Source organism: Salvia splendens, chromosome 3 (genome assembly GCF_004379255.2).
Source record: "Salvia splendens isolate huo1 chromosome 3, SspV2, whole genome shotgun sequence".
NCBI lineage: Eukaryota > Viridiplantae > Streptophyta > Magnoliopsida > Lamiales > Lamiaceae > Salvia > Salvia splendens.
Genome location: NC_056034.1, coordinates 28,444,383 through 28,516,471, shown reverse-complemented (window position 1 = coordinate 28,516,471; position 72,089 = coordinate 28,444,383). Strand labels below are relative to the sequence as shown.

Below are 72,089 nucleotides of genomic sequence, written 5' to 3'. Positions count from 1 at the left end.
TTCATCGTACATTAATTATATGAATAATTATATAGTTTAATTTTTTGTGTTATTATATTATTGCATATTATTAATTACATTATTATTATTTATTATATTGAAATATAATTAAAGTATGTATGTGTATAAAATATAGTGTGTGTATATATATGGCTATATATAAAATAGATGGGTAAAACTGTATTTTCCTAAAACTAACTAGCTGGACTAGATATGTAACTTAGGCAAATGAATAGTTACATTATTGCTTGAAACATAGGCTTTTAAGTGGGCTTTGTCCAGGCCGGATACAAAACACGGACATGCAGATTTGTAACATAGCTACCAAACACACAACTAAACTCGGATAGCTCCTATTATCTAGCTGTAACATAGCTACCAAACAGGGTCTAAATGTGATTATTTGGACATTGAGTACTAAAAAGTGCGAACGTCATTTTTTGGATATCATTTTTGCAGCTCACTATGCATAAGAGCATCCACAATGGTCGCCCTAGTGGGCGGACTAGTGGTTACCATATCAGTATTTCTTAGTCTGACCCTTTCTTCTGCAGTGGTTCCGCCCTAGTGTCCGCCCTATTAATTACCCATTTTTCATTTAATTTTTAATATTATTACTACCTCCGTCCCCAAAAATTTGTCCCACTTTGACCCGGCACGGGTTTTAAGAAATGTAATGGAAAGTGAGTTGAAAAAGTTAGTGGATTGTGGGACCTACTTTTATATATTAGTTTTATAATAAAATGTGAGTATGAATGAGTTAGTGGAATATGAGGTCCACTACAAAAAATGGTAAAAGTGAAATGAGACAAATTTTGGGGGACGAACGAAAATGGAAAACTGAGACAAATTTTCAGGGACGGAGGTAGTATTTTTTTTATGTTTTCACATAGTATAAATAGAAAAATTTAATATTAATTTAAAGAATAAGCAAAACATACATTACTTAATTTGAAAAAGAAGTTACAACAGAAATAATTAAAAGAGGTACAAATTCAACGACCACTACGTGCCCAAACTTCTTCAACCATGTCGGTCATGAGTTGAAGATGGGCTTGTTGGTTGCGTATGCTCTCCGTTGCATGTAATATATCATTGACTCCATACGGTAAACCTCGAATGACGGGAGGGGTTGCATGACCTGCGCTCGGTCCGGCTTCATCGTCGGACCAATCGTCAACTATTGGACCTTCATCATCAATAATCATGTTGTGCAAGATGATGCACGCGTACATGACATTGGCGATATGGTGTTTGTATCAGGAACGAGCCGGGCCTTTCACTATTGCCCAAGGTGCTTGAAGCACACCGAATCCTTACTCCACGTCCTTCCGTGCATACTCTTGCCGCTATGCAAAAAAGCTCTCTTCGAACTCGTTGGGCATGAGATCATCCCCAGGAAATCTAGCTGTCTCGGGTTGTAACGACCCGCTAAATCTATATTATTAGAAACAATATTATTAGCTTGATTACCTATATAAGTAACTTTTATGCGATTAAATTCGAGCTACGATAGATTTTCGGCGTTGTTTGTTTTGATGTTAGGCAAGTAAATAGAACACGTAAATATATTACACCTATATGAAGATAATAAATTTAAATAAATAAATAAAGTCCCGTAATCAAAATTTTAATGTCCGATACATCCAACAAAAGTCCAACAAAATTTAATTTACACAGCGTATGTTTTAAGAAAATGAGTACTTTAACGCGGACAACCTCGAGCTGGAATCGAATTCCTTCCTGCACCAAATTAAATAATAAATATACAAATAATATAACAAAAGAGATTAAACATAAAGAAAGGATTAGATAAACTCGATCAGATTTTTTTCGACAGCAGCAATTAATGCTGCATTAAGTGAGATGTCAGAGTAATCTTCATTTTCTCTCACAGAAGAATTTTTGGGTGATTTTGTCAGACCACTTGTTATACTCCTATACACACACAATACCTTCTGGCTATCTCCCAACTTTCTCAAAATTTATCCAAGCTTCCAATCAAGTATCATTCAAGTTTTCGCACAAGTACGAAGGAAAAAGGAAATTTGCAGTCCAACCAAATTTCCTTCCTTTTCTTTTCAGTAAGCCTTTCATCCAAATTTCATATTCTTTCATTTAAGCATGTCATATAGTAGGAGAGAGCATATAGAACATAGATCAAAGTCAAGCATGCTCTCTTTATTAACAAATACTCTATATTTTTTTTTCATACTCAAGAAAGTAGAAAAAAGCTCCTAACATGTTTTAATTTGGGAATAAGCTTTTTTTTTTTTTTTTTGAAATGGCAGTCACTTAGGAAATTAATAACCGTAAATCTAACCTTTTAAAATGTAATCTCCTTCGGTCAAAACGAAGTAGAATGGATTTTTTTTACCTTCCGGGGATTCGGCGAGGAGGCGGAGGCCGGGGCTGGAGTGGCGCCGGGAAACTGCTCCGGCGGCTCGAGGCGTGGAGGAGGCCGAAGCCGCCGCCTGTGCATGCACAGTGGCGGCGGCGGCGGTGGCAGATCCGAGAGAGAAAGAGGGAGCCGAGGGAGAGAAAGAAGGAAGAGGAGAGGAAGGAGGCAACGGAGGCAGATCCGCGGCGGCGGCGGATCGGGAGAGAGAGGGCGGCAGATCGGTAGAGAGAGGGCTAGAGAGAGGGAGAGAAGGGAGAGAGAGAAGGAGGAGGAGGAGGAAGGACCACCTCCGGAGGAGACGGCGGCGCGACGGCGGTACCAGATGAGGCTGGCAGCGGCGACAATGTGTGAGGGGGGGAGAGTGTTCATTTTGGTGAATGGGGGAGGAAGAAGAAGACTTGGGTATTATAACATAGGTTTTTTTTTTTTAAATGGGCTTAATGGTTGGGCTAATGTTTTTATTTACTTATGCTAATTTTCATACTTGGGCTAGGGAGTGAGGAAATAAGATAAGCCCAAATTTGTTAATTCATGAAGGTTGTTTTAATAGAGGGAAGCCCAATTCCGAAATTATTTATGTTTGGGCTGAAAATGAAAGAGGGCCTTCATCTAGTAGAAAATAATATCATTTGGGAGCAAATCTAGTTTTACTTTTTTTTAGCCATAGTTTTAAAATAAGATTTCATTAATGTTTACTTTAATTATTTTTTTATGATTTCTTCAAATGGTGTAATTAAACTAAAAATAATGGATCTTGGAACTAATTTTCAAAGTAAAAGATAAATAGATCCAATTTAGTCGAAGCCCGAAAATAGTGGATGAACACGCATTAATTAATATGTGAGTTTATGAAATTTCTTAAAGATAAGTGAAGTAAGAAAAATGAGATTTATTATGAGGCATGCATTCTAATTTAAGTAGTTTTGTCCTTGAGTCTAATTAGTGTATTATTATTATTGTGATATTTTCAAAAGGTTACCTCCGTAAGTAAAGTCGGAACGAAAGATTCAAGTTAAAGAAACTAAACGATCAAGGTGAGCTTTCTTATACTAAAATACAAATCGTATTTTATGAAAACACGAACACATGTTCATGATTTTTTTTAAGATGTTGTCCTGTCATAAATGTTTTGTGTATGATGCCTATCTGTTTGGCTAAGGCCAAGTGAATTATGAATGATGATATAAGTCGAATTCGGGTCCCAGTGAGGGTGGTGTCCCCGCTCGGACTAGTGTACACAAGCTCCCTCTGCATGTTGGGCAGAGCAGGTGACCGAGGAAGGTGGCCACCTTCCCGGCACAAGAATACCTCTGACATATTGGGCGGAGAAGGTGACCGTGGAAGGTGGCCACCTTCCCGGCACATGTATGTAAGGTGACCGTGTGAGAACACCATCTCAACGGCACAATGTGATCAGATATGGCTAAGTACAGGAAAAAGGGACTGCAGTCCAATGTGATATTTTTAGTAAGCTCGGGTCTTTTCAACAACACCCCGAGTGTTACTATGATGATGGCTTGACAATATTTTCAAATGTATATGTGTAATTTTTCGGCAATGTGTTCACTGAGTACTTTTTGTACTCAGCCCTGCATATATTTCTAAATGTGCAGGTTGAGCAGCGAAGTGGTGGAGGAAGTGCTATTGAGACAAGACATTTAATTCAGTCAGATTTTGACTCTCGGAGGTTCATGTCTCCATACATGGACCGCGTTCTTTTGTTTCCGCTGTGCATCTTAAAAGACTCAAGTCTATTTTGTTCAAAACTCTGATTTTATTTTGAGCTTTTCCCATTTGTTTGGAGCTATGGTCGAGTTGTGTTGCTTTTCCCCTTTCTTCCCCGCTTCTTTAAATCCTCCCCTAGTCGCGATCAACCGTGTTTTCTATCCTTAGAAAATGCGGTCGTGACAGAGTGGTATCAGAGCATTCTTTCTCGCTCTGAACCCGAGAGTCTTCTTTGAAAATCTTTGGTCTAGTCTTGTTCCACTAGACTGTCTAATCGATGAAAATGCTCGTAGCACCCCCACCAATCGCGCTCGACGAGGAAAAAGGTAACTTGTTCTTTTTCAAAAGAAAGTCGAGATGTTTAAAAGTTTGAAATGGAGAAATAACTCATGCAGTTTATTTGAGTGAACAGATGAAAGTACTCAGCTTGAAGAAATAGTTGATGTTTCTTGATTTGGTAGCGTGCTTAAAGAAAGATTTAGTATTTCTTTTCTTGGCTAAAGACTGTGAATGCATGAATAAAAGAAGTAACTTTCCTAAATGGAAAAAAGGTACTGAAATATGAAAGTATAAAGTATACGAGTCTGGTACCAATTGTTGAAATGATGTCTCTTTTTGAGTTTGTGAAATGATACCTCTTTTTGAGTAGTCATTGAATCATGTTGCTAGAATGGGGAAATCGAAATTTCCAAGAACTTAGAATACTTAGTTATGCGTTCCTTCTAGAACACAATATGAACTCGAACTAAGAAGTACAGTATGAACATTTCTTGCTTTCCCGAGCGACAAAAAGAAAAGGACGTGATAAGAAAGAAACTTCGAGAAAAGCAATCCAACATAGAACAAAACGATGTTTCTAGAAAGATGGTAGGGGCTAAAGGCCATTTTCTACGTCCCAATGACATGAATAATCTAGGTTAGCTTTTGTCTTTTGTGACAATCCAATCATTCTCAAGGGTCGTACCTTTGATCCAACTAAGCGATGTACACATACATAGCAAGAAAATATGATTACAATGTAAAGAAAGAACCTAGCTCTACAATATAAGTAAACAGTAACGACGTGTTACGAGGATGAGCGTTATGACTAACCGAGAGTACCAGAGAGTCGTAGTCGCCACATATGGTCATCTGACGTGATCGTAAGGTGAAAGTAGCTTGTGACCAAAGTTTCACATAACTCATTTACCATCCTCTATAAAGAGTTAAACAACGGAGTATCACCATTGTCGTTAACCAAGAAGATTCATCAGCAATGCTTACTTGGATTCCCATGAATTTCATTTTCTCGCATTCCCCTTGATCAAAATACTCTTGTTGAATTAAGATCTTAAATGACTTCATTTGCAAGGTAATGTGCCATTATTTTTCCCTCTTCTATGTCAAGGTTGTGCATCACTTCCAGTTCTGAGCTTGCTCCCTCATGTTTTCTGATAACCTCCAGTGACTACGGTCCTTCTTTATTCGTTTTGTATAAAAGCAATACTTTGACTCTCTGAATTCTTGCCGCCAAACTCCTATACTAGGAGATGCTTTATTTATAGCCTTTAGAACGAATATGTTTCCCTAAACTATTGTCTCTTCAATGATGATATATTCTTCAGAGATCATTAGTAGACCTTTAGTGTTTTCAAATGTGCTTGTTGACAAGCTCTTTAATTTATAAAGAACAGTCTCCTATTTTTAATTCCACTATAATTATTCCATCATGTTGTGAGCTCCTCAGTAACTCCAAGTCTAAATCAATTTGCTCTCTCCCTGAACTAGTTTGCTCTGATTGTCTTCTCTACTGGTTAATTTCCGTGATTTGGTTATAAACTTTGTGAATTTATTAACGTGATATAGTATCACGATGTTGTTGACCCAAAATAGTAGTTTCTTGTTATTCTTCTTTTTCAAATCCACTTGAGCACAGTCATCTTCAGTCTTACTATATTCGAGCAGCCATCTGGTGAGACCTTAAACCTTTTAATTTGACCCTTTGTGTTCTCAGACATACTTATTGATAAGCTCTTTGTTTTACATGAGTACTCTCATCTTCGGAATTCAAATATGACTGTTGTTTCTTGATTTGAGCATTTCTGCAAGCTCCATGTTAAAGCTGACACATTGCTTCCCCCTTGGCTAGTTTCCTCTTGTTGCCCTCTTTATTAGTTAGTTCCCTGAACTGCTTATAAACTCTAAAAATTTCATTGATATGATCATAGGTGTTGTCGAGCAAATTGCAATTGTTTGTTTTTCCTATTCTTTTCAAATCCATTTGTAACCAATCATCTCAGGTCTTCCTGTTATCATCTGGGGATACTTGAAACTTTTCTACTTCACTGTTCATTTTGATTATATTATTGGCAACATATTATTGACATCTACATTCTATTCATCATACCCTCACTCTTGCAATTTATTCCATCTGGCAAGCTCTTCCCATAATAAAATTTCCAAGGTCTATGGGTATAGCTCAAGCCCTTTGAAGTTGTATCTTTTCTTTTTGGAAGTGAGCATAATGAGCCCAATTGAGCCTAGTCTTTGCACTTCATGAAAACCTTTGTTGCAAGCTACTGGTAAGAGTTGTGGTAAACCAAACACTCACGTATTTGAAATAATTATAATTATTTTGTTTTCATGGCTACCTTGGAGCCTACACAAAGCAAGAACAATTCGAATATTTCTCTTGGAATCCCAAATTCAGTTCCTATCAAAGTTAAAACTGTTAGACCACATCTAAATTTCCTCGTGTGAGACCCTATGAAATTCTAGAGGAAGTGGGCCCAGTAGCATATCGCTTGGCATTACCACCCAACTTTAGGAACGTACACAACGTATTCCATGTCTCCCAACTTCAAAGGTACGTGTTTGACCCGGAAAAAAAAAAAAAAAGTGATGCGTCACGAAGAAATCGCTCTAGAGCCTAACCTGAGTTACGAAGAAAAGCCGGTAGAAATACTAGGTCGAAAGGTGCAGCAGCTTCGGAACAAGTCGATTACTACAGTGAAGGTTTTGTGAAAAAACCACAGACATGAAGAAGCAACATGGGAGCTAGAAGAGAAAATGAAGGAGAAATATCCCGAGCTTTTTGTCTAAATACATCCTAAATTCCGGGACGAAATTTCTTTTAAGAGGGGTAGAATGTAACGACCCGCTAAATCTATATTATTAGAAACAATATTATTAGCTTGATTACCTATATAAGTAACTTTTATGCGATTAAATTCGAGCTACGATAGATTTTCGGCGTTGTTTGTTTTGATGTTAGGCAAGTAAATAGAACACGTAAATATATTACACCTATATGAAGATAATAAATTTAAATAAATAAATAAAGTCCCGTAATCAAAATTTTAATGTCCGATACATCCAACAAAAGTCCAACAAAATTTAATTTACACAGCGTATGTTTTAAGAAAATGAGTACTTTAACGCGGACAACCTCGAGCTGGAATCGAATTCCTTCCTGCACCAAATTAAATAATAAATATACAAATAATATAACAAAAGAGATTAAACATAAAGAAAGGATTAGATAAACTCGATCAGATTTTTTTCGACAGCAGCAATTAATGCTGCATTAAGTGAGATGTCAGAGTAATCTTCATTTTCTCTCACAGAAGAATTTTTTGGTGATTTTGTCAGACCACTTGTTATACTCCTATACACACACAATACCTTCTGGCTATCTCCCAACTTTCTCAAAATTTATCCAAGCTTCCAATCAAGTATCATTCAAGTTTTCGCACAAGTACGAAGGAAAAAGGAAATTTGCAGTCCAACCAAATTTCCTTCCTTTTCTTTTCAGTAAGCCTTTCATCCAAATTTCATATTCTTTCATTTAAGCATGTCATATAGTAGGAGAGAGCATATAGAACATAGATCAAAGTCAAGCATGCTCTCTTTATTAACAAATACTCTATATTTTTTTTTCATACTCAAGAAAGTAGAAAAAAGCTCCTAACATGTTTTAATTTGGGAATAAGCTTTTTTTTTTTTTTTTTTTGAAATGGCAGTCACTTAGGAAATTAATAACCGTAAATCTAACCTTTTAAAATGTAATCTCCTTCGGTCAAAACGAAGTAGAATGGATTTTTTTTACCTTCCGGGGATTCGGCGAGGAGGCGGAGGCCGGGGCTGGAGTGGCGCCGGGAAACTGCTCCGGCGGCTCGAGGCGTGGAGGAGGCCGAAGCCGCCGCCTGTGCATGCACAGTGGCGGCGGCGGCGGTGGCAGATCCGAGAGAGAAAGAGGGAGCCGAGGGAGAGAAAGAAGGAAGAGGAGAGGAAGGAGGCAACGGAGGCAGATCCGCGGCGGCGGCGGATCGGGAGAGAGAGGGCGGCAGATCGGTAGAGAGAGGGCTAGAGAGAGGGAGAGGAGGGAGAGAGAGAAGGAGGAGGAGGAGGAGGAAGGACCACCTCCGGAGGCGACGGCGGCGCGACGGCGGTACCGGATGAGGCTGGCAGCGGCGACAATGTGTGAGGGGGGGAGAGTGTTCATTTTGGTGAATGGGGGAGGAAGAAGAAGACTTGGGTATTATAACATAGGTTTTTTTTTTAAATGGGCTTAATGGTTGGGCTAATGTTTTTATTTACTTATGCTAATTTTCATACTTGGGCTAGGGAGTGAGGAAATAAGATAAGCCCAAATTTGTTAATTCATGAAGGTTGTTTTAATAGAGGGAAGCCCAATTCCGAAATTATTTATGTTTGGGCTGAAAATGAAAGAGGGCCTTCATCTAGTAGAAAATAATATCTTTTGGGAGCAAATCTAGTTTTACTTTTTTTTAGCCATAGTTTTAAAATAAGATTTCATTAATGTTTACTTTAATTATTGTTTTATGATTTCTTCAAATGGTGTAATTAAACTAAAAATAATGGATCTTGGAACTAATTTTCAAAGTAAAAGATAAATAGATCCAATTTAGTCGAAGCCCGAAAATAGTGGATGAACACGCATTAATTAATATGTGAGTTTATGAAATTTCTTAAAGATAAGTGAAGTAAGAAAAATGAGATTTATTATGAGGCATGCATTCTAATTTAAGTAGTTTTGTCCTTGAGTCTAATTAGTGTATTATTATTATTGTGATATTTTCAAAAGGTTACCTCCGTAAGTAAAGTCGGAACGAAAGATTCAAGTTAAAGAAACTAAACGATCAAGGTGAGCTTTCTTATACTAAAATACAAATCGTATTTTATGAAAACACGAACACATGTTCATGATTTTTTTTAAGATGTTGTCCTGCCATAAATGTTTTGTGTATGATGCCTATCTGTTTGGCTAAGGCCAAGTGAATTATGAATGATGATATAAGTCGAATTCGGGTCCCAGTGAGGGTGGTGTCCCCGCTCGGACTAGTGTACACAAGCTCCCTCTGCATGTTGGGCAGAGCAGGTGACCGAGGAAGGTGGCCACCTTCCCGGCACAAGAATACCTCTGACATATTGGGCGGAGAAGGTGACCGTGGAAGGTGGCCACCTTCCCGGCACATGTATGTAAGGTGACCGTGTGAGAACACCATCTCAACGGCACAATGTGATCAGATATGGCTAAGTACAGGAAAAAGGGACTGCAGTCCAATGTGATATTTTTAGTAAGCTCGGGTCTTTTCAACAACACCCCGAGTGTTACTATGATGATGGCTTGACAATATTTTCAAATGTATATGTGTAATTTTTCGGCAATGTGTTCACTGAGTACTTTTTGTACTCAGCCCTGCATATATTTCTAAATGTGCAGGTTGAGCAGCGAAGTGGTGGAGGAAGTGCTATTGAGACAAGACATTTAATTCAGTCAGATTTTGACTCTCGGAGGTTCATGTCTCCATACATGGACCGCGTTCTTTTGTTTCCGCTGTGCATCTTAAAAGACTCAAGTCTATTTTGTTCAAAACTCTGATTTTATTTCGAGCTTTTCCCATTTGTTTGGAGCTATGGTCGAGTTGTGTTGCTTTTCCCCTTTCTTCCCCGCTTCTTTAAATCCTCCCCTAGTCGCGATCAACCGTGTTTTCTATCCTTAGAAAATGCGGTCGTGACACGGGTATATGCCATCGGCTAAGTAGTACCCCATATAATGCTGACGTCCGTTGGCAGTGAACTCAATAACCGGACCGTTGCCGTTGCATTGCTCGGTGAAGAGACTTGGCGTGTTCAACACGTTGATGTCGTTGTTTGACCCGGCCACGCCGAAGTGAGCATGTCAGATGCAAAGACGATGGTCAACGATTGCTTCAAAGATCATCGTCGGGTAGGTACCCTTATACCCACTGGTGAATTGGGCTCTCCACGCTGTCGGATAATTCTTCCACTCCCAGCGCATACAATCTATGTTCCCTAGCATTACAGGAAAGCCGTGCACCCTCTCGTGCATTTCCATCAGGACCTGGCAATCAACGACAGTCGGCTTGGGCAAATATGTGGAGATACTCGTCGAACATGTCCGTCGTGGTGCCGTAGGCCAACTGACGAAGCACAACCGTGCACTTCGCCCGCACAAAATTTCGCCAGACACTCCCACCCAGTTGTATCCTCGACGTGAAGATACTCGTCGAACATGTCCGTCGTGGTGCCGTAGGCCAACTGACGAAGCACAACCGTGCACTTCGTAAGCAGGGATAACCTGACTCTGCGTGCCGCATCATGATGCTGGTGGAAGTACTCGTCGCACGCCTCCAGTGTCTGAACAATGCGGAGAAACAGTTCTCTCCGCATCCTAAACCACCAACGAAAATCGTTTGTCTCATCGTGGTTCATAGGTGAAGTAGTCTTCGAACAGACGTTGATGAGCTATGCCATGCTCTCGGCTAGAGGTGTCAAAATGGATATTGGGTATTGGATACCCAATATCCAAACCCGAAATATTGGGTAATTGGATATCCGATACCCGATTTTTTGGGTTTCAGGATCGGGTTCGGGTATAGGATTTTTGGATTATTGGGTATCGGGTTACCCGATACCCGATCGGGTATACCCAAATTACCCGAATTACCCGATTTTTAAATTTTATTTTAAAATTTAATAAATTATTTATTTATTCTATTATTTTAAAATTTAAATAATTAAATATACTCCTAAAATCCTTCACTCTAAGTCACATTTAGGGTAAATGTATGAATTGTGATGTTTATTATGGATGAATGATGAATGTTATAACTTATGAATTTTTTATTTCAAAAAAAGTTTAGTAGTTGTTTTTCTCTTAAATTCGAACTACTTCAAGTTTGTATCAAAATTCGAACTACAAGTTGTATTTATAAAAGTTTGTAGTTAGTTTTCTTAGAAAAAATAAAAATAAAATAAAAATTCAAAATCGGGGCTGGATACCCGATTTTTCGGGGCTGGATACCCGAGTCGGGTATCTAGGTACCCGAAATAATTTTCGGATCGGGTATTAGATTTTTGAAAATTCGGGATCGGGTATCCGCGGGTACCCGATTTGACAGGCCTACTCTCGGCGTACGGATGGGCCTCGGGACCTGCTCTTCGGCATGCTCTTGCTCTTGTATTGCATGAATATCAGCGAGAATCTGGTCCCTTAAAGCAAACATTATGCGCTCCATAGCCCGATTTGGATCCTCGCCTGAAAACATTTTGGATGAGTGAGTGAGAGAGATTTGAGAGATGTTGTGTGAGAAGGAGGTGAATTTATAGATTGAAAAATAAATTTTAAAGAAATGGAAAACACGTCGCCCGTCTTCGTCTGGGTGTGCCTGCAATAGAATACTACTATATGCTCTTATAAGCTAATGATATGTCATTTAGTGGGGTCTCGTAAGAATGTAAAATTAATGATCAAGTATTCTTTTTATCATAATTATGGAGTACTTATTTTAGTTTGACCTTGTATGTTACCCAATTTTACTAGTATCACATGGAGTCTTATACTCAAAAAAACAGTTTACAACTTAATTATACTTATAATTTGCTTTTCCGTAAAAAAAATTTCCAACCTTCCGTGAAGGTTAATTCGTGATCGAGAGAAAAAAAAAATTGGAAGACATGTAGTATTCATTAATTTGATAAGTAATTTATAGTAATTCATTTGATCGATTCTAAAAATCGACCATTAAGCATGCATAATAAACATCGATATTACATATTTAACCTTATACTATGGGTAAATATATCCATTAATTAATCACCATTCTTGCAAGGAGAGAGAAACAAAGCTACCTGTTTCTAGAGAGAGAAACGACGCACAGTGACCCACCCCCAAATTCACCAAGCGCCATGGATTCTCAGATCTATGGCGTCCTCCTCCTCCTCCTCTTCCTCACTGTCGCCTCCGCCAAGCCCTCCAACTCTACCGCTCAGATCAATTCCAACTCCGTCCTCGTCGCTCTCCTCGATTCTCGCTACACTGAGCTCTCAGAGCTCGTAGAGAAGGCTCTCCTCCTCCACACTCTCGAAGAAGCCGTCGCTAAACACAACATCACAATTTTCGCGCCCAGAAATGAGGCCCTAGAGCGCGATTTGAACCCTGAGTTGAAGCGATTCCTTCTCGAGCCTGGAAACCTAAAATCCCTCCAAAATCTCCTGCTTTTCCACATGATTCCCACCCGCATTGACTCCAATCACTGGCCCGCCAGCAACCCCGTCCACCACACCAGCCTTTCCAACGACAGGATTCCACTCAGGGCGAATAACGGCGACAAAACCGTGAGCACCGCCAAGGTCATCAAATCCGACGACATCATCCGCCCCGATGGAATCATCCACGGCATCGAGCGGTTAATGGTCCCGAAATCCGTCCAGCAGGACTTCAACGCGCGGCGGAACCTCCGCGCCACCTCCGCCGTGCTCCCGGAGGGCGCGCCGGAGGTCGACCCGAGAACGCATCGCCTCCTGAAGAAGGCGCCAACCGGAGCGCCGCCGGCGCTGTCCATCTTCGACGCCATGGGGCCGGGGCCGTCGCTGGCCCCAGCGCCGGCGCCAGGACCCGGCGGGCCCCAGCACCACTTCGACGGGGAGAGCCAGGTGAAGGACTTCATCCAAACCCTGCTGCATTACGGGGGTTACAACGAATTGGCGGATATTCTGGTGAATCTGACGTCACTGGCGACGGAGATGGGGAGGCTGGTATCGGAGGGCTATGTTTTGACAGTTTTAGCCCCAAACGATGAGGCGATGGCGAAGCTGACAACGGAGCGGCTGAGCGAGCCGGAGCAGATCATGTATTATCATTTGATTCCGGAGTACCAGACGGAAGAGAGTATGTACAATTCGGTGCGGAGATTTGGGGAGGTGAATTACGATACGCTGAGATTGCCGCATAAAGTAGTGGCGGAGGAGGCTGACGGGTCGGTTAAATTCGGGCAGGGTGAAGGATCCGCTTATCTATTCGACCCGGACATTTACACGGACGGTAGGATTTCTGTCCAGGGAATTGACGGAGTTCTGTTTCCGGCGGAGGAAACGGCGCCACCTGTCGCTAAGGTTGTCTCTAAGCCGAGAAGAGGTGCGTCTTTTCTCTACCCAATTTAATTACTGTATTATTCTTTAGTTTTAGGTTGGATTAATTGATCGGTTAAAATGGGGAATGCGACAGAGGAATTAGATTTTGTTATTAATTTAATTTGTACGCAAAACTTTAGTTAGCTATTAAAACAGTGCAAGACCTATTCTATTCTATTCTATTCAATAGATTGACTTTAAAGGTTAAGTTATTTTATAGATTGGCCTAAAAAAATAAGATTAGGTTGATTACTTTTGTTTAAAGTTTGACTTGAGGTAACATATATAAGAAGTTGCTGTGTTGGTTATACTTTCACTTTCATTAATTTCTTCTTCCTCAAACATGTACTACATTTTATATAACTTTATTTTATACTCCTTCCGTTCTATAGAAATAGGCCATATATTTTCTTTTCATTCCATAGAAATAGTTCGATTTATGGCTATCTTTTTTACTTTATCAATTATAGGTCTCACTATCCAGTACACAATTTCAACCACTTTCTTTTCTCCTCTATTAATTTATCAATTATTTCTATTGGAATGAGGGAGTATGTTAATTGAAGAGAATAAAATAAAATAGAAAAAATAAAGTAAAAGCAAGCAAATGTGTTTTTGTTATGAGTAATGAGGGGATAAATAAAAAAGAAAAAAGAATAATGTTTTATATGAGAATAAGGAGTAATTAAGTAAATGAAGCATAAGAAAATGAGAAATTGAGAGCGAGGAGGTGTGGGTGGGGGGTTATAGTAATTTGGTGTAACAAGAAATGAGCTCGTAGTTTGAGCCAATCATAAGATTAGGTAATCATGAAAGAGGGTGTATGATATTTGTTGTGAGTGTCGGCCACCAGATTTTAGCCCCAAACAATCTTCCAGCCTAGCCTAGCCTAGCCTAGCCTAGCCCAGCCCAGCTCACCTGTGCTTTGACTTGTAGTAGAAATTATTAAATTTAATCTTGAAATAGGAAATCTTTTTAACATTAATAATTCTGTGCAGGCAAGTTATTGGAAGTGACATGTAGAATGGTCGGAGCTGTTGGGCAGGATGCTCATTTCTCTAGTTGTCATTAAATTTCATACATGAAAAAATGAAAAAAATATTTATGAAAAAAGAATAAAGGGAAATGGAGGAGGATGGTGCAGAATTGGTAAGTTTGACTCTCACTTTTTTATTCCATACTACTATTTGCTTGTTTTGTTTAAAAATGACAGATTCTTAGGTTGGCAAAACCATAAAGGGGGGAGAGAGAGGACTTGGTTGGTTGCGTTAATTGTTTGTTCTTCGGAACCCCACATGACATTTTTTTTGGGTATAAATACTGTAATTAGAGTATCCAACTTCTTTAATTTGTACCTAAGTTTGTTCCGCCGACAGTGTATTTCAACAAATATACGGTCCTTTCGAAGAATATCTATCTATAATGCTGCTGTTGTCACCGGTCATTTTTGTCTTTTTCGCGCCAATTCAAGGCTTCTGACTTTTTATTTATTCATTTTAACTTTTAGTATAACATAGTCATTTTGTCATTTTTGTATGTTCCATAGTAATAGAGTCATTTTCTTTTTTAGTAAAAACGCATTTTTCCATACCTACTTTACTCTCTCTTACTTTTTTTTTCTCTCTTCATCTCTTTACATTTTTCATTTTCCACTTTATTCCCTATTTGCGTAACTCACCTAATATAATTTTTCTTAATCCTCATGCCGAAAAGAAACACCTCCATTACTATGGAACAGAGGGAGTATTAGTCTTCAAATGAAGCTTGGATTACTTCATTGCCCTTATTTTATTTCTATAAAGCCCTTATTTTATTTATGGAATTTAAACTATATGTGGCACGCCGCGGGACCATCAGATGGGGACTGAAAATGAGATTTTGCCATATTAAGTTTCATTTGAAGAGATGTAAATTCTTTATGCATTATTATTGGAATGATGGTCGTTTCTGCATCTAACTAAAAAACTTTGATTTTGTCTAATCTATAAATTTCAAAGTACGCCAAGTTTGTGAGATATTAAAATAGAAAAAAATGATCACAATTGTATTATCTTCATTTGTATCATGGATGCAACTAACAAAAATGATCACAATAGTATTATCAAATTACTTATTCTACTATAAATGGAAAATTGCTCCAATTGGGTCGTGGAATGTACATATTAATACCTAATCTCTTAACGATGATGAATTATATGCTACATACATTATGTGAGCTCTTCATGCGAGCATCATTCTCTTTTGCACACGTTTAACGTTGTTTGTTTTGATTTATATATTTAATTTGATTCTAATACAATAAAAAAAGTTATTGAAATTTTTAATTTTAAAAAAATTATAAAAATCAAAGCTTCATTTATTATTTTTATTAATTTATTTAAAATTATAGAAAAAAACAAGCAAATTGAACTTTAATTTTTATGAATTTTATGAAATTAAAAATTTCAATAATATTTCTTAATGTATTAGAATCAAACTAAATATATAAACTATATAAAGAAAAATGAACAATGTTAAACGTTCGTCAAATGAGAGTGGTACACATAAGAAGCTCACATAACATATCATTACTCATCTCTTAATTACGCCAAAGTTAATATCTCTCGAAGTCTATAGATAGTAGAAATAAAATTTCAGTAGTCTAGATACATTGTCATTTTCTATGTTCAACCAAAAAATAGAGTTGGTTTTACACTCTTTTGAATAAGTTCATGAAAAGTTTATAAATAATGCTAGTATTTTTTTTTCTAATTTTATCTATCCCATAAAATTAGTCTAATATTTTTATATGCAGTGAATATCTTTATATACTTTACTATCTTCATCTACCATTTAAAAATACATTTTAACTTTCGTATCAGTTTTAAAAAGTTATTTGACTTTATAAAAAAATGAGTGAAAAAAGTTAGTAAAATATGAATCATAAATTTTATAGTAAATGTGAGTGTAGTGAGCTAGTGGAGTAAGAAGTCCACTAGGTAAAACTGAAAAAAAGGTAAATATGTCTTTAAATGTTGAATGATAAAACATGTTAGATTTTGGTGGACGGAGGGAGTACTATTTAGGGTAAACAAAACTACGAAATTTGGACAAATCTTTATTAGTTCCGCAACTTAAAAAAAATACTAAAAAATGTATAAAATTTGAATTTGTTCTTTACAACCCTAGTCAAAAAGGACATTTGCCTACATGTAATCTGTTGATGATATTTTTCAACCAAACACATCGTTCTATTGATTAGTTCTCAGCTTTTTTCTAATATATATATATATATATATATAGTTTCACCTATATTTTTGCAATGATATACTCTGACTAGGAATGAATTTAAGTTTTATAATTTTTCTAATTTAAAATTGTCGGAACAAACCAAAATTTATAACTTTTGTCAATTTATCATACTTCTTTCGTTACTTGTTAATTAAGACGTTTCCTTTTTGCACGGAGTTTGAGAATAGTTTGTTAACTGAATGGTGAATAAAATAAGAGAGATGAAAAGAGAATAAAATAAGAAAGGTGATTACTTTTTGACAAAAATAGTATTCCCTCCGTCCCAGCTAAGATGACACATTCCTTGGCCGGTACAGGATTTTAGGAGTTACTCCCCCCGTTCCACGGTAGTTGAGTCATTTCATTTTTTACACTCGTTTTGAAAAAATATTAATAAATAGTTAAAATGGAGAAAAAATAAAGTAAGAGAGAGAATAATGTAGAGAACAATTTTATCTACATTATTATCTCTCTTACTTTACTATTTTTTTTATTTTAACTATTTATTAACATTTTTCTAAAATGAGTGCAGAAAAATAAATGACTCAACTACCACAGAACGGAGTGAGTTAGTTAAAGTGTTTAATTAGAGAGAGAAAATGTGGGTGTAAGTATTAAAATAGAGAGAAAGAAAGATGAATATTTTAATAGGAGTGAGAAAAATTGTTTGAGTGTATTAATTGGAGAGAGAAAGGTTCCAAAAAAAGTAATGTGTCATCTTAGTTTGAACAAACTAAAAAGGAAAACATGTGATCTTAAGCGGAACGGATGGAGTAATAATGATTTAATTAGCATGGAAAGGAGGGACTGTATTTGGTGTCACAAAGATAGCATATTAAAAGTAAATGATTGGTCGAATCATTACACGCGTTACATAAATTATTTATTATCTATCTATCTATACATATTAAAGGCGAGTTTTGGCCTTAATTTGAATATTTATGAATTTCGGGTATGAATTTAAATATTTACAAGTTTAGGGTTAAATACAATAGTTATAACACATTACAAACCTTCCCACTATTTTGCTTTCGTAACTGCTTATTAATTTGTAGATTTGTAGAAATATCCGCCCTCCAAATCCAAGCAATAAATTAGAAGTAAAATGATTAGTAGATAATGAAAATTGAAATTGAGACATAAGCTTTGGTAAACTGAATTATAAACATTATGGATATACATAACACTAAATTGACAGTTACCAACAATAAATTGCTATGCATAATCGGTTTTTAGTGAAAAGGTTTTTGCATAATTGGTTAAACCGGGCGGTTATATGAGTATCATAATTTGAGAGGTTAAAAAAATAATGAATCATTAATTTAATTTAGAATAAATGATATTGAGCCAAGAAAAATGAAGAATGCCAAAAGCTACAACATTTAGTATAAATACCAATACCATTGTGACATTCTATTTGTGGTTGGTATATGGGTAGGGGGAATGAGATAATAAGATATGGCGGCGATTGGCAACTATGAATAAGTTTCCAGCGGTTTAGAAAATGCATTTTCCGGTGAGCTTAAGTCTTCATCTGTAAATATATTTTTAAATTGCAATATTGGTGTACAGTTGATTTTTATTTCAAATTCGTGCATGCAGATAGAGGCAAACTGACGAAAAGCCGTGATAAGTGATTATTTCCAATGGCTAATAAGAGCATCTCAAAGGGCAACCCAAAACACGTTTTCCAGTGAGATTAAGCCTTCTATTTAATTTGCAGTATAGGTCCGTAGTTGATTTTTATTTCAAATTCGGAAGCAAACCAGTCGATGGCGTCAGCAGTAGACAATGACGAGAGAAGATGAAGTGTACCTGAGAATGATGGAGGCAGACGTAAGAGGTTGAAGGAGAAGATGAATGCACGCGTTTTAACCTAAATAAATGAATTCTAAATTTCACCTTTATTTGTGATGAATTATTTATCTAATTTAATAAATTAGATTTGAGAACATGATGAAATATGAAATCAGATTATATTTTTATTTATTTATTGTGTAGTTCATTATGTATGATCACGACTTCAATGTTTATATTACCCTAAATTGGAATAATAATTATTAGTTGTGTATTTTTTATATTTTAATTTTATTTTCATACTACAAATATTGTTATATCCAAATATTTATTCTATTAAATTAAATTATTATCAATAGTATCAAAGTATACAAATTACAAACAAAAATACAAATGCATATAGAATCCCCACTAAGGATGTCAACTATTGGATGCAACTTTCTCTGGATTATCTTGGATTTGTACCAGATACAGTTGAGTTGAAAGAAATGGTTTGGAAACAGACAAGCTTATCAAATCAACTAAGGATTGAGTTGAGTGATGAACAAGACCACTATATATATGTTCAACGTGCTCGTGTTTATTGTCTGCTTTTACTTGGTGGTCTGATGATCCCGAACACCTCCGGAAATAAAATTCCATTCTTCTACTTGTAATTTTTCATGGATGTAGAACGATGTTCTAGCTATAGCTGGGGTGGTGCGACTCTTGCTTGCTTGTACCACAATTTATGTGAAGCTGCCCTTGCTAGGAGGAGCGATGTCGGGGGAGCTTGTACTTTGTTACAATTGAGGGCTTGGGAGAGAATCCCAAATATTAGACCGAAGATGCTAAATCCCGTGCGTATAGACTACGCACCATGTGCAGTCGCGTAAGTTGTTCACTAATTAATTTTTTAAGCATAATTTTCATTAATTTTCGTGTTATTCGCTCATAATTTAATTTTTTTAGATGGAGTGGCCGGCGTCATATGTAAAAGCACCCGGGCATTGCATTGAAAATTTCAGAGATCAGTTCTCCAGAATGCACGCCAACCAAGTAATTTATGTAACTTAAATTGTGTTTTGTTTGTTGTTTTGATTGAATTTGTTTTGACTAAATTTGTTTCATATGTAGTTTATTTGGAGGCCTTATGTCATGCGAAACTTGCCGGATATTTATGTTGACGGTCTACTATATGGACGTCTATCACAACCCTTATTTGCTGGAATTTGGTTGAGCCATACTTGCCATAACGAGTGTTGCGACAATTTGGGATTGTCCAATCGTATATCCCGCTCCTCAACCGGTTCCACGGTACTGATTTTGTGAAACATGATCGTCGTGGTATATCTGGCTGAAATTGGGTTGAGTACCACGCCAATCATATACAGGAGTGGGACAATAGACACAACTTGGTGTGGACTGATCTGGAGTACTCAAATGAGCCTATTGCAACTGATGAATATATGGATTGGTTTCGTCGAATAACCGTGGTGTACTTAACTAAACCTGGCGTGCATGCTCAAGAGGGCTTCCATGAAACGACATCTTCTCATAGCTTCGCGGTAAATTGAAACAACTATTAATTATTTAAATTCATATAATGAAATGAAATTAACTTTGAAAATTGTAGGTGAAGACGCTTCAAAAAATACGTCACTTTATAAGTGGACAAGATATGATAGGACGACCAGATTTGGTAACAATTTCGAGGATGGTTGAAGATGGTCTGCAGATATCTGGGGAGGCTGAGATGATGGACTACCGTCCCTCCCAGCGCTCTGAGCTGGACATTGACATGCTCGTGAGACAAAAAGGGAAACGACGTGGAAAGAAGAAAACTGCTTGTGGAGAGTCGTCATCTTCAAGAATGGATGCTCATTTGGTAGATGATTCCGATGAAGATTTTGTGCCTCCACCTCCACCTAGATCTGTAGTTCGAGGTCGTCATTCTGTCAGCCACACTGGTGGTATAGGTGAAGATATTGGTCTCAGTGATGTCCACCATTCTCCACCTCGGTCTTCAGTGAGAGATGACTTTTTTGGGGTGGATTTAGAGAATGCTGTTGTTCAAGATACTCCTCCCTCTAGACTCCCTACTTCTAGAATCGGGGAGGGGATCCGTGGCCTGTTTATGCGGAGAAGGCGAGACGATTGAACTAAACTACATCTATTTTTATTTGTTTGTTGAGTTGAACTTCGTGTTTGTGAACATTGTAATCTTTATATTTGATAATTTTACAACTCCGCTTTCTATTCTTATTTATATTTTTGATGTGAGAATGATTGCAATATATTGAATAAGCAGGATTGGGTAGAAACGGTTGGCTGAAACTTAATGCCAAACATTCTGACAAAAACGCCAACGTGAAAGACGTGTTTACGAGAGAACGCCTACTTGGTTGAGGTTTTTACCAAAACACGCCAAGTAGGTTGGCTTCTTTAAGAAAAACGCCAGTCCCGTTGGCGTTTTACAATTTGATGTTTAGGCGTGTTTCTACACAATGCAATATAACCATTCTGTATTGACTCGCCAACTTGGTTGGTGTTTTTAAGAAACACGCCGATCAGGTTTGCGTTATTATTAAACACGCCGATCAGGTTGGCGTTTTCACGAAAAATGCCAGCTCGTTGGCATTTTACACTTTGATGTATCGCCCGAGTTTCTAGTAGACGCAATACAACCATTCTGTATTGACTCGCCAACGTGGTTGGCGTTTTTATGAAACACGCCAACGTGGTTGGCGTTTTTATGAAACACGCCAACTTGGTTGGCGTTTTTAGGTAAAAACGCCAATGGCAATGACGTGTGTTAGTAAAAATGCCACCGAGACTGGCGTTTCAATGTAGAAACATTTTGTGTTTAACATACCCTGCAGAGCCACCATCACAATACAATACATGCAATACATTATGTAACATATTGAATACTACATAAGTCCAGACAAAATACCACAAGTCCAAATAGTAATCAATACATAAGTCCAAATAGTAATCAAATAGTAATCAATACATAAGTCTAAACAATCAAGAAGTCGGACAGTTGCGCCTGTCGTGACCAGGTTGACGGCATTTTTTACAACGGCGTCGGGCTCGTGGATGGTCAGCTTCACGGACATCCATCTGATTAGGAATCCTAGTTGTACGGTATCGATCGCAACTTCGAGGCATTAACTGAGTTCGTGAACACTGCAAAGTCCATTCAGGTACGTCCCAATAATCTGGGTGTCTGAGTGGATTGAACACCCCAGAATATTGGTGTACCCAAATACTTGTGTGGTATACGGGATTAACAAGTGATATCATGTTGTCATTTTTAAACCGCGCAACTGCCGCTGCATGTGAACACGGAAGTCTCCACATCTGCCACTTTTTACATTTGCAGTTCGACTCCAAGTATAACACCTTCCACTTGTTACCACCCTTTCCACTAATTCGACGTCTTGTTCGAACCACATAAATCCTTGAATTGTGTTTGTTGCTCTCACATTATGTAATTGACCTTTTGCATCATTTTTGCACACCTTTTCATGCGCCCACGGGGTAAGTGGTGTCGCACACTGTCTTGATGCAATTGACCGCTCATTAAACCATTCTATTGTCCTCCAAAATGTCATATCAATGCAAGCTTTGATTGGGAGTTCTCTTGCGCCTCTCAACACGTTGTTGTAAGATTCCACCATATTAGTGGTCACCTCACCCCATCTTTTGTTTTGTCATACGCCAAATTCCATTTTTCTAAATCCACAGTATCAAGGTACTGCAAAGCCTCGTTGTTGACGTCTCGAAGTAAACGACGTCTTTTCTTAAACTTGCACTTTTTGGTAGCAATACCCATTTTCCAAACCAATCTTTTAACCATGATACCTTTGTGATTCTGCAGAACATTCTTTCTAACATGTACCAAGCAAAACCTGTGATGACCTTTAGGTTCTTCTTCCATATGGGAGAATTCATTGTATCTATGATTCCTACATGCCTATTAGATATTACACATATTTCATGCTTTGCTACATGAAGTCTTATGCGTTCAATAAACCAATTCTAACTTTCATTGGTTTCCTCATCAACAATGGCATATGCAATAGGCAAACATTTCTTATTAGCATCAAATCCAACGGCAATAAGAATTTTACCTCGACATCGTCCACGTAGATGAGTTCCATCAACTGTTAAAACTGGTTTGCATAGTTGAAAATCCTCCACAGCTGGTCCAAAAGCCCAAAATACGTACTTGAATACCTTGTTCATACCGTGGCTTAATCTGTCATCATGCAACCATTCGACAATTGTACCAGGATTTTGTCTTTGCATTTCATTCAAATAAGATGGTAAAACTTTGAATGACCACTCTCATCCACCATATACAAGCTCAATAGATGTCCTCCGAGCATACCATGCTTTCTTGTAACTAATTTTCACATGAAATCTATTTTCAATATCCGCCACAATAGCTTTTACCTTGTAGGCAGGATCGTTTTCTATCTGATGTCGAACACTCAATGATATCATGGACGACGAAAGATTAGCGTGCCCATTATAATTGCGATCCCCCATACAAGTATGAGCAGTGCTAAACACTCTAATTTGCCAGTGTTCATCATGCTTTCTCAATGTTGCTCGACACTCCCACAAACATTTCGGTAATGACTTATCTTCCGGATTTCCTTGTGGCCACTTACAAACTGCATGCCATCTCTTTCCTTTACTTTCTGCAACTGTATATTGTCGGATTTTTTCTAAATGCCAAAAAGTCACAGTTGTCTTCAATTCCAACTTCGTTCTAAATTTAGTATGCAAACCGACATTGCTAGGATCTTTTTCACTCCAATAATGCACACTGGGATCAGCAGCCTCAAAGTTCTTTGGATCAAAACTATCATATGTACCTGGTAAGTTGTGAAAATAGTTCATTCCACGCTGTGGGTGTTAGGGTTTGTATACTAGAAATCACCTTTCGAGTGATTGAATACTATAAAACTATAATTATTATTTTCCAATAAATGCAACATATTATTTTTGTCGTAATGTTGTTATGTTTTACATTTAATGGATGTTTATTGCATATTTAAATGTATAAGTGAACATAACAAAGTCTAAGTCTTTGTTTTAGTAGACCGGTTGTGGGCTGCGCTCAATTTAAGGTACGCGGTCAGTCCTGAACAAAGAAAAATAAGAATTTCACAACCTAGATAGGCCTAGACTACCTATCGTGAAAGGTTGCAATGTCAGTCCGATTATTTCTAAGCCTTATTGAAATATGATGACGTTGGAGTGGTATAGCACTGAATGGATCTAACAGCAAGACAAGTTTTTATGCTATCTACTGAAAGACGAGGTCTTGATAATTAATTTCTTAATCAATGTACGTTAGCATTGAGCATACGATATTGAGTATCTACTACTTTGACTTACCAAAGGTGCTGGTTTTTTGTCACCCAACGATCCAGGTATATTGGGTAGTGGTGATCATTATCTGGCGGTGCTAGGATTTCTATTATATTGAATCGTGCGCGATGAGAGTCTCGTTTGATAACATCCACAAGAGGAGCTCGAAACAAGGTTTTATTATTCGGAACCTAGCTAGTTGGAGTTTGATTACTCTATGAATAATAAATAAGAGTTTCTTGCTAAGTCCACTCTTGGAAATTAAAATATGTTAATTAATTAAGTCCATAGCAGACATTAATTAATTAATGGATGTTTCTATCTTAAGCGCGAGAAATGAATTAAACAAATAAAAGGAAACCTGGAATACTTGTAATTTCGGATTTGGAAAGGCAGTGCAATATTACTTCTGTAGTGGCTGCTTGTAATATTCCAATATGAGCTTGTATTAAATTGTGGGTTCAATTTAATTAGTAAAAAACTAATTGGGTGAGGCCATGTCCAAATTCTTCCTTAGATCCCTGACTGGGCCCAATATGTGACTTAATATAAATAGGAGAATAAAGGAGACAGAAAACACACTTTTTCCATAACAAAATTTCGTCCACCTCAGATTTGAGAGAGGATCGATATTCTTCTCCTTCCGTGAGCAGATTTCTGTCTTCGTTATTTAAGTCCTAGTACACTGGTGAGATTTGCCCACACAAATATCAGTCTACAGTTTGGGACACCGGTCAGAAGATCCGAGGTCGAGTTCTGAAGATCTTCACGTGGAGAAGACGCAAGCCATCTTTGATTCTTAACAGTGAATCAACGAGGTAAATTGGCTAACTCCGTAGTATGCATGTTTTAGGGGTTGTTTGATCTAAAGCATGATTATAATTCAAGTTATGAGCATGATATGTGAGAAAATTACGCAAATAGAATTTATCTAAATAATCAGCTAAATAGATCAAATTCATGTGATCGGTTTTTATGCACGATTTAGTGGGAACTGTTGAACTACTCTTCCTTTACAAACTGCATGCCATCTCTTTCCTTTACTTTCAGCAACTGTATATTGTCGGATTTTTTCTAAATGCCAAAAAGTCACAGATGTCTTCAATTCCAACTTCGTTCTAAATTTAGTATGCAAACCGACATTGCTAGGATTTTTTTCACTCCAATAATGCACACTGGGATCAGCAGCCTCAAAGTTCTTTGGATCAAAACTATCATATGTACCTGGTAAGGTGCGAAAATAGTTCATTCCACGCTGTGGTAACTGTGGAACTACTCTTCCTTTACAAATTGCATGCCATCTCTTTCCTTTACTTTCAGCAACTGTATATTGTCGGATTTTTTCTAAATGCCAAAAAGTCACAGTTGTCTTCAATTCCAACTTCATTCTAAATTTAGTATGCAAACCGACATTGTTAGGATCTTTTTCACTCCAATAATGCACACTGGGATCAGCAGCCTCAAAGTTCTTTGGATCAAAACTATCATATGTACCTGGTAAGGTGCGAAAATAGTTCATTCCATGCTATGAGAACTGTGGAACTACTCTTCCTCCAACTGCTCTTTCTCCAACCACTGTTTCTCCAACTGGAATGGATGGTCTTGAATCAACAAATTGTTCATCATCAGACGGATCACCATCTGAGTCTGTACTAACAATGTTTACATCTTCAAAATCATAAGGTGATTGTAGATCAAGAAAATCGGCTTTATCAGGACCTATAATGTCATCAACCACATGACAATTGTCACTGTCCCCTAAACGCACACCTCCAACATCAAAATCTTGTGTTGTAGCAAAACTTGGTTCTTGGGCTCTCGTAGACGTACCAGTATCATAACTTATGACATGATGACTATTTTGTTGAGTAATTTCCGAATACTCAACAAATAATTCAATTTGACCTCCTGTAGCCATACTCTCACTCAACATTAGTGGCATGCATACTTCTTCTAGTAGAGTACCTATAAACGTGACTCCGGATCCAACGCATATAGTACGTTTCCATATTATTTGAACTTTGTTTCCAAATATGCTTATCCCCATCCTTTCACAAATTGTTTCCACAAGCTTATCATAGGAAACACTTTCATCCAACATAATGAGTCCTTTTGAAAAATGAGGATCATATGAAATAACTGCTCCGGGAATTATCTTTCCACCCCAATATAAATTGACACACCACGTCATACTATCTGCAATAATGTAAAACACAAATAAATATGTATTATTTTTTCATTCATCATTATGTAGAGTGAGCTAAAAATTGGTGAAAAATTAGATATTAATTACATCAAATATAGACTATCATAACAATCCATCAAATATTGGTCAAAAATTAGATATAATACAATATATAATATCATAACAATCCATCAAATATTTTTATTAATTACACTACAATATATACTATCATAAAAATCCATCAAATATTGGTCAAAATTTAGATATACTAACCTAATAGGAAGACTAATGTTTGGAAGAATGAGCCAAAATTGAAATCTTCACGCTCAAATCGCCGATTGCGTCGACCCGAGCAAGGGTTTCCTTAAGGTTTTTCGCATTTGGGGAGGGAAATTGATTAGGGTTCGCGATTTTGGGAGAGATCTGACTGATATCTGGTTCAACGGTAACACGCCGACCAGGTTGGCGTTTTATCTCGTAGATGGCGTTTTTTAATTAAACACGCTAACTAAGTGGGCGTGATATATGTGTTAAACACACCGATGTAGACGGTGTTTTTTTAATTAAACACGCCAACCAAGTGAGCGTGTTACGATAAATACTGTATTTGCATAAAATAAAACGAAATTGTAAAACGCCAACACGGTTGGCGTTTTTACTTAATAACACGCCAATGTGGGTGACGTTTTTCCCATAGATGGGAGAAATAACAAAATGGGTATATTTTCGTTATTATAGTAGTAGAGTGCCCCACGGATCCAATTTTCTCTATAATTGCTACTATAAAATAGTACTATGTCTTAGTGAGGAAAGTCAAAAATATTTTTCCCAATTGTTATGATATAAATTTAGAGTTTAGTGTTTAAGTTTAGGGTTTAGTGTTTAGGATTATGGTTTGGGTTCTTTATTCTAAATGAATATAAAATTATCAAATTGATGATTAAATTAAATTATAATTTATATTTTCTATCTTTATTAAGGACAATTATTATATTGATAAACTTATTTATATATGTTTATGTGAACGTTGTTTTATACTAATAATTTATTTTATTATAATTCTAATCTTTCTAAAATTGATATACATACTTTATTTTAATTTCAGGTTTATTATCACAAACGTTACAACGTTTGTGTATGGTATTATTTCTGAATTTACTCAATTTATTATTATTTTGTCCAAGACTAAATTGTTGTTGTGTCTATTATATATATTATGCTTATGACATATAGATATTACTTAAAAAAAATTTAAAAAAATTTAAACTAATAATTTAATATAATAAATATTTTAGAATCAAATACAATGTGTCGTGCATTGCACGGGTGTGATACTAGTTACATGTAAAAGACAAGAAGTGGTAGATGGAACATAGCTTTTCCACTCTGGGTGCTGGCCGGTTTACCCATAAATCAAAAAAGGGGCAACCATATAATTATTGCATATGGAGTATAATATCGGGTTGTGATCAATACTAAACTAGTCTTAAATCTTAATCACGGATCTGAAGTTCATTATAATGAACTAATAACAAACGTATAATGAACTTCAGATTTTTAAATTATTAAGATGATGTCAATATTTTTAAATCTCTGAATTCTGCGTTGTTTTAAAATGATGTGGTTGGCATTCAACATTCAAAACTAGTTTGGTATATAATATAACCCATATCTAGGGATGTGATCAAATGCAAATTCTAAATATTGTACAAACTCCAAACTATGATCTGGACTGTTAGAAAATATCAACAGATGACAAAATAATAGCAACAAAAAATGTCAACACAATGTCAACGGAGACATTGTGTTGACATTTTTTGTTGCTGTTATTTACTTATTTTGTCATCTGTTGACATTTTTCAACAATCAAGATCATAGTTTGGAGTTTATACAATATTTACCGTTTGCATTTTATCACTACCTGTATCTAGGGGCGGGAAATTATACCGAAATACTGTAATACCGGACTTACCATACCGGAAAAATACCGAAAATACCGATTTTTCGGTATACCGAAGTTTCCGGTACGGTATGATACCGTACCGTAGTGTTTCGGTACGGTAACAATATCAATTTTTCTATACCGCGGTATACCGAATCCACGGTATACCGTGGTATACAGGTATACCGATAGATTATTATATATATATATATATATATATATATATTAATATTAAATATGTTGTAATATATATTACATTTATAGATATATTATATTAAAAAAATTTTAATACATCAATTAATACAATAAAATTAAACATTCAAATGATAAATTATTCAAACAAATTCAAAATTAACCTGAATTATTTTTTTATCAACTCATCCTATTAAATATAATAAACACAATAGCACATAACACCGAAAGAAGATTGGAAATACGATATCGGGAATATGTTTCAACAGAGCACATTTGAAAGAATTTGTATTAACTCACACCATTTAGTATATGATTCTTTGTGTAATGTCATATTCCAAATATACAAAGTAATTAAAAATTTTGTTTTATTCTTCGTCCCACTTCATAAAATGTCAATTAAAAATATGTGCAGCTGAAAATGAATCAAATCGTTTAATTAGTGTTTAATTCATTGTATGTTATCTTATTTTATATACTACTTAAATTGAAGGATGAATAAATAGGATACTGATCAATCATTCTTAATTCTTAAAGAGAAATAAATGTCCAATTTAAATTACTAACTAGTGTCGCGCCCGTGCGATGCACGGGTCATTTTAATTTCTTCATATTTATTTCATTTTGCGAAATAAAAGTTGTGAAATGATAAACGAAAGAATATTCGACATCCTCTTACTTTGGATTATACTTTTTCAATCACATTAACCCCACATAGACACAAGAGTGTATTTAAATGCTACCTTTTCTTTAAAATGTCAATACGATCACATTAAAATTTCAACACATATTTGTGTTGACATTTTAATAAACTGTCTTGACATTTAAATATCAGACTTACAATTAAAAAGCATTTTAAATCTGTGAAAATATGAATTAACCGTTGAGTTATAACTGTAGGAGCAAGTTTACGTTGCAATAATTTAATATTGTACTGGTGAGACACTTTCTAGTCGAGATTCATTTCATTGCAATATAGCGACCCTATACACTAAAAACCTAAACCTTGAAACCTAAATCCTAAACCCTTAACTTTAAAATATACTCATCATAACCAACAAATGAGCCAAATTTTTTATATATGTTGAATTTTAGTATTTTCACATTAAAAAAATATTATTTGCTAGTATTTTAAAAAGTTATTCAAATCAAAGGAAGACCGTGCCTTGTTAATATTTTTGAGAATTTGTATGCATGTTTATAATGATAGATTGAAATTAAAGTTTAGGGGGAAAAATTGAATCTTTATTTCATTACACTTGTAAATCTATTTGGAGATTTTATTTATAAGACCAATTATTACTACTATTGGTCTAAATAGCCAAAAATAATCAATAAGTACCTTCATTTTATCATTAACCACGATTATGGGATAAAATTCTGAATATATGTAATCAAAATAATCCATAAATATATATTAAAAGATACTTAAAGATCAACATCATCGGCAACAACAAATATAATATGATACTTGATAACATGCTAACCAAAATATAAAATTGAATAGAGTGACGGACGAATTACCGATAGCAAAAAATAATGAACAAACGAGAAACCAATTAGTAAATGAACAAATCAAGAAACCAATTATTTTTCGGTATACCGTTACCGTTACCATACCGTTATTACGGTATGGTAACGGTATCAAAAAATATCATACCGAATTTTCGGTATACCAAAAATTCGGTACGATATCGGTATTAAATTTTGTCATACCGTACTTTCCGGTACGGTATGCGGTATATATCACATTTGTAACTTATTCTAACGATTTAGAAGATTCTCACAACATGCATGTCAAAAATATTTTATGAGTAATTCTAAATATTTCTCCGTAGAGAGACTCTTGATCGGTCGGATCAAAATTAATTGAGGGAGGTTATGTAAAAAATTTAATGCGTAGTGATTTAATGATTAATCAAAATCAGCAAGAGAGTGAGCTGTGTCACATGGAAATGGAGTTACCACTTGGTAGGGGCTAATAAAACTCATTGACTTTTATTCAACAATTGGCATCTATACATATATAAAAAAGTTGAGTTTTGGCATTCTTTTGAAATATTTATAAGTTTTGTCCTTATTCTAAAATATTTTTAAATTATGGGCTCAATTTGATAATATTGCATTTTGAGCTTACATTTTTCAAAATAAACTTGGATCAAATAATGCGGTGGAAGTTTTTCTTATAATCAGCCATGAAATTGTAACAGCCAGTACGTTCTAATTCATTATCATGTATATTTATTACCATTTCAATATTAACTAGTATCTCTCCCGTGCTATGCACGGCACATTATATTTTTTTCCAGAATATATATAGTACAAATAAATGGAAAATAATTTATCATAATTAATCCATAATAGAGATAGAAATTATAAATTATCGAGCTTCATTTCAGTGCAATATAGTGATCCTATACACTAAAAACCCAAACCTCGAAACCTAAATCCTAAACCCTTAACTTTAATAGAAATTATAAATTATCGAACTTTCATTTCATTGCAATATAGTGATCCTATACACTAAAAACCCAAACCTCGAAACCTAAATCCTAAACCCTTAACTTTAGTAGAAATTATAAATTATCGAGATTCATTTCATTGCAATATAGCGATCCTATATACTAAAACCCCAAACCTCGAAACCTAAATCCTAAACCATTAACCTTAAAATATACTTATCATGACCAACAAATGAGACAAATATTAATAAAATCCTCCATCCTTCCCAGTGTAATTTTACTTTGTTGGAGATAGAAATTATAAATTATCGAGCTTCATTTCAGTGCAATATAGTGATCCTATACACTAAAAACCCAAACCTCGAAACCTAAATCCTAAACCCTTAACTTTAATAGAAATTATAAATTATCGAACTTTCATTTCATTGCAATATAGTGATCCTATACACTAAAAACCCAAACCTCGAAACCTAAATCCTAAACCCTTAACTTTAGTAGAAATTATAAATTATCGAGATTCATTTCATTGCAATATAGCGATCCTATATACTAAAACCCCAAACCTCGAAACCTAAATCCTAAACCATTAACCTTAAAATATACTTATCATGACCAACAAATGAGCCAAATATTAATAAAATCCTCCATCCTTCCCAGTGTAATTTTACTTTGTTGATCACTTAACACAATTACATCAGTTTCTAATGAAGCCTAATTACATCATTTTAATTAGTGGGGAAATCGTTTCAAATTTAACGCTTATTGGCGATGAATCTCCACTAATTGGCCATGAATCTCCAAACTGAATGATATCAAAACATATTCACGTTTATCCTCATTATTTTTTGGTCATGGGATCTTGACCGTTGCATTTCTCAATGGCTATTATTATACTAACTTTAAATTTAATCTGATAGGGGTATGAATCATATATATTAATAGGACGCCTTTTAAAATATAGAATTGATTTGACAGTAAAGAGTAAGTGAATCAGTTTTATTGTGAACAACTACCGCATGAAGCATCAACAATTATTAATTATAGAATCTAAACAAATTAACGACTATTACTATGAATAAATATTTAAATTCATAACAATATCTATATAATAGTTTTTATTCTTAAATGTCTAGATTGTAGTATTGAAATTATATATTTTAAGCTTAAAGATAATTTAATAAATACTCCAAAACTCCCCCTTTATATATGTATAGTATCGCGCCCGTGTTATGCATCACCATTTATTTTCAAAATTACGATATATATTTTCTTCAAATTACGATATACAACGCATACAATTTTCATAAAGGAATAATAAGAACAAAGAATCAAAACACCAAATATGACCGCATATATGCAACAACAATTTTGCCTCATACAAAATTAAAAAAAAAAAGTAAATTCACAAGTATTACGACTCACTAAGGTTGTTTCTGATAAAAAAACATGAAATTAAATTAAAGAATATATATATATATATATATATATATATATATATATATATATATATATATATATATATATATATATATATATATATATATATATATATATATATATATAAATTTTGAAAAGGTTGAATTATAATAAAAATAAATATTAGTATAAAGCAACATTTACATAAATCAGTATAATTTATTAGGATGTCAACATGTGAATAATTTGCCTTTTTTGTTTTTCTTTCTGACGAAACAATTAGTCAAACATTAGAAGGCTAGTTTCGGTAGGGAGGAAGGAAAAGAACGAAATAGGAGCTGAAGCTGCTTCAGTTTTACTTTGCCTGAGGGTGACAAGCTATAAAATCAACAGCAAGATTGATGGAGTTGATTTTGTCTGCTTCATTGTCTGGGATCTCAAAACAGAAATCTTTTTCGAGTGCCATCACAATTTCCACAGTGTCAAAGCTATCCAGCCCAAGGTCGTTCTGGAAATGAGCATTTGGAGTAACCTGTACAGCATGTTCAAAAATTAAGCAAGTTCATATATTATCTTTCAGAAAAGGTTAAGAAAATGAAAGAAACACCACACTATCTGCCTCAAAAACTCTCTTACCATATAGAAGCGGCTCAAATCCGCCAGGCATCAACGAAATTGATTGAGCTCCAAAAATCTAGTAATACAAAGCTCCTGAAATACACACTAAAATGTAGAGAGATTGAGAGATAAGAGAGAATAATTTTGTTAGTGTGTAATCCATCCACAACTCCATGCTTTTTATAGCCACAAAATAAGGACATGGAAGGTCATGAAATTAACACACTATAAAACCACAAAATTAAGACAATAAAGGTACTTGAAGTGAAAAACCAAAGGACTCCCATGATCACCTTCCATTATCACACATTTAACCCAATAATATTAAAAAATTATAAAGGAAAACATAGCACGGAGGACATAATATTAAATATTATATTAATTAAAGCCATAGTTTTTTGCATTCTGAAAGAAATACATTCTCTTCATTCTTAGAGACATAAATTACCATCACAATAACCGTCACAATAACTGTCCAAATATATAGGAGTATATGATTAAGATCATGATTGTAAGTAATTAACCAATTTAATTCCTATCACTATAACCGTCCAAATGAATTCCTATCATATTTGTTTATTGCATTCATATCCCTTGCATAAAATAGTTATTCAAAACCTACCAAAACTCAACTTTTATATATGTATAGATTACCTTTACCATATTTATTACCATTACCAATTCATTGTTGAGATTAAATCATTAGTGCAATTTACCACCACTACCACCCAATTAATTTGTTTGAATCATGTGTATGAATTAAAGTTATGCAATTAATTTATAATGTGGCAGTTATAAACGACCACTTTGATCAAAAATTTATCGATTCAAATGATTTTATTAAAGGAATGTAATTTAAAAGGTCAAAAAACTTATAATTCATTTGTTATTAATTTCATTTACTACATAATATTGTCTTAAAGTCACAAAGAATATGAAAAGCTACCCGTTTTCTATAAATTGAGTTCCACCAAACGAAGAAGCTTGAAGAATTGATGAAAATTCATTCTTGCTAGGGGCAACTTTAACAATACTGCAGCTCATTGTTAGGATTGAATTAGCTTCAACCATTCCGCAAAAGGTGTCCTATTTTCTTTTCTTTTTTTGTGCTATAATATCTACGATTTATTGTGTTGAACTATAGCAATCTCAAATATGGGTTTTTCAAATTTTGAAAATTTCATTTATACTAATGATTCTTTGTTTGTTGAATAGAAAAATGGAGAGATGTCGTTGGTTGAACTGGCCAACGAACAAAGCTTGGGTAGGAAGATGTTTGTTGTCTGGAAAGAAGAAGATGCATAAATATTTGGTGAAGAAGATGAAAATGACAACTATTTTTGCTAGGTTAACGAGCAGTAGTATTTGATTGGGTGTATATCGGCTAATAAACTTATCAAATGATCAAATATGAACATATATATAAACGTGTATAATTATGTAATTATTGGCTGATTATAGAAATTGATTCCTTCTTGGAAATTTAGGTAATGTTAGAGGCATCGTTTAAGGATAGATTATATGGATATTTTCTTCCTCAGGCCTCAGCCTCAGCCTCCCCCCATTTTCCCCCTTTCTATCCTTAAATTAGTATTCTTCAAGAATCTAATACTACAATTTAATAAATAAAAAACTGTTGATACTATTCATGATATTTAACTATTCTATACAGAGAAATAAAAAATTGAATTTAAATAAATATATAAAGACATAATCTGATAATCATGATAGTTATGGTGATGATCATTTATAATTATGACGAACTTTTACACTGGATTGTGCAACGCACGGTGTGATACCAGTATATATTAATGATCGACAAATAAATAATACAATATGTTATTAATTCTAAGTATACAGGATTTCTCGAGTGCATGACTTTCATTAATATACACGTATACTCATATATGTGCTTGTACCTTAACCAAATGGTACAACCACTTCCACTTATTCAACTTTAAAAAAAATCACTTCTCTTTGCCTTTGAGAATATAGATTTACTAAGCGATTTTCACGTGCAATTCGTGCTGAATATAAAATGACAACGAAAGTGGAAACATATTTTATGCAATAAATTCGTACTTCCAAATACTAATACTCCACAGAGAGAGAAAACTATGATTCCCATTTTCGTTCATATCGATATATCAATTATGTTAAACTAGGAGTATTATAATATTCCAACAAAATTATCTATTGTAAAAGATTTATTTTGTGCACCTGCAACTATAACTCAGACAAACGTTATTCTTCCTCTATTTTTTGAATTTAAACTAGACCTTATACAAATGTCGATTTTGCGTTAATAGAGAATTTTAGTATCGATTCAACTTCGGTTACTATATGTCATCTTTAGTTCTTCCCTAGCAAATATTAGTATAATTAGAAAATACACGGTACAAAATAAATGTAAAATGATTATTTATATAGACGGAATTAGGGATGTCAATCGGGCCAGCCCACCGGGTTTCGGGCCAACCCTATTCGTGTTGCGGGTCAATCGGGTGCGGGCTAATCGGGTTGTTATTTTTTCGGGTTATAAAAGTTCAGCCCTAACCCTAAAAGCTCGGGTTTTGGGCTAGCCCATCGGGTTAATCGGGTTGCTACCGCATGCGATCAATCCAATAAATAATGGTGGAAATTAGTTATATTTATAAAATGTAAAATATTTAATTATGATAAATTTGAGATATATGCGTAAACTCAAATATTAACATGATCAAATACTAATATTTGAGATTTATGCAACATAAAACATAAACATCAAGAAATTTTAAAGCATGTTTAGAAATTTAAATATATTTTTTTAGTGAATTTGAAGTTTCTAATTCATTTATCTATTATTATATTAATAAAAACTTAATATATAATTTATATATTTAATATATAAAATGGAAAGTTATTTTTTCAGTAATCTGTATTATAAAATAATCAATGAAGTGTCGAATTAGAGTCAAACAAATAGAATAATATAAATTTTATCGGGTTTCCGGGCTAGCCCATCGGGTTTTCGGGTCTGGCCCTAACGGGTTGCGGGTTAATCGGGTGCGGGCTAATCGGGCTGTAATTTTATCGGGCTGGAAATTTCAGCCCTAACCCTATAAATTTGGCGGGCTATTCGGGTCAGCCCACGGGTTGCGGGCTAAATTGACATCCCTAGACGGAATGTAACTCATGAGAAATCAATTACTAATAATTAGTATAAATGAGAATTAAATGCTTTAACAGTATCTATATTTATATCTATATCTATACAAATATAAAAGATGAGTTTTGGGCATAGTTTTAAATATTCATAAGGTTTTGGCATACTTTTAAATATTTATTAGTTATGTAGGAGTATTAGATAATTTCTTCTTAAACGTTACTAATATGGCTGAATAATTGTGTAACCGCCGCCTTCCACGTTTGATAATAAAGTTTCAATGTTTAATGCAGTAAAGTAATTGAAAGTTATGTAAAATAAATTGTGAGATGGTGCTCAAAGTTGCTCTCCTTTTATTTTACGCATGCCAGATCCGCAAACGGTAGTCAGCAACGACTTCCAGAATTATCGATGGATGTTTGCTTTTGAATCCAGTTGTGAACTGGCCTTTCCAGGCCACCGGGCAGTTCCTCCACTCCGAATGCATGCAATCGATGCTTCCTAATATTCCTGGGAACCCGTGGATCAAACCGTGCATATCCAGCAGTCTCTGATACTCATCAGGGGTGGGCTTTCGTAGGAACTCCCCACCGAATATTTCCCGGATCCCCTTACAAAACTGCCTAAGCACCGTTAGGCTAGTCGTCTCACCCGTCTGTAGGTATTCATCGAACATATCGGCTGGTCCGGCGTAGGCAAGCTGCCGGATTGCAGCGGTGCACTTCTGATGCGTAGACAGCCCGATCCGGCCAACGCAATCACGCCGGAGGGTGAAGCACCGGTAACGCTCCGCCAAATTCGTCGCTATATGGTTGAAGAGCCGTTGCGACATTCTGAATCGCCGGCGGAAAATCTCGGGTGGATAACGTGGGTTATCCACAAAGTAGTCCGCCATTAGACGCTGGTGCGCTCCGCTATGGTCTCGTTGGATGGTCCGCCGATGAGTAATCGCCCAAGGGCTCCGCCACGCGCGCCGCATCCTCCTTGGAGGCCTGGTGTTGCACCTCTTGAAGCAGAGAATTCCACGCGTCACATTACAAATTGTCTATTTCAGTCCACAAATTCTAGTTAGAGAAAGTTCGAGTGATGAAGAGTTGGAATGGTGTGAAAATAATGAATGGAATGGGGTGTATTTATAGGTAAATTAAATTGAATTAAAAAAATCGCCCCGGATCGGCGCGCCGGGCACCGCCCCACTATAGGCCGGGCACGTCCTCGCCCGGAAGACGTCGGATGACCGTCCGCCCCGGAAATTTCGTCTGCCTCGCGGCGGACGTTCTCCCCACTATAGATAGCCCCGATCGGGGCTATAGCCGCGCCTGGCTTATAGTGGACACCCTAAAAACCACTAGGCCCTCGTGGCCTGGTAGGGTGGTCAATGGATGCCTAGTATATGGTATACAATTTATAAGTTTTCCCGCCACAAATATTGCTTGTGTAACTAGTTTTTAACAAACTAGTGTCAATTCCAGTTTAATGCTCAATTGATTTCTTTATACTAATTTGATAGTATTATTCATACATGTGAATACCAAAATAAAAGTTTTCATAAGGAATATATTCACTTTTTAAAAAAATTTAAATTCAACATATGAAAATATAAATACACATTTCATTTTGAACTTCAAAAAAAATACAAGTCAAAGTCTTGAACAACATTATTATTTAGTAGAAGAAATCAAAACAAACTCAATTTAATTATGTATACTATATTTAGTAATTTAAATATAAATATATTAGTAATTACTTCATCCGTCCCATAAGAATATGATCTACTACCTTCGTCTCACATTAAGTGTCACGTTTAATGTGGACACGAGTTTTAAGAAATGTAAAGAAAAGTGTGTTGAAAAAGTTAGTGAATTATGGGTCCCACTTATATATATTAGTTTTATAATAAAATGTGAGTAGAATTGGTTGTTGAATGTGAGGTCTACTTACCATTTATGGTAAAAGTGAAATGTGACTCTTATTATGAGACGGACTGAAATGGCAAAATGTGACACTTATTGTGGGACGGAGGTAGTATTTCCTTTTTAGTCTGTCCCACAAGAATATGCACTTTTAAATTTTGGAACTCTTTTCTTTCTAATGAGGTGAGACTCATTCTCCACTAACAATACTTTATTTACTTTTTCTGTCTACCTTTCTCATACTTTACCAATTTTGCATTAAAACTCGTGTCGAACCCAAGATAAGTGAGCACAAACTTTTCTGCACGAGATTTAAGGAAATGGGGTTTTGTTAGTAAAATGGAAAGTGAATAAAGTAATAGAGTTAATAAAATAGAGAGAAAAAGTATGAGAGAATACCAAAAAAGAAAATGACCCACTTATCTTGGGACGTCCCAAAAAGGAATGTGAGTCGCTTATCTTGGGACGGGGGGAGTATAACTTCAATATAACATATAAAAAATAAAATTTATTTAAAAATATATGCTATTATTATACAAAGTCCAATAAATTAGAAGACTAAAATTAAAACATAACTAAAGTGCATATTATAGCACCAACGGGTCGTAATGCAATTAGTAGCGCAGAGCTATGGTGACCTTGGGGTCACGAGTTCAAACCCCACCACCTGCTCAGAGACTCTCGGCCTTAATCCGCAAACCCTGTCGAACAGTATCAGTCAGATTTCGCCAAAGTCAAGTTCGGTACATATGTGATCAAACAAAAAAAATTGCATATTATAGCCCAACACAAAAAAGCCCAAACTAAACTTTCAAACTAATTTTTGTCCAATTAATAAACATACAACACTAGACCTAACCCTAATGAAAAGTGGCGCATGTTCTCTCTCTCCCTCACCCACCGCCTTGCCGCCTTCCTCACCTGCCGGGCTGCCCCGTGTGCACCAGCAACACGACGCCGCCTTTCTCTGAATTATTTGCATTGTTTTGGTCCTTTGTCTCCATACTCTTCACTTTTGTGGTTGTGCGAGAGTTATGAGTTTTAGGCTTAGAAATGGAGCTTCTCGTTGGCCTTTTTGGGCACCTTCATCACTGTTGATCTTGAGAGACCTCGATGAATTGCCACCATTTTTAAGGGAATTGGCAGACGTGTGGATGACAACGCTTTTGTTCCTTCTAAGCTTCGGAGATATTGGATATGTAGTTGGAACTATATTGTTGTTTGCGTAAAGTGAATTGCTCATTGCTTTGTCCATTGCCAAAATAGCTTTTGAGGATTAAGCCTATTTTCTTTTAATGAGTGATTTATCATCAATCATGTTATATGTTTCTACAACTTGCCCGTGGTCTCATTGAGTCTACATAGTGGCTTTAGAAATAGGAAAGGACGTTAGGACATCCTTCTTAGCCATATCTTAATCCATGCTCTAAACGTATTTATTATCCTTTAGTAGCCAACTTTGACCCTAAAAGCTTTTTCTTTGTTAAGCTAAACATATATGTTGGGTTTTCTAAGTTCTATATATGGTATATCAAGTGAAGAAGGGAAGAAAGGAGAATGGTGCTAGCTAAAGAAATGGGTACAAGGGATGCTTGAAAAGAAAAACAAAAAGAAGAGAAAAGAGGAAGAAGAGAAGAGAAAGAAAAAATATGCAAAACATAGTGGGAAAAAAATAATAAAAGAGACAGAGAAATGTTGTATGGAGAAGAGGGTGATCAAAGAAAGATGAAAAAGAAGTATAGAAGCAAAATTTTGAGGAGTTTGGAAGATGAAAAGAGTCCAGACAAAGCTTAAGACTAGCTGAAATTTGTAAGGAAAAATGGTGAAGTAGATGAAGGCTTATTTTAGGGATTAATTTATAGTCACTTTAGGCAAACTTAGCTCACCTATCTAAAGAGCCAACATTATAACATTAAGAGAAGACCTTTCGGATCCTAACTCTTTAATCACAACATAGTAGAGCAGAGTTTAGACTTTGAGCAAGCATATTGTAAATGATGCATTTTTTGTTGATATGAGATCTTCATCATATGTACATACACTAGAGAGTGAGGGAAAAAGAAAAGATGAAATTACACTATATACATCTTATGAGGGCATTGTGACAAGGTGGAACACGTGCTAGTAGCTTGAAGTAATGTTTGATTTGTTTTACTTGTTTGTGAAGCCAATGATCTTGTTTTTCCTCAAATTTCTCTGAATGATTTGCACTATTTTGGTCGTCCGTCTCCTTACGCTTTACTTTCCTCAAAGGGAGCTTATCATTGTCTTCTTTGCGGTAGCACTTCCTTTAGCATTGTTGATCTTGGGAGATCTCGATGAATTGCCACCATTTTCAAGGGAATTAGCAGACGTGTGCATAACAAAGCCTTTGTTCCTTCCAAGCTTATGAGATATTGGACCTTTAGTTGATATCTTTATTTATAAATACAAGTATTTACGTATCTGTCAGAGAAAAAAATAAGGTCAACTACAAATGCAAAAACATTCTTCTGAATGCATTTTGTTTGAAATATGAGATGTAGGCCGCAGTTTTATTCTAGTTTAATAAGGGAGAAGCATGCTGTGTAATATTTCCACCGTCCATTAAAAATAAACCACATTTGTTTTGGGATGTCTCTTAAATATATAGACTAATTCTATTTAAGGAAACTTTTTTTCTCTCTAATAAGGCCAATCACATTCTCCACTAATAATACTTTAGTCACTTTTTCTTTCTATCTCTCTTACTTTAACAACTCGTGTCGATTCAAAAGTTGTCTATTTTTTAGAGACAGATAGAGTTAAACATATTGTTAAAGAAGATATTTTGTTGAAGATATAAGGTTGTCATATTCAGTAAAAGCAAGTTGATCATCTCTCATGGATTTTTATCACACAATAAGCCTCAAACTGCCTTCTTGGCTTCGTTTTGTGGATGAGGTAAACTTGGCATATGTGAAAGTGAAGCTCTTTCTCTGTTGCTTTATTTCCGTCTCTTAGCTTTCATGATACCAAATACAAGAAGAGAAAAGAGAGTGAGCAAACATAAACAACAGGGTTCTGAGATTTGATAAATAGAGATAGTATGTATTAATACTAATGATTTTACTCTTTTTCTTTTCAACTTCCTTGGCATTTATTTTCTCTTCCATCTTCGAGTAGAACTAACTAACTTTGACAAGTGCAATGTTACCAAGGCAGACAAATCCCAATCGAACTTATGATGCATACAGAGCTTCTAGAATCTATGTTCTACCTCTTTCTGCGAATCCAGATGACTTTCTAGCAAGCCTCTGAACTCTCAACCCTTTGATGAACCCGCACGTCATATGAGATGATGATAAACGTGGATATTGTATTGGTTTATAGCTCTTTTCATAGGTTATCATCCCTATTTAAGTGAGTTGACGAGATTGTGTATCCGTTTCAAGGAGGCAAACCAGAGGCTAGAGGCAGAAAATGCTTGCTCCAGTGTTTCAACTAGATGCAAAATGCGAAACAGTGGAATCGTCCGAATCAGGCATTGGGTTGAAGGAAGATCGCCCAATCGGGACGATCACGAGTCAGTGGTGTAAAAATTCTCCTAAATATATTACATAGAATATTTAAGGATGTGTGATGCTATTTTTAAAGTATGAAGACCACACATGTGCAAGTGCCATACTACTAAAAATGTTAAATATCTCTCTCTCTCTCTATATATATATATTAGAACATCTGATTGATCCTAAAAAAACTATACTACCGAAATAGAAAGGAATAAAAAAAATAGATAAAAGAATCAAAATGAGAGCAAATGTGTATACAGAACTGAACATGCACTTGGATACAAGGGTGCATTATAAATTATTACTAAGAATAACACAAGTGGCCGTAAACAACATCACAGAGAGCATAGAGCCATTAATTAAAGTTTCTTCTCAATTTCTTCATTGGCACGTTTGTAGTAAGTCATTCTGCGAATTGAAGCCATACCATCTTCAAAGTTTTTCCTCAAATATGCATCTTCAAATGACCTGGACCAATCTCTCAATTTTTCTTGCAACTGCAAAAGTGGGTGGATGAGATATTTTAATACTCCCTTTGTTGGGCCTAAATGAGACGTTTCATTTTCGCACGGGTTTTGGAAAAATATTACTCCCTCCGTGCCAACTAAGTTGAATCCTACTCCTTTTTTGGTTGTCTCAACTAAGTTGAGTCATTTCCTTTTTTGACAAAAAACATATCATCCAATCACTCTTACTTTATTCCATCACATACTTTATCCTCTCTTTATCTTTGTTATTTTATTCCTCTCTCCTACTTTTCAAAACAATTTCTTAATCTCTGTGTCAAAAAGTTTTGACTCAACTTAGTTGGGACGGAATGAGTAATAGTAGTTAGAGTGGAGAGAAAGTAAATTAAGAGAGAAAATAATGTAGACGAGACTCTCTTCTGCATTATTATCTCTTTTACTTTACTTTATAAATTGATTTTTAAATTTCAGCATTGGGGTTTGAATAGTTTGAACCCCAGTGGTGGTGGAATATATGTTCATAACAGGAGAGGATGTCCTTTTCAATGCATAAATCCATAGTAGTATGCTTACTTTAGTATTTCCTACATATCTCTACAGATTTAGTTAAAACTTAATGATACTCATTAATAAAATCTTAATTGGAAAAAAGCAACTGTTATATTAATAATGATCCAAAAAATGATATGTAGAGTAGATTTCAAATGGTGTTCAGAGGTTGTATAGCTGAGATTTTTGTCATTGACATGTAACCGGTTGGGATGTACATACCTGAGCCTGTATTTGATTTAATGTCTGAGCATCTTCTGCTTCATCAACAGCCTCCCTTAATTCCATGATCTGCACTTCAACAAGTTAAACCAAAATTATATCAACAATCCCCAAAGGTATTCATAGAAAGTGAGTTTTGAGTATGACTCCTTAAACCTCGCTTGAACTCAAACACAAAAAATAATGACAAAGGTACAGCTCATATGACCAAATTGTCAAACATCCCAACGTTCCCATTCCCATCAAGCCATTCGTTTTGATCATTGGAAAGATGAGTTATAAATGTCAAGGTCACATCACAATGCCAAGGAGAAAATTTAGTCGATCAAGCCTTATGCGCTTAATATAATCATAATAAAACTAAAGAGTCGGTACTTTAGCATTTTGAATATTTGCCTAATTCAATCTTTACTACCTCGAATACAAACTGAGTTTTGATTAAATGGTTCTTCCAAGCACCTTCAGAATATGACCAAGCCACAGAAAAATTTTGTACAAATGCACCCACAAACACACATACACAACTCAAGTGCTCCATTCCATGAGATTTTTGAAGATGATACATAATAAGCAAAGGAATAACAAGTCTCAATGTTCTTCACTTTACCTCTGCAAGTAGCTCTGTATCAGTGATCCTTTCTTCTTCGTCAACTGGCACACCTTCCAACTTCATCTACGTGTATTATTTGAAAAATTAGGAGAAAGGGATGGAAACAAAACTAATTTTGTTAATATTATCATTTGAACATACCTAAACTAGTAATATCATTCCAGAAGCAAATAGGAAGCAGATACACTGTCCAGAAACATAACAAGAATTTCCAAAAATTTCCTTTATATTGTTTTAATTGCTACTTATTGAGAAATATAATAGTATCAGTTCTTGTGATTCCTGCTCAACACACCTACAACTGAGATGTAAGCATGTGAAGTACATGATATATTGAAAGAAAACATACGATGTAGATTGCCCTCGACAATGGATCAGCAAGCGTGCGATACGCATCTATAACCCGAGCAGACTGCTCAGCCGCATACTCCCTCTCCCTCTAGTTCAAAAGGAGCAAGTTAGATGTTGAATCTTCCATGGTGAATGATATTTAGTTTTTTTAAACAAATTGAAACAGCACAGGGTGAGACTGACCTGCGTTTTAGAATGAACCAAATCCGGATGAAGTTTCTTTTGCCAATCTTTGTATTTCTTCTCTAATTCCCCATCCTCAATACTGTATCTCCTTCCTCTGCAATAGCAATAGCAATAGCAACAGCAACAAATTATCATTATGCATAGCTGAACAGCTTATCTCTTCTCCTCCAATATTATACCATTATCGAGCAATTAAAATAGTACTAATATCCAAAATTCCATACGCAATACTGTCTTCACTTTTCAATTTTCTCTTTCCAGTGTAATATTACAGTAATTGCAGGCTATGATAAACATATAGTAGAACATTATAATGAGGCAAATAATTTATCCAATATCAAGCAGGTTAATTTATGAATAAACCACTATATGATAATCACCAAAATCCTAATAAATTTATAGAGAGACGATCGCGATTTAGAAGGAAAGAGTACTGACAGGCCGAAAATTTGGAAATAATCGATGGATTGATTGAGCGGTTGGACGCTGCGACAGGCCTGGCAGAAGAGGAACGAGGTCGCATCGTCGGCCTTGGTGGCGCAGTTCCAGCAGAAAAGTTTGGCGTCCTCTGAGAGCGAGGAGAAAGGGCTCTTATCTTTTACAAAGAAAATGGCATTTTCTCTGGAAAGGATACTGGCTAGGTTTGGCGACGATCTTGGTTGGAGGCTGCTGAGAGATAGGGAGGAGAGAGGAGAGCTGAAAATGGCAGAATCATGAAGAGTAGCGATGGAAACAGAAGAGGTTAAATGTGTGGAATTGATTGCACGAGAAACAATTGCTGAGATTCGGAGAAACTTCTTCATCCACATGAATGATTAGTTTATGAGGTATGAGCAGAAGCAATTAGAATAGCAGACGGGAAAAAAGACGAAGTGAGGTTGGGGACTTGGGCTTTAATACAAGTTTTATTGAGCCCATTTCCATACATTTACAAGTATTACACTTTTAACTATTAAATTTAATTAATATATTTAAATAACCATTTGCTTTTTTCCAATTTTGGTACGTCGACCACATCCTGCAATGACTTTTTATACTCACAATCCATTATAAACTAATAGTATTAAATAGGCCTCTCAAATTGGGTACCTGCGAATACCGGATCCGAAATTTTCGGGTATCTGATCCCGAAATTCCCAAAATCCAATACCCTATACCCGACCCAAATTTGATTTCGGGTATCCAGTGCTGAAAAATCAGGTATGCAGTCTCGATTGTGATTTTGATTTTTTTTATTTTTTATTTTTGGAAATTAACTACAAACTTTTAGAATTTATTTAATATTATTTAATTCAAATTTAATACAAAGTTGAAGTAGTATTCAAGAGAAAATAACTACAACCTTTTAGAAATACAAAATTCTTGTAGTAGTTCGAATTTAAGATAAAATAACTACAAACTTTTAGGAATATAAAATTCTTGTAGTAGTTCGAATTTAAAAGAAAATAACTGCAAACTTTGAAAAATACAAAATCCATAAGTTATACATATTAACATCTTTTATCCATCTACAATTAGTCAATAACATCAAAATTCATAAGTTCAAACATTCATCCTTTATAAATATCACAATTCAATAATTCATAAGAATCAAGATCTAACACTAACATCATCAGAGATTCAAAATTCAAAATATCACAAGTCAATGAAATTAAAACGTAATTAAAAAATTAAATTACATATCTTATACGCTAACTATTAAGTATTAATTAAACTGTAGTTAAAAAATTAAATTACATTTAATTATAATCAAAACATAATTTATTAATTTTAGAAAACAAATCGGATAATTCGGGTATACCCGATCGGATATCGGGTAACCCGAAACCCGATAATCTAAAATTCTCACTATCCGATCCCAATCCGGTACCCGAAAATCGGGTTTGGGTATTCAATTATCCGACTTTTTCGGGTTTGGATATCAGGTATCCAATACCCGATACCCATTTTGACATGCCTAGTATTAAAAATGGACCTCACATTCCACTTACTTTCTGCATTTACTTTTTTTCACAAAGTCAAATAATTTCTTAAAACTCGTGTCAAGTCAAAATGAATCTTTAAATTGTGCACGAAGGGAGTAATATTTTAATCTCACTACAAACTATGAATTTTAATGCTCCATCCATCCCATAACAATAGAAAAATTGTTAATGCAAAAGTGGACTACTTTTTTTTTACCGAAGATGTACTAAATTGATACTAGAAATTATCAACAAAACATAGTCCCCCTTCCCCCAATATGTATTCCACTTTGACTCGACATGTGTTTTAAGAAATGTAAAGAAAAATGAGTTGAAAACGTTAGTGATATGTGAGTCATGCTTTATATATTAGTTTTATAATATAATATGAGGAGGAAATAAGATTATAGATGTAAGGTCCATTATCAAAAGTAGTAAAAGTGAAATGACACAATTAATAAGGGACGAACGAAAATAAAAAAAATTAAGACACATGATAGAGGACGGAGAGAGTACAAACTACCTTGGTTTGAAGGTGGCTGGAGACATCTACAGCAATTGGCCGAAAAGAGGTCAAAATTTAGAGAGGATTTCGCAAAATGGGACAAAAATGAGTATCTGCCCTTATTCTATTTTAAGGGGGTTAAGCATTCTGAGAATGTGGATGTTCAGTTAGCCCTTAACGGAAACTAAAAAGAGCGTCACATTTCCAAATATGCTTATTTCGAGAATTTTGCCTAAACTTGTTGATATTACACAATATATTGGCAAAGCGAAAATGATAATTAAAATAAATCCATTACAATACATAGATAATAGACAAAAAAAAGTGCTCTTTATTTATCTTCTGCCTGCGTACTGAGGTTAGGATAAACCAAACTAAACTAAACATAAAATTACACAAATCTTGAATGAAACAGCCAAAGCTTCTTCCCTAGCCTCACTATTCTTGTGAAAATGCTGCAGCTGCAGAAAAAAATCGAAAGCCAATAATGTACATAAACCTATAAGAGCTCGAGTTTTCGTAACTCCTGCAGTAGTTCACTAGCTATCAAGAACCGAAATTTAAGCAACAAAACCTCGACTTCTTATTCTTCCCTCCTTTCATTCTGTTTGCTTCTGTACTCACCAGATTATCTCCTTTTGCACTCTCGGATTCTATTGACACGTTTCTCCGATTGTGAGACAGCCTCATGCCATCCTCATCCGGTGCAATCTTGCTCTGGTTTGTTTCCTTCGTGCTGGAGTTGAACCGCCTGAGATAACCGATTTTCATGTCAAAAATCACCTCACGTTGTATAAGTAGTGGCAAACAATCGAAAAAAGATACCTTGAATTATGGTTGTCAGAGCTGCTTCTGGCAGTTTGGACAGCTACTTGTGCTGATCTTTGGTTTGATGATTCGACGCAAGCTAGATTCCTTTTCCTTATTTCGTCAGCTTCCCACGAAATAGATTCTGTCGCAGCATCATTCTCCGAGCTCAGCATATCTCCATTGTTGAGGACATGAACAGGGCTACTGTTGTACTCCCGGAATATGGAAATGGCCTTTTCCAGTGTTCCTAAAGCTCTTTGAACCTCAGGGCTGATGTTAACCTTAGTTTGTACATTACATGTAAAATGTTCCGTTATTTCATGGCCTTGTTCCACCTCAGTCGCGCTAACTTCCATTGTGTCTGTCCTAACCTCTACCGTGATCTCCTCGGCTACTTTATTATGCAGTTCTACTCCTCTCTCCTCAAACTCTTTGATTTCATTGAGAACTTTGTTGGGATCCTTAGTCTTGCTAACTTCCATCAAGTCAGTCCTAACCACTACTGTGCTCTCCTCAGATAAACTATCAAGCAGTTCCGAGCTTTTTCCCTTGAACTCCTCGATTTCATTGAGAACTTTGTTGTCTCTTGCGTCTGTACCCATGGCATTGGGATCCATGGTGCGTTCATCAAAAGTGTTATCTTCCTTAGTAGAGTTGTTGTCTTGGAATGATTCACTGTTTTGTTGTTCAAGATTGGAGTGTGCGCTCTCCAAGATAGGCGAAGCAGGAGACGCGTCTTCTTTATAGAGAGCCTCACGTACACGAACATAGAGCGGATCTTTCAAAGCCTCCTGAACTTCTACGCTGCCTTTCGCAGAAGCAACTTGCTGCAGTTGTTGCAAGACTGGGAAAAATTAGGCAGCAAGCAAAGGATACGATTCAATTCCATCAACCTGTGAAGAAGTTTCAAAATAACCTTTTTATAGAGCTTAAAACCGCTGCCTACGAGCTGCCTGGCGACAAAATTGATGAATGCAGGAGGGACAAAGTCGAGCTTCATATCAAGATTCGCTATCGTTCTGCACAGTTTTGAAAGCACTGTCACTAGGAGCTACAGGACTCGAACCTTCCATCATTAGGCAAAAGAAAAAAGAGACATCATAATGCTTACCTAAAGAAGCTTCTATCAGCAGTGATTTTTTTAAGAGCAAAACCTCCGTAGAGATCCATTCTCACGGCACCCTCTACATCTGGCATCCCATCTCTGGTGAAACCATGGGTGCTTCTGTCGATGGTCTCCGAGTCAGAGATCTGACAAGCATTTCATCATATTTTATTCAATAGAGAAGCATGTTTCATTCAGCAGGAGCAAGAGAAAAATGTTGTAAATTACCGAGTTAAGAATCACCACGACAAGGCCGTCTTTGAAGTACTCAAATGTAAAATAATGTACTATAACTTCTCTGCCTGACATTGGCCATGAAAGCTTCATCCTTTCTTCCAAATATTTACATACATGTCAATATCTGAAATGCGGCGTAATAAGCTCGAGATTTGAGTTTTCTGTAGCGCATACCTCACTATTGCTGTCTGCTCGCCATCTATAACTCTCTGGACACGATGGGATGCAGCAACTTTGAAAGTAGGAACTGTGATTTGAGGCCACCTGGTAGAGTGAGAGATTTATGTCAATTAACAAGCAGAGGATCATTTTCGAGTAATTTTCTCTTTTCTAAAGCATTCTGGAGTTGATATCATGAAGTTAACTTAGCTGCTGAGTATATTGATTGAGTACTAAAGTATCGCGATTCGCGAACAACATTACAAACCCTATTACTATCTAATGTATGTGGAATAATTACTATCTAATGTATGTCATTCCACACTTTCATGTGGAACCGATGTGAGAATTATATCACAAGAAATCAAGAATGCTTCACAAAAATGATGTAACACAGTCATTTTTTTCTCTTACCATTTTTTGTAAAGGTCAGCATCTGACGAAATGCATAGACCTGTTACATACAAAGAAAGCTGTTCAGAGTAAGTATGAACAAGTATATAATATCCTCGACTAGTTTCAGTTTGCAGTGAAAATCACAAATTATTAGAAGGGAGCTTATGAGCAAGCTTACAAACATCAACTGGCCCATCCACATAGCCCTCAGCAAGTAGTGTATGGAAGGGGGTTCCCTCTGGTCCTTCTCGATACATAACTCGTAATTCCTCAGTGTCTTGTTTTACCTGGAAATTTGGCATTACAGCTTGTACATCGTCCCATGATTGAACAAATGACTTGATAATAAGCTTTAAACACAGAGAACGAGCACATAATTATAGAGAGACAAGACTATCAAAGATGTTTCCCCAGTTGTGCATAATAGCAAGTATTCCATATCAAACTCATGATGTTTGTTGGGAGTCAAAACTCAAAAGCAAGAAATTGTTCAAAAGCACAATGGTCATACACATTACACGACGATGATTTATTCTTAAAATGTGAAGTGTATGTTGTGGGAGAATAAGATGCAACTGAAGGAGAAAAACTGATGCCAATAATGATTTCATACTTTCCATTTGCTGTTTGAATCGTTTGTGGAAGCACTCCTTAGCTCACAGAGGAACTTAAACACTTCGTTGCTTCTCCTTTCAATCGCACAGTCAGTGTATTCTGCAAAGCACAAACTGCAAATGTAACAGCATATCTAAAGCATAAAACCTCACTTTAAAGTTAAAACATACTTGCAATATGAGGAAATTCAGTTAGAATCAAGATAAACAAACCTCCTGACTGAGAATCCATCGTCTGTAAAATTTGATTCTTCACAAGGACATGAACCATTTCTTCTTTCATAAGTTCAGGTGATGTCAGTGTCTTCTCCAACCGGCTTCTGTAATCCGAGATACGGCCTCCCCTTTCCATATTTTCGCATATCCCACAAGAAAGCAAGGAATCACCAACTAAGTTTTAGCAACTAACAAAATAAATTTCTTGATTTTTCCTGGTAAGAAAGAGCACAAAATTACAAAGAATCGAATGAAATCTCCATAACCATAAGAATAAGTAGAAATCATATAGTAATCAGTTTGACATAGTAAAGCTTGCTTTTTCATGCCTTGAATAGTCAGATTGAAACCAAATTTGACCACTGCAAATTCAATGATAGCTGCTTTCTCAAGCACATTAGATCAGAAATTTGAATTTCTTTAAAAGACAAAACAAGAAGGGCCCTAGATAATCAAATACACACTCATTAATGAAAAGTCTGCTGTAATTATACAATAACTACCTACCACAAAAATAGCAAAATCACTTCGGTATGAGACAGATAAAAACAGACAGCTAAAAAAAAGTGTCCCATGTTCTCATTGTTGAGCATAAGAGGGTAGTAAGTAGCAAGTAAACAACAACCATCCCACAAATGATCACACAAAATTTCTCGCTTTCCCCACACAAGAAATCAAAAACCAAAAAAGAAATCTTCACATGCTTTTCAATCTACAGGAGAAAACTCTAGTTCAAAAGATAAAAATCGAATCTTTATCGAGAAACATCATACAAAATCAAGAGATGATGAAGAAAAAACTACCAGAAGCAGAATTGGAGAAGGCCCAGTTGGAAACTTTTTGAGAAATTGGATGTTGCAAGAGTTGCAGATCTCAAACAGAAAAAGGAAAACTGTTTGAGGAAAAGGCAGCTTTAACTGATTTGGAGGGAGGCTGCTCTAACATCAACACCGCGATTTCTTGAACTTAACGAATTGAAAGACACACAGGAGAATAAAACGATGATATTGTTCAGCTAGAGTCAGAGAATCTGCTCATAAACTTATTAAAATAATTTAAAATGGAACGAATTTGTATTTATTTTTATGTACAGGAGATGTGTCGGCTTCTGTTTTTAATATTGGCCACATGTGATTTCTCAAGAGCATCCGCATCTGTGCTCGATGCAGAAGACGATGTTCGTACCGCTGGCACGGCACGCCCCTGTCCGCCGCTGTGCTCTTGCTAACGGCACGGCTCTGCTCGATATGTCGAGCACGTCCGTGCCGCTGAGTAGGGCGACGTGACGCGTTTTTATTGGCTGTGGGCATTTTTTTTAAATCGAAAATAATACAAAAAATTAAAATATATATATTTTCGGATTCCAAAAAATATAACCGTTTTATTACCGTTTTTTTGAAATTTTTTTAATCATAAAATCATCTATAGCTACACATTCATCATCCATTTGAGCGAAATTCAGCCACGAGTAGTGGTTTTTTTATTTTATTAATTTAATTATGTAATTTTTAATTTTTAGGATTTAAATTATGTAATTTTTAATTTTTAGGGCTTTAATTATTAAATTTTTAATTTTTAGAATTGGAATTATGTAATTTTTAATTTTTTTAGTAATTAGTAATAGTATTTTGAGTATTTTTAATGCATTTTAATATTGTGGAAATGTTTTTATTTAAATTGAATAATAGAATGGTGGGACCCTTGAGCATGTCCCTGCGGAAGAGCATGAATATGAGTGTTGTACTCTTGCCAAAGAGCAGATAGTAAAAAATGAATAAAAATGGGTCTGAGCCCACATTCATGCTCTTTGGCAAGAGCATGGATGTGGATGCTCTCATAATTAGCACTGCGGAAAAGGGAGATTAAAACTTACTTAGAGCATCTCCAAGAGAAAGGGTATATGGAGAGATAAGGAGAAATAACTACCATATTTACCTCTTCTTGATAAAATTTCATGCTCCAATGGAAAATGTATTTAGGGGTATTATACCTTTGTTTATTTTGAGAAGATATTTTTACCTCTTCTTGGAAGAAAAGGTAAAAAAATTAGTTATTTTTGTTTGTCTTCTTAATTTACCTCTTCCATTGGAGTCCATTACTTTTTAAGAAGATATAATTACATTTTTGAAAAGGTAAATGAGAAATATACCTTCTCAATTTACCTTTGCCCTTTGAATATGTTCTTAAAGAAGGTTTCTTTAATCCAAGGATAAATCTTGACTTGCGAATTATGATTATTATTGTGTTTAATATTTATATGTGCCATCTTGTGAAAATCTCTTCTCTTTTTGAGTTTGTATGCTTTGCTTATGAGTTTTTGTTGAGTTGGAATTTTTAATTTAAATGTCCTAATTCTGATGTGGAAAAGGTAACAGCACGGGAATATGAGAACGAGAATCTGTTGACAATACTTGATTGTTTTCATTCACTCATTTAAAAAAAATAATCTTATTTCATTATTTCTGATTTAATATGTTTCATTTCCTTAACTATTAGCAATCTACTAGCCCTTTTATCTTTATCATTTTACTACTCTATCAATTTTATGCTTCACTATCCAAAAAAATAAGCCATTTAAGATTGTCACAAATTTTAATGAATGTAGTAATTGGTTAAATAAAAGTAAAAGAAAAAAAATAGTTAAAAATGGATAGTGGATAAAAGAAGAGAAAAAAAAATAATAATTGAAATTATGTGGTGGGTGGTAGGACCCATATGATAAAGTAAAGAGAAGGAGAAAATTGGGATTTGAATCCCCTGCTGTGGCAAAATGCACAGTAGGGGATGCTGTGGAGATCACCACCATTAATTTGTGAATTAAAAAAAATTGTATAACTTCATAAAAAATAAATGGAAGGTGATGATGTGCACAACACCCCCTACTGTGTATTTTGTCATAGCAGAGGATCCAAGTCCAAAAAATTATTGTCATAAATGGATATAGACGGAGGAAGTATTAAATATATATGTTCAACATTATTAAAGATCTTGGTATGAACGATTACTTGTTAATTTTTTTTATAAATTTCTAACTATTACTTCCTCCGTTCCGCAGTAATGGAGTCATTATGGTACGTTCCATAATAGTGAAGTCATTTCACTTTCTAATAAAAGATAACACATTTCTTCTCTCTTACTTTACTCTATTTTATTTTATTCTCTCTTCATCTCTTAACCTTTTCCATTGTTTACTTTTTTTCTTTTTTTACTTAACCCGCTAACAAATTTTTTTTTAAATTGCGTGCCGAAAAGAAATGTTTCCACTACTATGAAATGGATGGGGTATTATGCAAGGGAATTGCAGCTCATGTTTTATCATAAAAGTCCTTTTTTCCCTACATTTCTTAACACTATCAGAACTTAAAAATAAAATAAAAGAAAACAACTGCGTTCAAGTTTTGTTGCGATTCTTTTCAGTTTCAGTCTAACTTCATTACACGTACATAGAAAGACTTCAACAAAATTCCTATAAATATCCTAACGGTAATAAGAACTTTCTTGAATATGTAAAATAAAATTTTCTTATAAAATCACATAAAAAAGAACTTCCTACTATGACCCTTTTTTTTCTAAAAGAAATCAAAAGAGAACAATGGTAAAGAGGGGAGGAGAATATGTTGACTTAAAGAATGTATAACAAAGCATTACGATATATTGAAATATGAATTTTTTTGAACTGTTTTAAGCTTAGAATACAGACCTACGATAGTCGTCACAGTCGGTCAACGCCATGGCCACGATGGTCGATCATGGTCGTTGCACCACTGTAGCCACGGTCCACTGCACCACCTTGGGTATGGCATGAAAACCTAATATTCATTATTTTTTTTGTTAATCATTTTATCTTATTTTTTACAATCTTACGGTGTGGCAGCTAGGGATGTCAATCCAACCCGAAGCCCGTGGGTCGGCCCGAATAGTACTGTAAAATTAGTGGTCAGGACTGTAATTTTGTAACCCGAATATAAAAAGGCTAAACGGGTTAGCCCGAATGGGTTGGCGGGTTAAACGGGTTGGCCTGACGGGTTGCATGTTTTTATTTAAAAAATATTAAGTTTTAGGGGTTTTTTGTATTCTTGAATTTCATATGGCACAATCATTAGTCTTCTTCAATCTTATTTCTATACTTTTTCACTCGATCCCACACTATCAACTTTCAAGTTCTACCTTACCTCATTATTCCATCGTCCCATCATCTGCTACTACTGCCAATCAAGATAAAATTAAGAACTAACCCCTCAAAATCTATATATATTTATCATTTTAATAATAATTCATCTAAGATACGATTTTTAATTTTCATACAGAATTAATAACAAACAATGCCAAAATAATGACACGAACACAAGTTTTAATTCAAATTGATTGGTTTAATTTTGATTTATCTTTGTTTATGTTGTAGTTGATCGAGATGAAAGGCTTCTTTCCAACTATTATTGAAGAAAACTATGAAAATTTGAAGATTTTATATGATTCTAAAACTAAGAAGAAAAAAAAAATCTAAAATTTAAAATCATTTTATAGAGGAAAATTTGATTACAAGAGATCATTTTTGAAAGTTTTTACACCGGAATAGTCTGTTGGGTTAACCTAAAACCCGGCGGGTTAAGGGTAGGGTTGAAAAGTTATGATCCGAAAAATTTATAACCCGAATAGCCCGCACCCAAATAGTCTCGCAATCCAAGTGGGTTGGCCCGTACCCGAGCGGGTTATCTCGATTGACATCCCTAGTGGCAGCGTATTATGATAAATTATGACTGTTATTACAACCAATCGATGCATGCAAATTGGAAGACGATTATTATCACCGTGGTAGATGGAGGTGGGGTCGGCCGACCCCACCGCTGTCCCAGACCCTACTGCATCGGGAACTCCGCCCCATGATTCACCCTCAAGCAGCGCAACTTTCCCGACGACCTCCATTGTTATTTCCTTTCCCCTACTTCTTTTATGTGTTTGGGGCTTGGGAGTTGGGTATGGACATCTTAATTTATTAATTAAAAGTACAGTCAATACTTTGTCTTTAAGTAATTTTAACCTTTATTATAAGAGTTAAAGCTTTCTTTACAAATTTTATTGATTATGGAGATGAGACTTAGTTTGAGATAATCTCATACATTTAATTATAGAAGCATTGAAATGATATATACAGAAAACAATTGACAAGTTAAAGTTTTGTTATAGAGTGATATTGAGTTATTGGTAATGCTAGTAAAATAGATGCAGAGATTTATGTTATCAATAGATGCCCACGATTCGGAACCGGACGGTTCCGGTTCGGAACCGCCGGTTCCGGTTTGGTTGAAGGCGGAACCGGAACCGGACCGAGAGGCTATTTCACGGTTCCGGTTCGAAAACCGGCGGTTCCGGTTCCGGTTCGGAACCGCCGCTTTTTCCGGCGGTTTAGGCGGTTCCGGTTCGGAACCGGCGGTTTCGCGGTTCGATTTTTTTTTTTAAAATTTGAAATTTGGATTTATACAACAATTTGGAACAAGAGTACAAGATAATGTATAATTCAAATAGAAATACAACGAATAAGGAGAAAATGATATCAATTTTATTAAGTTTGAGTTGTAACAGACAACGATACATTACAATTTACAATAAATATACAACTACAATTATACAACATACAATAATGTAATATAATTTACAAGTGTCGTCGGACTCGGGAACGTAAATAAAAAAAACATGAAATGGGGGGGAAAAATTGAAAAGGGCTTGAGCTCAACTTAAACTTTCAAAGTTAAACTTTTCAAATTTAAGTTGAGTTGACTACGTATCCACAATTTTATTGAGGAATCAAAGCCCACGTAGTTCTCGGGATGAAGACATATTGCTATGTAGAAATGTAGAAATATGGAATAATATATATTTTTTTATTTTAGCAATTGAGAAAGAAAGACAACTTATAGAACTACGGGAACAAGTATAAGTGTATAACAATGCGTAATAAGAGTAGCACTTGCGTAATTAAATGGAAGCACAATAGCACAAATGAGAAATTGGAGACAAAGAGAGAGAATTGAGAGATTGAAGAGAGAAACTCTTATGGAAGAATTCGAATTTGAAATTTGAAAAAAAAAATTTGAATTTTCAGAAAACCGGCGTTTTGGCGGAAAACCGCCGGTACCGCCGGTTTCCGGGCAAAACTGCCGGTTTTCACGGTTAACCGCCGGTTAACCGCCAAAAAACCGCCGAAACCGGCCGGTTTTGCAGCTGAAAAGCTGCCGCCGTCGGCCCCATCCCCGATGCCTTGATATACGCGCCTGAATCGGTGGTTCCGCCGGTTAACCGCCGGTTCCGAACCGTCCCGAACCACCGGTTCGGTGACGGTTCCGGTTCGGAATATCTTGAACCTGAACCGGACCGCGACCCGAATTGCGACGGTTCCGGTTCGGGAAAATTGCCACGGTTCCGGTTCGGCGGTTAACCGCCGGAACCGGAACCGGTGGGCATCTCTAAATAGATCCAATCAATTTTCCCCGACCAAATATGAAGGCAACAGAGCACGACAACATACATTATTACAACATGCCACCTAATTTTGACACAACACAGTCATTCGACTCGAAACAGCAGACAGAGTGGTTGTACTTTGAAGTTGAAAGCGCATAGTAGTTACGTTATAGTTCGAATAGGGTTTTTTCTTTTTTTGTTCTAGAATGAAACTTAGATTTTGTGTTTGTACTGAAATTTTTTTTATTCCGTGTTTGGGAGTTCTCATGCGTCTCCTTTTAATGAAACGCATGACGATTATGCGTCTTTGTGCAAATCACCCGGTTGGGTGTTACGCCACTTGCAATCTCACAATTCGAAAAAATTGAGAGAGCATGTCCCTCATGCGTCTCTCACAAATACGCATAATCGTCATGTGTTTCATTAAAAGGAGACGCATGAGGGTCATGCGTCTCTCCCAAATATGGAATAAAAAAAGTTCAGTACAAACACGGAATCTAAGTTTCATTCTAGAACAAAAATAGAAAAAACCCAGTTCGAATATTTCAAATATTTATGCCATTAGTTTTTAGTGAATATTATGTGATATTTAAACACTACTACAATGTATTGTGTGAATATTAAGACCATCAATATGAGCATATTTGGCAAGAGATAAGATCGATGATGAGAAAATATTAAATATAACTGTCATGCGTATGTATAACGGAGAATGTTAAGTTTTCTTGAATAAAATCTAGTAGTATTAATCATTCACTTACTGCTTTATACCTAAGACTTTATGTTTGCTACGATATTTATAATATTGTAATATATACATATTACTAATTAAAAATGTAAAATATAACCAAAACTATATATACAGTTTTTTATGCTCATAATTGTCATATCTATGGCAGTCTCCAGTTTCCTAAGCCAAAGTAGTATACTTTTTTTTATATCATCTCTTATTTATGCTATTACTGCTTTAAATGTAACTAGTTATCAGTCTCCAACGTGCATATCCATATCCACTGCCATGTTATAAAGAACTTTGAATAAATGAATATCGGCAATATTAATTAGTGCGTATTCTTTTATCCAAATATATATAGTAAATATATAGGTAAACTAAAAATAACATGAATATTATAAAGTATTAAATAAATTTCTAGAGATGTTTCACCTGATCAGTTATGAAATACGAGTAAGATTGTACGAGAAAGTCAAAAGCCAAAAGATAAATGTGGACCTAAATATTTTATAAGTTGATTTTTGGGGGTAAAGGTCGTCAGAATCAAGAGGAATGGATGTTCGTTGTAACGCCCATATTAAATTCCAACTACCACCAGCCACTAGCCTAGATGTTTAGATTCATTATTTTATTTTATGTCTTATTTAATGTTGTGTGTATTATCTATGTTTCATTATTCTTGTATATACGTGCCAAATTGCCAATGACAGTGGTATTTGTGGGCAGCTGCACATGTTAATCTATGCAGTATGCACCCGTACTGGTTTTGATAATTTTTCGTTTCTCCCTCATATATATAATGTCAGTTCATTTCCCCTTGATAGTATGGAGGATCTCGACATGTGGGACCTCTATTTGGCTTCTTCATGTTCTTGTTTAGATCCTAGTCACTTTTGGACTAAGATCATATTGGTAGAACATTTTATTTTGATATTATTTACGGGTTGGAGGTCTGCCTAAACCTCCCGCCCACAAAGGGCGTTTTTGATTAAAAAAATCAAATATTAAAAAATACTACTCCCTCCGTCCCAAGATATTTGACTCGCTTCTTTTTCGCACTCGTTTTGGAAAAATAATATAAAATAGTTGAAGTGGAGAAAAAGTAAAATAACAGAAAGAATTATGTAGAGAAGACTCTCCTCTACATAATTCTCTCTCTTACTTTACTCTCTCTCCACTCTAACTATTTTATATTATTTTTTCAAAACGAGTGCGAAAAAGAAGCGAGTCAAATATCTTGGGACGGAGGGAGTAGGATTTAATAAAAACAATTACTACTTCATGTGATCTGTAAAAGTTTGTCACGCTTCTTTTCTATACTCATTTTATAAATATAATAATAAATAGTTAAAGTAGAAGGACGGTAAAGTAAGAGAGAATAATATAGAGAAAAGTCTTAATTAAATTATTCTTTCTCCTACTTTACACTCTCTTCACTCTAATTATTTATTACTCCATCCGTCGCTTAAATTTTGTCACATTTTTCTATTTCCGTTCGTCCCACAAAATTTGTCACATTTTACTTTTTACCATTTCTAGTAGTGGACCTCATATTCCACTATCTCATTCTCACTCACATTTCATTATAAAACCAATATATAAAAGTAAGGCGCACTCTCTACTAACTTTTTCAACTCACTTTCCATTACATTTCTTAAAACTCGTGTCCGGTCAAAGTGAGAAAAAATTTGTAGGACGGGGGGAGTATTATTTTTAAAAAACAAGTGCAGAAAAGAAGTGTGACAAACTTTTAAGGACGGAGGAAGCATTATTTAGTGATTAGAAAATTTAGATCTAATGGTTTACAATAATATCATTGGATTTTTGAAATTAAGTAATTTATTTGAAAAGGATAATCACCATATTTTCGAAACTAATTTTTGCTTATATCCCTAAAATCTGTCAATCCTATCATATTTTTGTTACAGATTAATAATGTTAATATACTATATAAAAATAGTATATAAAAATATTAACAAAATGACATGTGCAAATGAACGGTTAACACAATTACACTACCATATCGACAGACACAATTACACTTGTTCTAATAGGAATGTGATCAAATGCAAACTCTAAATATTGTACAAACTCTAAACTATGATTTGCAACTTTAGAAAATATCAACATATGATAAAATAATAGCAACTAAAAATGTCAACACAATGTCAACGGTTGATGCTATGTTGAAATTGTGTTGACATCAAAATCTAGAAATTTTACATTGTGTTGAAATTGTGTTGACATCAAAATCTTAAAATTTTACACTGTGTTGACATTGTGTTAAAGTTGTGTTGATACTGTATTGAAAAGTTTGAAGTTTGTACAATATACGAGTTTACATTTTATCACTACCTTGTTCCAATATATTGATACACAAGGAAACACTAATTTTATTCAATTATATGTTTGATTAATTATATATGGTAGTTATTAGATCTTATATGAGTATATCTCAATCTTTCATAGTATCCTACTAAATATATCTCAATCTTTCATAGTATCCTACTAAATATTAAATTTATAATCCCTCAATATTTTTTTGTATCATCTTAATTATTAATTAATATTGAATTCAAATTGATCGTTGACATCTTAATCTTTCCATATTATCTTCTTGTACGCCTTCTGTTTCATAGTAGTGGAGACATTTCTTTTGGAATAAAGATTAAAAAATATATGTAATGTATTGAATAAAAAGATACTAAAGTAGAAGAAAGTATAAAGCATAGACAATAAAGTAAGAGATGAGAAAAAATAAGATTAGAAAAATATGTTATCTTTTACTAAAAAGGAAATTACTCTATTACTATGGAACGTCCAAAATAGATATATGACTCTACTACTATCGAACAAGAGATAATGAAATAAAAATCGGCAATATTTGTATGAATCTGAATATTGATAATCATGAACCCTTTGTATTGATATTCAACAAATAGATATGTACTTTATTGATATATTGACCAAAATATATTAATATTTTATTTATATTAAATTGACACAAATTATTTAACTAATAAGCACAACTTTCAAGTTATATTGATATACTACTATTAATTAAGATACATTGATAATATTTTTGCTCGCTTTTGAAGTCTTTGTCGGCAAGTACTCTCGATCTTTTCCGGCAAAACATAATACGAAAACAATTTTAATATCAATACGCATCACAATAAATATCGATATGACATTTAATAAACATTAATACAGTTACCCATCAAAATCCACATTATTCAACATTGTAAATATCGATATATAATATAAATAGTTATCCAATATAGATACAAAATACTAATATCTACATAATGCCTGAGTATTAAAATATACTATGTTCTAAGTACATTACTAAAAGATTTTGGTTAGAACTGTTGAAGTACTATTTGTTATTTTTTATAAATTCCTAACCTATTATTATGCAAGTGAATTGCAGCTCATGTTTTATCATAAAAGTCCATATTTTTGTTCCTCTTCTTCTTAATACTATCAAAACTTAAAAAATAAAAATAAAAAAACTGCATTCAAGTTTTGTTGCGATTTTTTTTAATTTCAGCCTAACTTCATTAAATGTACATATAAAGACTTCAACCAAAATTTATAAATATACTAAAGGTAATAAGAACTTTCTTGAATATGTAAAATAAACTTTGCTTATAAAATCACATAAAAAAGAACTTCCCAAAGTTTGACTATGACCTTTTTTCATAAAAAAAAAAATCAAAAGAGAACAATGGTAGAGAGGCTAATATTGTTGGAGGAGGATATGTTGACTTAAAAAATGTGTAACAAATCATTATGATATGCTGAAATATGATTATTTTTTCTTTGAACTGTCTTTAAATTTATGGATAACTGCTTCAAAAGTCATGAACTTTGCTCGAATTCCGTTTTTTCCCACGAACTTTAAAATTGACGTATAAACTCACGAACTTTGCATTTTATCGCCGATTTCCCATGACGGTATTTCCGGCGAAAGAGCGAGCTGACGTGTCGAATTTAATTGACGTGGCGTCTCGTGGCGGCTGACATGGTCAATAATTGTTGACTGTGTAATTAAATAAAAAAACAACAAAAACCCCCACCCCCCAAATTCATCCCCAAATCGATCCTCAAATCGCGTAACCTAACCTAATCAACAACCTGCAACGACGACGGCGGCCTAATTGACGACGACGACGAGAGAGCGAGCGACGACGGCCTAATCGATGACGACGACGACTCTATTGGCTTACCTGCAACAGCGACGGACGGGCGACGAGCTGCGCTTCAGGCTTCGTCAACATGAAGATGTGGCCGGGTTTCTGGCCAGACAAGCCGAATCCGAACAAACCTTTCCTGCTTCGGATTTACCATGGTGGGCATTTTATTCCTGATGGGAGGATTTGTGATAAATACGTAGGTGGGGAAATGTGGGAAGGTAGTGGGTTTGAACCAGATAGATTTGGTTACTTCGACCTAGTCGATGAACTGAATAAGCTAGGTTTGATAGCTGGGATAGGCTATGCTTCAAGAGAAAATGGGAATGGAGTTTATTAACATCACGGGTGATGCAGAGGTGATGTTAATGTTGAAGTTCCTGACCACAGTGAAGCATCAAATATGTGATATGTATATTGTGGGTGGGAAGAAGGGTGGCCTAGAGCACATTGTTGAAGATCAATCCGTGGGTGGGGGGGACAATGTGGGTGATGAAGCTGTAAGGAGTCGAGTGGTTGAGTCGGAGTCAGTAGAAAGGAGTAATGTTGAGTCTGTGAATAAGAGTATGTCTACCAGAAGACGTAGAAAGGAGACAACTTCAAAGGCTGGCAAGCTGAAGTCAGTTTCTACCAAGGATGTTGTGGAGAAAAGTGTTGAAAGTAGTATTAAGAAGAGATTGTTACAGTCTACTACGAAGTCAGTGGTTGAAATTGTGGGTGAGAGGGTGGGAGATAGGAATTGTGATGTTGATGAAGTTGGAAGGAGTGTGAGTGAGGATGTGGGTAAGATGTATCATATAGCTAAAGACAAGGGTAAGAGTGTTGTTGAGGATGAGGCATATAGGAACTCTGATGCTGATGTCTTGGGGGATAATGTGGGAGGTAAGGACAATGATGATGAGGATTTGGGTGTTGTAAATGAATATGTGGGAATGAGAGACAGACTTGATGAGAGTGTAGGGGATAAGGCTGATCACAGTATGGCAGTGGGGGTGGGATATGATAGTGAGGAGGATGGGAGTTATATACCATCTTCTGAAGATGAGGAGACTGATGATGACATGGATGCTGAGGAGTTAGTGTCTGGGGATGAGGAATACACACAGGGGAGGCAGAAAGCAAAAGACAGCAAGAAGAAAGAGTTTGTTGTCACTGATGACATCTTCTGTGGCCTAGTTAGTGGAGGAAAGAAAAGTGACTATGTCTCTGAGGATGAGAATTCAGAAGAAGGTGACATCTACTCTAGCTCAACTGACTCCCAGGATGAAGGGAGAAGGAGGCTGGAAAGGCATGGTAAATTGATGTATGATCCACGGTGTGATCATAAGACTCTGAAATTGTCTATTGAGATGGGGTTTATTTATGGTTTTCAAGCAAGAGATGCTCTAACAGACCACGCAGTTGAGAATGGTTGGGAGATACACTTTAAAAAGGCAAATAGGAAGCAGTTTGAGGCAGCTTGCAAGAGTCCTTGCAATTGGTTATGTTCTGGGAGTATAGTGAAGCTTAATGGCACTGTTGTGATAAAGAAGCTTGAACCGGATCACACATGTCCAAGGGCTATGAGAAATAAGATTGTGACCTCTAATTGGATTGCAGAAAATATATGCATGTCTTTAGGATTAGACCTGAGTTCAGTTGCAAGGAATTGGGTAGGGACTTGATGCAGCGGTTTGCATTTGATGCAACCAAGTGGAGGTTATACCATTCTAAGAGGAAGGCTATTGACATGCTGAGGGGGACAGTGGAAGATCACTATGCAAAACTGAGGAGTTATATGCTTGAGTTGGGCAAGGCTGATAGAGAAGGCAGATTTGAACTACATGTTGATGTAGATGTTGTGTTCAAATCTTTATACATTGGTTTCAGTGGGCTAAGAAGGGGTTTCAAGGAGGGTTGTAGTCCGGTGATTGGTCTAGATGGTGCCTTCCTGAAGACATATCTAGGGGGCATCTTGCTGACAGCTATAGGAACTGATGGAAACAACCAAATGTATCCCACTGCTTGGGCAGTGGTTGAAGCTGAGAATGAGGTTTGCTGGACCTGGTTCATAAAAATACTTGTTGAAGATTTGGGCTTGGGTGAAGGAGTGGGAATAACCATAATCAGTGATCAACAAAAGGTATTTGGGATTTATTGTCTACTTTATCATGTTGTATAATTAGAGTGTTAGTTGTCTACTTTCCAATTGTTGACATTGAAAATGTTTGCTAGGGACTTGAGAATGCAGTCAAGAACCTACTACCATTGGCTGAGCACAGGAATTGTACAAGGCACATATATGCAAACTGGAAAAAGACACACGAAGGTCCACTGTTGAAGCAGCTTTTCTGGAAGCTGGTTAGAAGTACCTACATGGAGGAGTATGACATTGCATGCAGAGACCTGGAGAAGGAAGATGGACAAGCTTATGCAGATTTGATGGATAAGAACCCCAGCCGATTCTGTAAGGCATTTCTAACACCTGGCAACTGCTCTGATGCCATTTTAAACAATGTTTGTGAGTGTTTTAATGCATATATACTGGAGGCTAGGAGTAAGCATGTGTTAGACATGCTAGATGAAATGAGAACCACACTCATGGAAAGTCTTTATAGGAAAGGGGTAGATATGGAGAGTGGTGGTATCAATTCCATTGTGTGTCCAAAGGTGAGGAGAAAAATTGAGGCCATGGTTTATGAAAGTAGAAATTGTATCACTATACCTGCGGTTGGGGGAAAATTTGAAGTGAGTCACTCTGAGGATAGGTTTGTAGTGATTCCTTCCCAAAGGCAATGTGGGTGTAGGAAATGGGATTTAACTGGTATCCCTTGTATTCATGCCTGCGCTGCTATCCATTTCCTCAAACTTAATGTTAATGACTATGTCCATGACTACTTCTCCCTGAGCAAATACAAGTTGGCATATGGCTATGGGTTGCCAGCATTGAATGGAGAGAAGCTCTGACCTCAGGCTGAGGGTTACCCTGTTGTACCTCCACCGGTTAAGAAGATACCGGGTAGGCCGAAGAAGGTTAGGAGAAGGGATCCATTCGAGAAATATCCAGCCAACCCCAACCGAATGAAGAAGATATGTGTGATGGCGTGCCAGAGGTGTTTCCAAGAAGGCCACAACTCCAGATCTTGTAAAAACGAGCCAGTACAAGTGCAGCCAAAGCCAAAGGTATAAATGTCTACCTGTAATCAACATTTAGCTATATTTTGTTACTAGCCATTACTAACAATGCAAGTTCTTAATTTGTAGCCCAAGATGGGAAGGCCTCGAAAGACACCGTCAATTGCAGAAAGTGGTACCACCGCAGTACCGGGGAGGGGTGGAAGAAGAGGGGGCCGTGGTGGAGGCCGTACTGGAGGCCGGACTGGAGGCCGTGGAACAGGTGCTGGAGCAATCCCCACGCAGCAAAGCAACAACATCATGTGATGCAACCCGGAGGATCGTGAATGAAATGTACTTGGAAGTCAAACAATGTTTTTTAGTGAGCACAAACTTATGTATTTAAACATGTGTTTTGGATATACCAAACTTTTTGTGATTGCATTTTCTTATGTATGAACAATGTATTTGTGGGACAGGGTGCTAAATGTTAGGTTTCAAAACATGTCTTCATGCTTACATATACAAACAAAGCCTTTCAATTTCCAGATTTACAAGGGTCTTACACCCAAAAGCTCCAAATGTTATGCACATAATGTCTCCCATTACAGTCTAGGATGTGTAAGTAAGCTATAATTGAAGTCACAACTCATTGCATTCATAGGGGAAAACTGACTTCAAGGAATTGATCCCATAGTGCGTTACATTGGAGTTCAACGTGCATAGTCTATTACATAAAAGTACTATTAGGTAACCTACAACAATAACCAAATGAGGAGACATAGAATGCAAACGGCAACCTTTAAGTTTCGGTTTTGACGGTGCAAATCGGCGACAACACCTTGGAGTGCTTCAACTTCAGTGGTTTTGGAACGGACGCTCTCGTCAAGTGCATCCTGCATAGCAACTCTATCTCTCAATGCTCTTTGCACGTTGTCCCTGTCCAGCTTCAGTCTTTTAAAGAAGTAGTCTTGATTCGGCGATAATGATGGATCAATCCAACGAAAGAATTTGCAATCGTCCTCCTTCCAGACTTGGCAACGGTAGAAGCGTCGTCCGGGATTGGCATCCGTATTAGAGGTCACCACATCAGCTTCAAGACCATGATCACAGACCACTGCCTCAAACCTCGGCCAAGTTCTGCTCGAATTCTGGGAAGATGTAGACATCCTGCAACAAAACCGCATTTGAACAATCAAACGACCCCATTCTGGATGAAACCATAGCCAGAACCCTAAAACCAGTACAAATCAAAATTGAAAATTCAACTTTCATGATTTAAGAAGTAGACGAACCCTAACTACACATTGCCAATTGTGCATTCGAAATCGCCCAATCCAACCACATCGGAAACCACAAAATCGGATATTCAACGAAACGACCAAATCGCCTAATCCAACACTAAAATTGAAACCTAATTCGAACCCCAACACCAAGGAAATCAAACGCAGCAGTAGCAAAACTAACGAACCGTAAAATTAAAACCTAAATCGAACCCTAAAATGAATCTATGGTCTTACCTTGTTACGGGCATTCAAGGACAATCGGGAATGCAACAGATTTGTAGGATGAATCGCGATTTGATTCTGATAATCGACAATGGGGTTGAATCGCGAGGGGAAAGATGAGTGTTCGATTTGGGGTTCTGTCATGATTTTAACCTAATTTTAACCTAATTTCGATTTCATACGCTTAAAAAGACGTCGTTTTATCCAGGACAAAACGACATCGTTATACGATTTTCCGATGTCGGACACGTCACTATCCAGGCATGCCACATAGGATTCTGAGTTGCTGGAAAATACAGGGTCGGGTCGGGTTGGGAAATACCAGACAAAATGCAAAGTTCGTCAGTTTATACGCCAATTTTAAAGCTCGTGGGAAAAATTGGAATTCGGGCAAAGTTCATGACTTTTGAAGCAGTTATCCCTTAAATTTACGATACTGACCTACGATGGTCATCACAGTCGGTCCCCGCCATGGCCACGGTGGTAGATCATGGTCGTTGCGACACCATAGCCACGGTCCTCTGCACCACCTTGGGTGTGGCATGCAAAATCTACTCCCTCCGTCCGTCATTAGGAGTCTTATTTGAGTTCGATAAATATAAAGGAAAGTGGATTGAAAAAGATAGTATAATGTGATACTCATTTTTAGTTTTAAACTAAGTTGCGAATGAGAAATTTAAACAAAGAACTACCAGATCTACGCTACTTGGTCAACCAGACGACGAACGAACAGAAGCAAACCATGATCATGCAGATCTAAACAAAGAACACCAGATCTACGGAATCAAAACACGAGCTAGCATGGATCTACAAAATCAAATGTTAACAAGCTAGATCAAAGCATCCTAACAACTACCATTTGCGAAAAACATCCAACATAATATAAATAAAGCTCAATATCACCAAATCTAACAAGAACTCAAACATAAACTTCCATAACTTCAGAAATAATAACAGATTCAAATTTCAAAAATATAATATCCAAACCAACAACGAAATAACTACGAAATTCATAAACTAAGATGTTCAAGGCACCAAACACTTGCAAAATGAAAATAAAAATGTTGCAAGACAGAAATAAGATTGTATCTTAGCTCCTCGGAGCGGTGGAATCACGATTACAAACTAAGAACACCCGGAACTAGGATTTCCCCCTTCCAAGTGTGGAGGCAAGAGCTTGAAACTGGAGTTGGAATGGATCTTGTGAGCTAGGAGAGCTCAAAAGAGGCTGGAACTGGGAAGAGCTTATGAACTCCAAAGAAGGCTGCTTCATTCTTCAATATTGGCCCCTTTATATAGGGAGGCTTGAGGCCAAATCCCTATTGTATATCTTCCATGATTTGACAATTGTGCCTTTAAAGTAAGGGTGTCTTCGAGCTCTGCTCTTTTTTTCCTACTCCTTGCGTATGCCTTCTTCTGCTGAAACTCTCCTGGGTCAATATGTCGGCTTTTTTAGCAATTTTTACTCCAATTTTGCTAACTCTGCATCTACTTGCCTAGCTAGCACTATCTACTGGACCTCGCAGCTGCCTGCACACCTAAACTCAAATTTTGCACGTTAACTCCCCGAAAATATATAAATTTACCCAATAACCAATGTATGAAACGAGTCTTATCAAGCATCCACAGTGCGGGCATTGATCGGCTGCCGGTGCGACCGGTGCCCTCCCCCAAAGTGCCCAACTCATATCCGCGGTGATTTTCGATGGGCTTCGATTTCGGTGGATGGACGATTATTAGTAGTTGTTGATCGTGCATGATTAGGATGATGTTGACTAGGGCATTTATATTATGTAAAATACTAACTAAAAATGAAAAAATATAACCAAAACTCTATATAGTACCCCCTCCGTCCCCCAAATATTATCCCACTTTGATCCGACACGAGTTTTAAGAAATGTAATGAAAAGTGAGTTGAAAAAGTTAGTGGAATGTTAGTTCTACTTTTATATATAAGTTTTATAATAAAATGTTAGTGGAATATGGGGTCCACCATCAAAAATAGAAAAGTGAAATGGGACAAATTTTGTGGGACGGACAGAAATAGAAAAATGAGACAAACTTTCAGGGACGGAGGAAGTAGTTCCTATCGTCACTTTGGTGATGAGATATAGTTTGTCTTATCTATGGCGGTCAACATAATCATGGCCACGGTGGTCTTCAATTTTCTAACTTTTCATATATATATATATATATACTCCCTCCGTCCCAGCTAAGATGACACATTTCTTAGCTGGCAGCCTGACACGGAATTTTAGGAGTTGTTAGTTAATATGATTAATTGGAGAGATAAAGAGTGCGTGTAAGTATTAAATAAAAAGAACAAGAGAGTTGAATATTTAATTGGAGAGAGAAAAAAATGGTTGGGTGTATTAATTTTTTGGATTGATTTGTACATTACACTTAGAAGATATATACATTACACCACATGATGAACATAATATATACTCCATGACTAAGAGAAGAAAAAAGTAGTTAGGGAGCATTGAATAATGTAATATTTCATGTTTACTGATTTATGTTATGAAAGTCCATAGTGTGAGTAAGAGAAGACGAGTAGAATTTAATGAAGACTTCGACGATTGCTACCTATCAACATTGTGCATGCCACGAGGAAAGAACGAATGAAAGAAATTGAAAAGATGAAATTAATCGATGAGGTGGAACAATGTGGCAGCAAGAGGGTTGTTAAGGACGATACTTTATATTTCAAGAGGTCTGCATCTGATGTAGGGTGTTTGTTATGCCTTAAATTTTTACATCATTCTTTGATGATGCATCCATTACTCCATAAATGCACTTGATGTGTGATAAGGCTCATTTCAAACATTGATATTAGGGTGAATTTCTATACTTTCGGGGAGCTAATGAGTAAATTTGAGTTCAGGTGCGAAGAAATTTGCCAGGTTCAGGAAATCGTGCAAATTGACCAGTGATACGCTCGGATTTTGCACTGTTTTAAGGCCTTTATTTGGTCTGCTTTTAATGTCAAAATCACTATTTATGTCCATATTTTGCATATTTTCTCTATTTTGGTATTTTGACGTGTTTTGTGAGAAATGTGTATATTTAAACCTAAAAAGACAGCAAAAAGTCAAAGTTGGAAATCTAGAGCATTCAAGACGCCCAGCGGTCGCTGCATGTTGATCCGTAGCCTCTACCTCTAGGACAGCGGTCCCTACACTGTGTTACAGCGGTCGCTGTGAATAATCCCGTAGCTTTAGAAACTCTTGGAGCGGTCGCTAGGCGTATTCTTATTTTCAGCACAACTTTCTCCGGAGCAGACCGCTACTGGCTCAGCGGTCGTTGGGCCCCAACGGCCGCTGTATGGGTTGCAGCGGACCGCTGGGCGTCTTGAATTCTCCAGATTTCCAACTTCGACTTTTTGCTGTCTTTTTAGGCTCAAATATGCACATTTCTCACAAAACAGGTCAAAATACCAAAATAGACAAAATATGCAAAATATGGACATGAATCTTGATTTTGACATTAAAAATAGACAAAATAAAGACCATAAAACATTGCAAAATCCGAGCGTATCAACTCCCCCAAACTTACATTTTTGTTTGCCCTCAAACAAAATAATAAAGACACAAAATAGACGCACGGAATGGACAAGGACTAGACGTCATAATTGCCTCAAAGTATGGAATAGATAGATCAAGCATGTATTAACGCAATCAAATCAAGCAATGCTTATTAGTGCGCTTTCATGTGGCAAACTTCCAAAGATATACATATTGAATTTTTTTTCTATTTCACAACTGGTACTTCTCTACATTTAAGCACACTACTTTTTACAACTTTCTTCCTTATCTCTCCAATTCCTTTCCAAAAGATATCAAAAACTAACTATTCTAACCCAAGGAATTGTCCTCATTTATTTGGCTTCCAAAGAATAGGCTTAAAGGCTCAAAAATTGGCTCCAAAGGGTAAAAGATATTTTTGAAAAGGGTAAAATTTTTTTGATAAAAAGTAGGCTATGAAAAGATTGCCTAACATCTTCCCTTAATAACTTAAACACTATGTAAACTAACTAAAAAGAAAACATACCTTGAAAATTCCGCGTTAGGTTGGACGGGCTAAAATTCGAGAAACTCAAAAAATCGCTCCGGAAACGAGGCAGAATGTTTCCAGAAGTTAGCTGGCGGGCAGCCGCGACGTCTGCAGCGGTCACCGGCGGAAGTCAGAACCTGCAAGAATTTTTCAAAAATATGAAAACTAAATAAAAACCAAAAGGTACTTAAAAACATAAGCAAAAATTGTCAAAAATGGTTGGGTTATCTCCCAACAAGCGCTTGTTTATAGTCATTAGCTTGACTTTACCCCTTTTACTCCTTGGGTGGTTCTTGTAGTTCTACTTCCTCCTCCATCACCTTGTCCGAGCTATAGTATTTTTGCACACGGTGGCCATTGGCTTGAAACAACGTCCCAACCGGAGCTAGCAACTCAACCGTCCCACTATCATATATCTTCTTGATCATGTACGGACCGGTCCATTTGGACTTCAACTTTCCGGGGAAAAGAAAAGTCTCGAATTATGCAACAAAACCACATCCCCCAACAAGCGCTTGTTTATAGTCATTAGCTTGACTTTACCCCTTTTACTCCTTGGGCGGTTCTTGTAGTTCTACTTCCTCCTCCATCACCTTGTCCGAGCTATAGTATTTTTGCACATGGTGGCCATTGGCTTGAAACAACTTCCCAACCGGAGCTAGCAACTCAACCGTCCCACTATCATATATCTTCTTGATCATGTACGGACCGGTCCATTTGGACTTCAACTTTTCGGGGAAAAGAAAAGTCTCGAATTATGCAACAAAACCACATCCCCCAAGGTGAGCTCCCGTGGACTAATCATCCTGTCATGGTAGGCCTTAATCCTTTCTTTGTAAGTTGACGAGCTATCATAGGCTTCCATTAGAAACTCGTCCATCTCATTGAGAAATTGGCGCCTTTCTTCGCCGGCCTTTTGAAAATCTTGATTCAATTTCTTGACCGCCCAATATGACCTATACTCCAACTCAAAGGGCAAATGACATGATTTACCAAAAACTAATTGATAAGGAGACATACCTATAGGTGATTTGTATGTGGTACGATATGCCCACAACGCATCATCCAAACGGAGTGCCCAATCCTTTCTACTGGTGCTCACTATTTTCTGTAAAAACGGACTTGATCTCTCGATTTGCAAGCTCGGTCTGCCCATTGGCTTAGGGGTGATATGGCGAGGTGACTCTATGCTTCACTCCATACTTGTCCAATACGTTCTCTAGCCACCTATTGTTAAAGTGAGATTCGCCATCGCTTATGAGAGCACGGGGTGTACCAAACCTACTAAAAATGTTTTTCCCCACAAAAGCAGTTACAACTTTAGAATCATTAGTTTTTGTAGGAATTGCTTCCACCCATCTAGACACATGTTCAACTGCAAATAAAATGTATTGGTACTCCCCTGATTTTGGGAAGTGTCCCATAAAGTCTATCCCCCATACATCAAATAATTCTACCTCAATGATGGTGTTCATAGGCATCTCCTTCTTCTTTGATATCACCCCCGTGCGCTGGCATTTGTTGCATTGGTGCACAAAATTGGCGAAGTCACGGTAGATGGTTGGCCAATAGAAACCGCTTTGCAAAATTTTGACGTCGGTCCTTTGCACACCAAAGTGTCCTACAATCGGTAACGAGTGGCATCTTTCAACTATGGCTGCCCAATCTTCTTGAGGTACACATCTCCTAAGTATGGTATCTGCACATCTCTTGAACAAGTAGTGCTCATCCTAAAAATAAGATCTAACATCTCTATAAAATTTCTTCCTTTGGTAAGGAGTAAGATCAGGAGGGTGTACCTTGGCTGCTAAATAATTAACAATATCGGCATACCATGGGAAAGTGGCTTGAGTGAAGAATAGATGTTCGTCGGGGAAGTCGTCATTGATTTCTTGTGATAGATCTTCTCCTTCCATCGGGTGCTCCAACAGAGACAAATGATTTGCCACTACATTCTCACATCCTTTTTTATCTCTTATCTCAACATTGAATTCTTGGAGTAGTAGGATCCACCGAATTAGTCTAGGCTTTGCATCCTTCTTTGCAAACAAGTGCCTAATAGTTGCATGGTTAGTATAAACAATGGTTTTAGTCCCAACAAGATAAGCTCTAAATTTATCAAAAGAATAAACTATAGCAAGCATCTCCCTTTCTGTAGTCGTATAATTAGTTTGTCCAGAATCTAAAGTTCTACTAGCATAATAGATGACTCTAAAAATTTTATCTATCTTTTGCCCCAAAGCCGAACC

General features: G+C 36.0%; 4 protein-coding genes across 5 annotated transcripts; 1 reads left to right on the top strand and 3 right to left on the bottom strand.

Annotated features, from left to right (window-relative positions):
• The first annotated feature begins 12,262 nt into the window (after positions 1-12,262).
• On the top strand, positions 12,263-15,008 carry LOC121795604 (fasciclin-like arabinogalactan protein 17). 2 transcript variants are annotated; one of them, XR_006049586.1, is made up of 3 exons: positions 12,263-13,568; positions 14,563-14,713; positions 14,786-15,008. XR_006049586.1 is itself a non-coding variant. In XM_042194140.1 (2 exons), exons 1-2 carry the CDS (start codon positions 12,341-12,343, stop codon positions 14,634-14,636), a joined length of 1,302 nt encoding a protein of 433 aa, XP_042050074.1. In that variant the 5' UTR covers positions 12,263-12,340; the 3' UTR covers positions 14,637-15,008. The 2 variants fall into 2 exon arrangements, 1 of the variants encoding a protein (XP_042050074.1); XM_042194140.1 differs by having other exon boundaries at positions 14,563-15,008.
• Positions 15,009-41,606: 26,598 nt separating this feature from the next.
• Positions 41,607-44,661, bottom strand: LOC121795600 (iron-sulfur cluster co-chaperone protein HscB homolog). The gene is made up of 6 exons (XM_042194137.1): positions 44,228-44,661; positions 43,787-43,883; positions 43,602-43,691; positions 43,250-43,315; positions 42,643-42,711; positions 41,607-41,901 (listed from the first exon to the last, which is right to left on the bottom strand). Exons 1-6 carry the CDS (start codon positions 44,596-44,598, stop codon positions 41,764-41,766), a joined length of 831 nt encoding a protein of 276 aa, XP_042050071.1. The 5' UTR covers positions 44,599-44,661; the 3' UTR covers positions 41,607-41,763.
• A 1,856-nt stretch (positions 44,662-46,517) lies between these two features.
• LOC121795599 lies at positions 46,518-50,845 on the bottom strand. Its single transcript, XM_042194136.1, has 11 exons — positions 50,599-50,845; positions 49,793-50,010; positions 49,579-49,679; positions 49,144-49,252; positions 48,984-49,023; positions 48,585-48,674; positions 48,402-48,501; positions 48,180-48,319; positions 47,985-48,087; positions 47,084-47,895; positions 46,518-47,009 (listed from the first exon to the last, which is right to left on the bottom strand). The coding sequence occupies exons 2-11, from the start codon at positions 49,929-49,931 to the stop codon at positions 46,805-46,807; spliced, it is 1,839 nt and encodes a 612-aa protein (XP_042050070.1). The 5' UTR covers positions 49,932-50,010; positions 50,599-50,845; the 3' UTR covers positions 46,518-46,804.
• Positions 50,846-65,022: 14,177 nt separating this feature from the next.
• Positions 65,023-66,257, bottom strand: LOC121796830 (uncharacterized protein At4g04775-like). The gene is made up of 3 exons (XM_042195606.1): positions 66,230-66,257; positions 65,077-65,510; positions 65,023-65,031 (listed from the first exon to the last, which is right to left on the bottom strand). The coding sequence occupies exons 1-3, from the start codon at positions 66,255-66,257 to the stop codon at positions 65,023-65,025; spliced, it is 471 nt and encodes a 156-aa protein (XP_042051540.1).
• Positions 66,258-72,089: the final 5,832 nt, after the last annotated feature.

Excerpts from the sequence above, each read along its gene's own strand:
- LOC121795604 (XM_042194140.1), top strand. The coding sequence starts at position 12,341 with ATGGATTCTCAGATCTATGGCGTCCTCCTCCTCCTCCTCTTCCTCACT. Across the intron at positions 13,569-14,562 it reads TGTCTCTAAGCCGAGAAGAG|GCAAGTTATTGGAAGTGACA; the intron begins GTGCGTCTTTTC and ends AATTCTGTGCAG.
- LOC121795600 (XM_042194137.1), bottom strand. The coding sequence starts at position 44,598 with ATGTGGATGAAGAAGTTTCTCCGAATCTCAGCAATTGTTTCTCGTGCA. Across the intron at positions 43,316-43,601 it reads TGTCGAGGGCAATCTACATC|ATGAAGTTGGAAGGTGTGCC; the intron begins GTATGTTTTCTT and ends TAATACACGTAG. Across the intron at positions 41,902-42,642 it reads TAAATCAAATACAGGCTCAG|TTGCAAGAAAAATTGAGAGA; the intron begins GTATGTACATCC and ends CCACTTTTGCAG.
- LOC121795599 (XM_042194136.1), bottom strand. The coding sequence starts at position 49,931 with ATGGAAAGGGGAGGCCGTATCTCGGATTACAGAAGCCGGTTGGAGAAG. Across the intron at positions 49,680-49,792 it reads GATGGATTCTCAGTCAGGAG|AATACACTGACTGTGCGATT; the intron begins GTTTGTTTATCT and ends TGTGCTTTGCAG. Across the intron at positions 48,675-48,983 it reads GCTGACCTTTACAAAAAATG|GTGGCCTCAAATCACAGTTC; the intron begins GTAAGAGAAAAA and ends TCACTCTACCAG.
- LOC121796830 (XM_042195606.1), bottom strand. The coding sequence starts at position 66,257 with ATGGCGGGGACCGACTGTGATGACCATC. Across the intron at positions 65,511-66,229 it reads GACCGACTGTGATGACCATC|GGTTCTGGCTATGGTTTCAT; the intron begins GTAGGTCAGTAT and ends TACTGGTTTTAG.